At 37.9% G+C, this 72,089-nt stretch overlaps 1 protein-coding gene, 1 non-coding gene and 1 pseudogene across 2 annotated transcripts; all 3 read left to right on the top strand.

The window, feature by feature from the left end:
- Positions 1-29,050: 29,050 nt before the first annotated feature.
- Positions 29,051-29,123, top strand: TRNAK-CUU. Its single transcript has one exon. It is a non-coding gene; the product is annotated as a tRNA-Lys (tRNA).
- Positions 29,124-34,602: 5,479 nt separating this feature from the next.
- LOC113353668 lies at positions 34,603-36,614 on the top strand (annotated as a pseudogene).
- Positions 36,615-52,695: 16,081 nt separating this feature from the next.
- LOC113353667 (uncharacterized protein At4g15970-like) lies at positions 52,696-55,020 on the top strand. The gene is made up of 5 exons (XM_026597198.1): positions 52,696-52,944; positions 53,067-53,432; positions 53,637-54,121; positions 54,237-54,349; positions 54,752-55,020. Exons 1-4 carry the CDS (start codon positions 52,762-52,764, stop codon positions 54,295-54,297), a joined length of 1,095 nt encoding a protein of 364 aa, XP_026452983.1. The 5' UTR covers positions 52,696-52,761; the 3' UTR covers positions 54,298-54,349; positions 54,752-55,020.
- The last annotated feature ends 17,069 nt before the right edge of the window (positions 55,021-72,089 follow it).

Here is a 72,089-nt window from a genome sequence, read left to right as displayed (position 1 = left end):
TGTTAAGGGGTAATGGCAAAAATTGAAGTTAGGGTTTTGCAGACAAGAAGAAGCTCAAATGCAGAGAATGGGTGTTTATCAGTGTTAGATACAGAGCAGAATTGAGTTCCTGGTGATGAAATTGAAACGAGTTACAATTCGTATCTAAAGAACGGGTTTGTGATGATCCTGTCAATGGATTAAGGATGGATAGCTGGTGATACTTAAATTGAGAAAGAAGATGGTGGTGCTGTTGATTAGAGACATGGGTTTGGAACATAATTGATGATGAAATAAACTTGGGTTCAGTCAGGTTCAGATAAAGAACAACTGCTTCTGGATTAAGAGATGAAAAATGGGTTCTGTTGTTGCTTCCAGTGATAGAAAAGAATAGTTGTTGGTGGTGTTTGAATGAATGTGCTTGAAATGAATAGATGTATGCTTAGGATTCTTTACAGGAGAAGACCAAAAAGAATGGCCTGAAAAATGGTCGGGAAACAGCCAAAAACAGGGGAGACTCTGCTGAAATCATTTCTCAACTGAGTCAACTCAATACCGGACGATGAGCCGATTCAACCCAAGCAAGTAAGACCAGTCAGCTGAGTTATCATCTGACTCGTTGCTGACTCAATGGATGACATCCCTTCCTTTGACCCGATTGACTGACGATGACCGTTAGTTTTACTGTTAACTTAAATGGCACCGTGACGGAATATTCCGTCGACGGAGAAGTATATCCGGTGACCGGCAGTGATACTCAAGTGGACGACGATGACTTTTCCGGCCGAATTCCGATGATTCCAAGATTTTCCCTGCGACCAAAATAATAGATTTTTGTATGAGTTTCTTTCATGGGGTATGAAGACCTAGAATTGGAATGGGTTTGAGGAATTGGGCTTGAATTTGGAAGGAGAAGGTGGAAGAGTTTTACAAAGACAAGGATTTGGAATTTGAGCTACAAAAGGAAAGGGATTCTATTCCTAAGAGGATTGCAAGTATATTGAAGCTTATAAATAGAGAAGTTCTCCACACACTTTTACACACCTCTCTACACACACAACACTTGTGTTTTTGCTTGCTTTCAAAATTCTTATTTTAATTACTTGTGTAAACTTTAAAAATTCTCCCTTTAATTATTTGTGTGAATTTCAAAAAAATGAGTAGCTAATTTTCTTATTGATTGAGGATGAATTCCTAGTTCTTAACATGTTTTGATTTTTGTTTTTAAATCTACTTTGAAGTTTTTCACATGATTATCGTTTGTTTTTACTAATAGGAATGTTTATACATTCATGGTTGATTGATAGATTGTTTAGGAGGCCTACTAAATTGATTTGTTAATTGATCTAAAGCTAGTGAAAGTTAGGGGATAAGTAATCGTTTCTTGACTCTTTACACAAGTAGCAAACACGAGACCTTGCGGAGGGATTTCGTGGAGCAACTGTGTGTGAAAACAACGTTAGCAAGTAGACCTTGAGATAAGATTCTAACTACTAATATCAACCTAATAAATTCATAAATCTTAATGCGTTTAACTAAATTACATCTTGAGTGAGCTACTACTAGGTGGTTTGGTGAATAGAATCCGGTAGTCGAGAACTTGTGTATCCGGTGATACTAGGGACTTAGGGGTTTAGCACTGACCTAGCTGTTTTACCTACGGTTGGTGATAATCTGTGACTAATAAAAAGTGGAAAACAACATAACTTGAATCATTGTTTTGCAACGAAGAAGGATTCCTTGATCTAATCTCTCTTATTGATTTCAACTTAAACTTTTAATTACTTTATTTACTTTCTTTTGTTTTTAAAATCTAAAACCAATCCCCCCTTTTGTGACAACTAAACAACTAAAACCTCTTGCTCCTCGTGGGAACGAACTTGACTACACTATATTACTTGTTAATTAGGTGGAAAAATATTAATTAATTTGTTGTAGTTACGACACACATCAAATTTTGGCGCCGTTGCTCCCCGGCTTTAGTTGTTTTTATTTTCGTTTTATTTTTGTTTTTAACTTTGTTTTCTAGATTTTCTATTTCAGGTACCAGTTTTCCATGTACGGTGGACAAGAGCAAGCATATTAAAACAATCAATACGGTTTTCAACCTCAACATTATGGCAACTTCCAACCATCTTTAGGATACAACCAAAACCAATCTTTTGGCTATGATCAATTTCCTACAAAACCTTATGGATATTCTCATACATATCAACAACCTTGTAGTAGGTATGTAAGTCAAGCACCAAGGTGGGATAAGTCTACTTCTATTTGGCTTCATTCGAGTTGTATGCAGATTATGAAAGAATTGCAAGATATGCGACAAGTACTAGACCAACTTGACCGTGATAAAAAGAACGTCGCACAAACCAATTTCTGCAACACTTTTTCTTACCCGACTCTGGATCGTAGTTATGATCATTCACCCATTCAAAAGGGAGAGTCCTGGGAAAGAGAACCTATTGTAGCCAACGGTGGTAAGCGTGTGAACGTCAAGAAACTTGCACAAAAATTATACAAGTTGGAAGATGATGGAACCTCGGAAGAGATTGTCGCAGAAATTAGTAGGACCATTCATATGGAACTTAAACGACGTCTGAATAAAGGTTATGAAACCGATGAAGATTCTTATTATGGTGAATCTGAAAGTGAAGATGGTTGTGTTGAAAAGGACCAACCTTTGGAGACTTTTGATGACGCTAGTGTAGCTTACTCGAGCCTTGATCTTAATAATGATCAATCACTTATTCAAAAGGTAGAGCTTGAGGAAGATGCAATTAGCGCTTTTAAAAAATTCCTTAGGGAAATAAATGAGTCCGCGGTAGTGTATGAGCGTTGCAACAATGAGGAAGTTATTCCAACTCCGGATCATAATAACGATCCTTCACTTATTCAAAAAGAGGAGATTGGGTGTGACTTACCTATTGTTATAAACGGTGTAACACCCTCGCAAGATCTTACAATTTATACCGATGAAAATTATTTTAGTGAATGACCCGATTCCGATGATAAGAATGTTGAAGAGATGATGCTAGAGGATGAAACCAAATTCATTGATTTTTTGGAAGACCCAATTGAACTTGCCAATGATTTTAATGATGTCGAGACTTCGGTTAAGGTAGAAAACGATGAAGAATGGTTGCAAGGTTTGATAGAGGACCACGATATATAAGAGGTAAGTAATTCACTTGAATTTTTTAAAGATGAAGAGGATTCCATAATACAGGAAATTGTGCAAGGTTTGTCAAACCCTTTGCATATTGATTCTTCTCCTTTACCTCTTATTGGTTTGAATGTATGTGCTTCGAAAGTATTTTTGGATGATTTTGTTTCTAGATATCCACCATTGGAAACACTTGATGCTAACACTATGCAGGTTTGCCAAGAGGAATACATGGAAGTTCCCAAATTCTATGTTCTTTATGCACTTCCGAGTGTGGACAAGACCAAGTGTGGGGGAAATTTCTATCGAGCGATAACATTATTATTATTTTCTTGTGCTGACATTTGTATGGAGTTATTGTTTGCAAAACATGTACTGTGGGTGGATCCCCAAATTTTCAGATTGTTAGTATATGGGGAGTGAATCTTACAAGAAACCAAGTCGGCCGTCGACTTTAAAACAAGCGCTAAATGGGAGGCAACCCATAGGTTTTGTATTTCTTATCCTTATCCTTTTACTTTTTATTTTCTTTTTCTTTTGTTTATTTATTTTTTCTTGTTCCATATCATACTAGGATTTCCCACCTTGACTTTACTTGGATGATTCAATTACATTGAGGACAATGTAAGATTTAAGTGTGGGGGAGTGGTTAAGCATATTTAACAAAAAAAAATAAAAAAAATTGCATACAACCTCCAACTTTTAGAGATTTTAGAGTTACTAGCATACTTCTAAGTATGTTTACATAGAGAATTCTGACCGACATAATTGAACCTGGACGTGTTAGGGAACTACGTTCGGATTTCTTGCTTGTTAGAGTGTTAAATAATGGATTTAATCATGCCGGTGATGCAGATTAGGAGCATGGAGACATGCATTATTAGAGTTGCTGATCAATCATTAGTGGAGACTACCCTATTTATATCATGCGAGGCACCGACCAGATTTATTTATAAATAACTAAAGAGCTTTCTTTTGAGTGTGTGTCACCGTACGTTAATTCTGGGTAGAATGGTGAGCTACCCAACTTCCCACCAATAGAAGCACTACTCTTTGATCTCTTGAGTGCTAATTTTGTCAAATCATGAGGGTGACGTCTATAGATGAAAGCCTCCTTCTTGTAGTTCGATTTGCAGTTAGCGCCATTCTCTCTCTTGACAACAACGGATCCATAGAAACACCATCATCATCAACAAGGGAGCGACATCAAAATCTACAAGGAAAGTTGAAAAAGTTCAAGGTTTACAAGCAACGGAACAAGAAAAGAGCAAATTTCATATCCAAGTAAAGCAACTAGACAATGAGCGTAATTTTATATCCAAGTTGAAGACTTATTTACAAGAGCAAAGAAAAGCAAAAGGTGAGAATTATTGAAGTTTATGATTTCGAGACGATACAAGTTGTGAAGAATCAAGCGGTAAAGTACTTTTCCCACGGCCATGGTTTGTTTTTATTTTCACTTTGTTTTGTATTTTATTTCTCTTGTCTCTAAAAAAAAAGTAAATTGAAAAAAAAAATGAGACAAGAGAAAAATTTATCATTGATTTTATTTATTTAATAAGCCGTGGGGAAGGAAAATCTATAAGGAAGTTTCAAGCGACAAGGATTTTGAGGAAGAAAGTTACAAATTGTCAAGGAATTACGATGTTCGAGCATTTATCATCAATAGTTGAAGCCGAAGACGACGACCAAGAAGATGAAAACGAGGAGCGAAGACGTTACTATTGGATGCCGTGAGAGTGGTGTTATCATAATTTGCAATCGGATGTGAAGGTAAGTAAGTAATCTCATCCTCGATAATAGTGGTTGATTTCCTTTCTTAGAGATCGTCAGAAAAATGATTTTTCAAAATATTAAAAGATGTGGGTTTTTAAAATATTTCGTAAGTTGTCCTTCCCACCATTCAACGTGTTGCAGGAATTCTCTCTTCATTCCTACCTGCACACAAGTGAGAACCATAAAAAGTACGTCTTTTGAGTGAAATTTCATAAAACCCTTTTTGGTGAGGCAGAAGTCAAGGAGAAATGCTTATTGATCGCTTCTCAAACACGTATTCTCTCATTATGGTGTGGTTATTTCTCACTCAACATTTAAGAATAAAGACATGTTCTTTGGTATTTCTAACTTCTTATTACTAGCATGCAGAAACTCTATGTCCTCATAACTCTTTGGATGCTTGGGACGCTGGAACGCTTTGAAGTTGTAAGTTTTAGTTTGATTTGCCCGAGGACTAGAAAAGTCTAAGTATGGGGGAATTTGATACGTGTCTAAAACACCTAATTTACTATGTAGTAGTTATGCTTTCTTTGCTATTTTTTCTTGTGAATTTTGTATTTTACGTTTGTTTTGAGTGTTTTATAGATTGTTTAGGAGGCCTACTAAATTGATTTGTTAATTGATCTAAAGCTAGTGAAAGTTAGGGGATAAGTAATCGTTTCTTGACTATTTACACAAGTAGCAAGCACGAGACCTTGCGGAGGGATTCCGTGGAGCAATTGTGTGTGAAAACAACGTTAGCAAGTAGACCTTGAGCTAAGAGTCTAACTACTAATATCAACCTAATAAATTCATAAAATCTTAATGCGTTTAACTAAATTACATCTTGAGTGAGCTACTACTAGGTGGTTTGGTGAATAGAATCCGGTAGTCGAGAACTTCCGTATCCGGTGATACTAGGGATTTAGGGGTTTAGCACTGAGCTAGCTGTTTTACCTACGGTTGGTGATAATCTGTGACTAATAAAAAGTGGAAAAGAACATAACTTGAATCATTATTTTGCAACGAAGAAGGATTCCTTGATCTAATTTCTCTTATTAATTTCAACTTAAACTTTTAATTACTTTATTTACTTTCTTTTGTATTTAAAATCTAAAACCAATCCCTCCTTTTGTGACAACTAAAACCTCTTGCTCCTCGTGGGAACGAACTTGACTACACTATATTACTTGTTAATTAGGTGGAAAAATATTAATTAATTTGTTGTGGTTACGACACGCATCAGTAACAAAGCATTAAATATTCACCGTTAGATGAAAACCTGATTTAGATTCAAGCTAATTTTTATCAACCGTTATATCGAAAACTTAGCTTGTTACACACACTTGACAATGCACGCTTCTAGGTTTGTTAACCGTACCCAAACGTATGCACTTGTTGGTTCAACAATAGTTAACCAAATGGTTAGCCATATGAGCGTTTCATATCAACCATGTTCTTCTTACCCATAACTAGTTCAAATGACTTCAAATAAACTAGTTAGAGAGTTGTTCAATTGCAAGAAAATCTTACGTACTACACGAGACACAATTGAAGCAAAGATGATTTGATTCACTTGAATCGGTTCATGAACTTTTATAGACACAGTTTGAAAACTGCATTCCTTAGTCTTTTTAAGTTTAAGTTCAGAAATCATCTTCAGATATATAACCTTCTCAAGTTCGCAGACTAGGTTCGCGGACTTAAGTTACCGGGCAGAGTTTACAAACTCCAGCAGAAATTCTCGGGTATGAGAACTTCGCCGGTTCGCGGACTAGGTTCGCAGACTGAGTTCGCGGACTTAGTTTCACGCAAGTAGTTTGTCAACTCTAGCATAAATTCTCGGGTTTGAGAACTTCGGCAGTTCGCGGACTGAGTTCGCGGACTTGGCTCACGCTATTCTTCCGGTTCTCTTGATCAACAAAGTTCGCAAACTTTGGTTCAAGGAATAAGACTTATACATAAATGTGTTTCCACAACAATGCTTATGTCCACCATTGGTTATGTAATCTAAACTCTCATTTCAATCATTGAAACATTCTTATAGGACGTTATATAGTTGTTACACCATTTCTCGTCAAAGCAATTTTCAAGATGATTGAAACATATCATGACTTTTGTCACTTGGTAAAGATAAACTTGATTGAAGCGAAAAGCTTACTAACACGTATTTCGAGATATATATAAGTTAGGTATACTCGGCTCGAAATACCAAATGTGTATAATCAAAGTCTATATATATAGCATACGACTTCTTGTCTCAAAGAGTAGGAGATAAAGTAGATAGACTTTTGAGTGATATATAAGTTCAAGTCTTCACATACCTTTTTGTCGAGAAGGTCCACCGGTTCCTTGAGTATTTCTTCTACTTGTATGATGAATCGCCATGAAGTCCTTGAGCTCAACTACACTTTCTATCCTAGTCCGAGACTTGGCTATCATAGACTAGAAATCAAGACTTATAGTTTTGATTACTAACATTGACAAACATTCTTGAGATATCAACGCATGCGAGTTCGACCGAGCAATGCTCTAACATTTCTCATAACTAGTTCAAATGACTCATAAAAACTAGTTGAAGAGTTGTTCAATTTCTTAGGTCTTTATTCATAGACACAATTGAAACAAAATCGGTTTGATCCACTTGAATCAAATCATGAACAATATAGCCACAGTTTGTAAAGATTGCATTCCTTATAAAAATTTTTTTAAATCCATGAACTACCGATTTGAGATATCACCAGCTTGAGTACGCGTACCTTAGCTACCGGATTTGAGTTTACAAACTCAGCATAAATTTCCGGTTCGAAAACTTCTGTGAGTACGCGTATGTGACTAGTTTACTAGTTTGCAAATTTACAAACTCCAGCAGAAATTTTTGGTATGAAAACTTCTGTGGTTACGTGTACGGGTACGCGTACTCAACCTGCCTCCTTCACCAATACCGCATGCACACATATGCACGCACTTGGATTCCGGCACATGGATTTATACACTAATGTGAGAATAGACTGTATATGCTTATATCCATATATGGTAATCTCAACTCTATATTTCAAACATTGAAACATTATTCTATATTGTTATAACAATCGTTATTCACGACTATCGTCATCAAAGCTATTTTCAAGATTGAAACGTCATCATGACTTTCGACAAGGGTGAAAAAGTGGGGGTCTAACAACACCACCCAATATTTCGCTTAGCAATCTATATGGACTAACTCCAATATACTTTGGTAGAGAATCAACTAGACAATCAGACTCAATCTAGATTAAAGTATATCAAGGAGTTAATGTCTCCCTCTTGTTTTGATTTACTCGAGCTAATAGAAATCATATAGTCTTTAATCAAACACAAGGAATAACTTGGATGGTACCAAAGAACAATATCCAAGGATCAATCAATGACAATCAACAACCAAAGCTCGGATTACTCTAATTGATAATCTAACGCACAACCTGTATTATTTCAATTATACAGATAAACAATATAATACGGAAATAGAAATAACACAGACACCAGAAATTTTGTTAACGAGGAAACCACAAATGCAGAAAAACCCTGGGACCTAGTCCAGATTGAACACACACTGTATTAAGCCGCTAAAGATACTAGCCTACTACAACCTAACTTCGGACTGGACTGTAGTTGAACCCCAATCAATCTCCCACTGATCCAAGGTACAGTTATGCTCCTACGCCTCTGATCCCAGCAGGAAACTACACACTTGATTCCCTTAGCTGATCTCACCCACAACTAAGAGTTGCTACGACTCAAAATCGTAGGCTTTGACAATAAACAAATCTGTCACATACAGACAAGTCTATCAAAGGATCAATCTGTCTCCCACAGATAAACCCTAAAGGTTTTGTTCCATCTTTTGATAATAATCAAGGTGAACATGAACCAATTGTTAATCCGGTCTTATATTCCCGAAGAACAGTCTAGAGTTATCAATCACCTCACAACAATGTTAATCATATGGTAGAGAAACAAGATGTTGCAGAATCACAAACAATGAGACGAAGATGTTTGTGATTATTTTTTATATCTTTCCTATCGGAGATATCAATCTCAAGCCAATCAATCTGATTGTACTCATACGATAGAATGTGCAAGATCAGATCACACAACTAAGATAAAAGTAGTATCGGTCTGGCTTCACAATCCCAATGAAGTCTTTAAGTCGTTAACCTGGTTTTAGAATAAGAAAACCAAAGTTTAAAGGAGAATCGACTCTAGCACGCAAACTAGTATCACAGATAAGGTATGGGGATTAGTTTTGCACAATACTAAATGTCTCCTTTATATAGTCTTTCAAATCAGGGTTTGCAATCAATGTTAGCTTAGTAACAAGGCATTAAATACTCACCGTTAGATGGAAACCTGATTTAGATTCAAGCTAATATTTCTCAACCTTTAGATCGAAAACTTAGCTTGTTACACTCACTTGACAATGCACGCTTCTAGGTTTGTTAACCTTACCCAAACGTATGAACTTGCTGGTTCAACAATAGTTAACCAAAACGTTAGCCATATGAGCATTTCATATCAACCACGTTCATCTTCACCATAACTAGTTCAAATGACTTCAAATGAACTAATTAGAGAGTTGTTCAATTGCAAGAAAATCTTATGTACTACACAAACACAATTGAAGCAAAGATGATTTGATTCACTTGAATCGGTTCATGAACTTTTATAGCCACGGTTTTCAAACTGCATTCCTTAGTATTTTTAAGTTTAATTTCAGAAATCATCTTCAGATATATAACCTTCTCAAGTTCGCAGACTAGGTTCGCGGACTTAAGTTATCGGGCAGAGTTTACAAACTCCAGCAGAAATTCTCGGGTATGAGAACTTCGCCGGTTCGCGGACTAGGTTCGCAGACTGAGTTTGCGGACTTAGTTTCACGCAAGTAGTTTTTCAACTCCAGCATAAATTCTCGGGTTTTAGAATTTCGGCAGTTCGCGGACTAGGCTCACGCCATTCTTCCGGTTCTCTTGATCAACAAAGTTCGCAAACTTTGGTTCAAGGAATAGGACTTATACATAAATGTGTTTCCACAACAATGCTTATTTCCACCATTGGTTATGTAATCTAAACTCTCATTTCAATCATTGAAACATTCTTATAGGACGTTTTATAGTTGTTACATCATTTCTCGTCAAAGCAATTTTCAAGATGATTGAAACATATCATGACTTTCGTCATTTGGTAAAGATAAACTTGATCGAAGCGAAAAGCTTACTAACACGTATTTCGAGATATAGATAAGAGAGGTATACTCGGCTCTAAATACCAAATGTGTATAATCAAAGTCTATATATATAGCATACGACTTCTTGTCTCAAAGAGTAGGAGATAAAGTAGATAGACTTTTGAGTGATATATAAGTTCAAGTCTTCACATACCTTTTTGTCGAGAAGGTCCACCGGTTCCTTGAGTATTTCTTCTACTTGTATGAAGAATCGCCATGAAGTCCTTGAGCTCAACTACACTTTCTATCCTAGTCCGTGACTTAGCTATCATAGACTAGAAATCAAGACTTATAGTTTTGATTACTAACATTGACAAACATTCTTGAGATAGCAACGCATGTGAGTTCGACCGAGAAATGCTCCAACATTTCTCATAACTAATTCAAATGACTCATGAAAACTAGTTGAAGAGTTGTTCAATTTCTTAGGTCTTTATTCATAGACACAATTGAAACAAAATCGGTTTGATCCACTTGAATCAATTCATGAACAATATAGCAACAGTTTGTAAAGATTGCATTCCTTATATTTTATTTTTTTAAATCCATGAACTACCGATTTGAGATTTCACCAGCTTGAGTACGCATACCTTAGCTACCGGATTTGAGTTTACAAACTCAGCAGAAATTTCCGGTTCGAAAAATTCCGTGAGTACGCGTATGTGACTAGTTTACTAGTTTGAAAACTTACAAACTCCAGCAGAAATTTTTGGTATGAAAAATTTCGTGGTTACGCGTACTCAACCTACCTCCTTCACCAATACCGCATGCACACATATGCACGCACTTGGATTCCGACACATGGAGTTATACACTAATGTGCGAACACACTGTATATGCTTATATCCATAGATGATAATCTCAACTCTACATTTCAAACATTGAAACATTATTCTATAATGTTATAACAATCGTTATTCACGACTATCGTCATCAAAGCTATTTTCAAGATTGAAACGTCATCATGACTTTCGACAAGGGTGAAAAAGTGGGGGTCTAACAACACCACCCAATATTTCGCTTAGCAATCTATATGGACTAACTCCAATATACTTTGCTAGAGAATCAACTAGACAGTCAGACTTAATCTAGATTAAAGTATATCAAGGTGTTAATATTCTCTCTTGTTTTGATTTACTCGAGCTAATAGAAATCAGAGAGTATTTAATCAAACACAAGGAATAACTTGGATGGTACCAAAGACCAATATCCAAGGATCAATCAATGACAATCAACAACCAAAGGTCGGATTACTCTAATTGATGATCTAAAGCACAACCTGTATTATTTCAATTATAAAGATAAACAATATAATACGGAAATAGACATAACACAGACACCAGAAATTTTGTTAACGAGGAAACCACAAATGAAGAAAAACTCTGGGACCTAGTCCAGATTGAACACACATTGTATTAAGCCGCTACAGACACTAGCCTACTCCAAGCTAACTTTGGACTGGACTGTAGTTGAATCCCAATCAATCTCCCACTGATCCAAGGTACAGTTATGCTCATACGCCTCTGATCCCAGCAGGATACTACGCACTTGATTCCCTTAGCTGATCTCACCCACAACTAAGAGTTGTTACGACTCAAAATCGTAGGCTTTGACAATAAACAAATCTGTCTCATACAGACAAGTCTATCAAAGGATCAATCTGTCTCCCACAGATAAACCCTAAAGGTTTTGTTCCATCTTTTGATAATAATCAAGGTGAACATAAACCAATTGATAATCCGGTCTTATATTCCCGAAGAACAGCCTAGAGTTATCAATCACCTCACAACAATGTTAATCATATGGTAGCGAAACAAGATGTTGCAGAATCACAAACAATGAGACGAAGATGTTTGTGATTATTTTTTATATCTTGCCTATCAGAGATATCAATCTCAAGCCAATCAATATGATTATACTCATACGGTAGAAGGTGCAAGATCAGATCACACAACTACGATAAAAGTAGTATCGTTATGGCTTCACAATCCCAATGAAGTCTTTAAGTCGTTAACCTGGTTTTAGAAGAAGAAAACCAGAGTTTAAAGGAGAATCGACTCTAGCACGCAAACTAGTATCACAGGTAAGGTGTGGGGATTAGTTTTGCACAATACTAAATGTCTCCTCTATATAGTCTTTCAAATCAGGGTTTGCAATCAATGTTAGCTTAGTAACAAACAATTTAATATTCACCGTTAGATGAAAACCTGATTTAGATTCAAGCTAATATTTCTCAACCTTTAGATCGAAAACTTAGCTTGTTACACACACTTGACAAAGCACGCTTCTAGGTTTGTTAACCGTACCCAAACGTATGCACTTGTTGGTTCAACAATAGTTAACCAAAAGGTTAGCCATATGAGAATTTCATCAACCACGTTATTCTTCACCATAACTAGTTCAAATGACTTCAAATGAACTAGTTAGAGAGTTGTTCAATTGCAATAAAATCTTATGTACTACACAAGACACAATTGAAGCAAAGATGATTTGATTCACTTGAATCGGTTCATGAACTATTATAGTCACGTTTTTCAAACTGCATTCCTTAGTCTTTTTAAGTTTAATTTCAGAAATCATCTTCAGATATATAACCTTCTCAAGTTCGTAGACTAGGTTCGCGGACTTAAGTTACCGGGAAGAGTTTACAAACTCCAGCAGAAATTCTCGGGTATGAGAACTTCGCCGGTTCACAGACTAGGTTCGCAGACTGAGTTCGCGGACTTATCTTCACGCAAGTAGTTTGTCAACTCCAGCATAAATTTTCGGGTTTGAGAACTTCGGCAGTTCGCGGACTGAGTTCGCGGACTTGGCTCACGCCATTCTTCTGGTTCTCTTGATCAACAAAGTTCGCAAACTTTGGTTCAAGGAATAGGACTTATACATAAATGTGTTTCCACAACAATGCTTATGTCCACCATTGGTTATGTAATCTAAACTCTCATTTCAATCATTGAAACATTCTTATAGGACGTTTTATAGTTGTTACATCATTTCTCGTCAAAGCAATTTTCAAGATGATTGAAACATATCATGACTTTCGTCACTTGGTAAAGATAAACTTGATCGAAGCGAAAAGCTTACTAACACGTATTTCGAGATATAGATAAGAGAGGTATACTTAGCTATAATAGACTATAAATCAAGACTTATAGTTTTGATCAATAACATTGACAAACATGCTTGAGATAGCAACGCATGCGAGTTCGACGAGAAATGCTCTAACAATCTCCCCCTTTGTCAATTTTAGTGACAAAATTATCAATATATATGGAATACAAAAAAGATAAAAAAAACTCTAGTATCTCCTATTCCACATGTCTAATCTTCAACATTCCTCGAAATCTTCATCACTTCCAAGTACTCCAATGATCCCAAAGGTTGTAAGTTTAGCATCACCGTTGTTGAAGATCCGTAGCTATAACAATGAGAAAGCATCGGTCTCGATCATTGTTATACAGTGTCATAGTATTATTACACAGTGGCAATGTCCAATTGTATCACAACTTCAACAATAATACTATGGTGATATGTATCACTCCCCCTTAGTCAATACTCCATCTCACATGGAAACCACTCCACCGTACAAAATGATCCAACAACCATATGTATTTGTAGTGTGAATTACATGTTAATTCTCCCCATTTTTGTCAATAGAATTGGCAAAGGTATAAGAACAGGATTATAATGAAATTTCCGAGAGAGACATTTCATGACAAAAAGAAAAAATACATACCAACTAATTTAGATGCAATCATAAAGCCGAAGCTAAAACGCATTCATCGAGGAGTTTAAAGATACAAGATAACCCCTCTAAAATTCCATAGCCGCACACCCCTCAAGATATGACCATTAAGCACAAGTTCAAAAGAACTCTTCCCCATTAAATGTCATTCCCGAAAGAACAAGAAGAGCGACCTTAATTTCAAAAGAAAAGAAGGATTTTATTGGACACCAAAAACCATGAGAACGATTTTCTATATCCAAAGAACTCAATCAAATTAATCACAATTAAACCCATGATTAATTTCAATCGGAATACAAAATCAAATTAAACACAAGAGGTGATCAATTCAATTGATTGTGCTCAACATAGGAGAACTTATGGAGACACGAAAATACTCAACTAGATTAATTACAAGAGAACCCATAATTAATCTAATTGGAATACACAACCAAACTAATCACAAAAGTAATTAATTTAATTGTCATTTGTTTTGCTCGACATAAGAAAACTTACGGAGCAATAACTAAATAACCAAACAAGATGATTAATTTAGTTCAATATGCTCGACATAACATATCTCACGGAACACCAACTAAGCTAAAATATCAACTTGGTTGTATAGTGCTCAACATAAGGTACATTACAGAGCCTCACAGTAATACATAAAATATGGATTAGGGATGATCAATACTGCGGAATACACAAGGATTCATTCTATCTTCAATCACTATTTGCATAACGACAATTAATAGAAATAATCCTTGAAAACCAAAGATTTTAACCTATCTTCCATCAAATGTTTGACAATATAGGCTTAACTTTTGTATTTGTCAAAAGTCTATTCATTCTTTTACCAGTACGTGAATACCGATCACAAACGACTTTACTTTTGACAGAGTATGGGACAAACATAGTTCACGGACGTAAACATTAATATCCCATAACAAATTGAAATATATCAAATCATAAATATTAATACTGCAAAACATCATCCTCCAAATATTTTTAGAATTTAAAACCAATTAAACCTGAAAAAGAAGAACAAGAAGATGAAAAATAATAACTATGCATAGTCACAATCATTGTTATTCAAGCACTAGTTATTCTTTCAACTAAACCAAAAATAAGACATACTAGGCAAAAATGTCTTTGAGAAATTCCTTATCATTCCCGAACTCCTTGTCGTCAACAACCATTTGAATATAAGGTTCGTGGAGGAAGGAGTCAATACCAACGAACCGTCTTGGATGATGATGTCGAACCAGGGCCTTCTGAATTTCCAAAGATCTTAAAACGCAAGCCTTTATTTCACTAATCTCCTTTCTTACTTCCTTCAACTCATCAAGAACATCGGTAAACTTCTGAGAGTTAGAAGGTACAACCCTTGGCTTTCTTGTATTCCTCCTCTTTCTTTTCAAGGAAGGAGTTACTGGAGATTTCTCTTTTTCCTTGATTGATGGCTTAACAATCACATTGACATCTTTTCCATCCAAATACATGATGCTTAGAGAACAATTATAAACAACTGGTTTTTGTGAGTGGAATTCACAATCTCATCAAGCAGTCTTAATATATAAAGGATATCAGAGAGGAAAAATGAATGTAGGGTTCGCAACCTTTAAACAGGTTCGTGGCCAACTCTAAACCCTATAACAGTAGAATTGTCGATTATAACCCTTTCTTTTGTTTTTATAGACAAACAACTAATAAAAGAAGAAGAAAAACTTTTCCTAAAGACTGATTGGTACACAACCTTGTCTCTTTTGATCAGGCACATGAGACAAGATTTACCAAATAACACAATCAATTTTTGTTGTGGTGAATAATAATTTGTACACCATTTTCCTCTAGAGAGGAATCCTCAGACTTCTGTCTATCAAAGTTATTTGACCATACTTTCTTCTCTGATGGTCTTATTTTGTCTTTGGAAACCAACTTCTTAGAAGAAGATAAAATCCTACATACCTCAACAGTCTTCTGAGCAAGTTTAAGCTTCCTTGCCAATCGATTTGCTCTTCGTTGAAGTTTGTTGGCGTGCCTCACTTGATGTTTGTACTTGTAACATCTTGATAGTTCATGACCCTTCTGAGAACAAAACAAGCACGTCAAACTTGGATAGTATTCAGGAAACTGTGGTGTGAAAGCAGCTAGACACATAGTAAATCCTGAAACATTATAAACAAAGTTTCCAAAGGATGGGTCAATTGATTCTTACATCTTGATTGGATTCTCTTCTTCACCGAAACCATCAAGGTTAATATATGTATTGCTAAAATTATCAAAATCAATGTTTTCACATAGAAGACCAACACTTGATTTCCTATCTTCATCAGAATCATAGATCTCAGACATCTCATCAAGTGTTACAGCAAGGCCTTTGTTCCCAGTGTATTGTCTACGATTTGGGCACTCGTTTGCAAAATGACCAAAACCTTTACACTTAAAGCACCGTGGCATGTCCTCGTCATCAGCCTCGTCAGCATCCCTGTTTTTAGGAGGGATGCGATTGTGAGGTTTATCAGATGACCTAGGTTTGTCTCTTGAAAACCGTTTACTTATCTTCAATAGAAAATACCTAAACTGTCTTGTGATCAAGGAGACTGATTTGTCAAGATCTTCATCCGAAAATTCACCCTCAGACTGATCATCCTCAGAGATTTAAACACTTTTACTTTTATCAAGTAACTTAGTGTTCTTCTATGCTTTAAAGGCAACATCCTTTCCGATTTTGGATGTATGCTCATGATCAAAGATCTTTAGATTTACAACCAATGTATTTCTGGAAAGATTATCAAGGTTATTTCCCTCAACGATGGCATTCTTCTTAGAGTTGTATCTAGATGGCAGCGGTCTAAGAATTTTCATCACAATGTCCTTTTCAGGAATAGTCTTACCCAATGCAAAAGATGCATTAACAATTTCAGACACTTTGTGATTAAACTCATCAAATGTATCTTCATCTGCCATACGAAGGTTCTCCCAATCGGAATTAAGGTTTTGAAGCCTAGCTTCCTTTTCACTAGAGTTACCTTCAAATACGGTTTCTAAGATATCCCAAGCATCTTTAGACCTACTGCAATTTGACACATGGTGCTGAAGATTTGGGGTAATGGCATGTATGATGGCATTCAAACCTTCGGAATTTTGCTTTGCAGCAAGTATCTCGGCAGGATTATATTCACTAATATTCTTGGGAACGTTTACATCTCCAACTGCCACAACGGGAGTATCATAGCCATTAACAACATATACCCATGATTGAAAATCACGTGCTTGAAGAAAAGATCGCATAACAATTTTCCACCATAAGTAATTAGAGCCATCGAAGACTGGTGGTACGTTAATAGAGATAGCACCTCTGTCCATAGAGTCAGATCACTACAAACACAAACTTGTAAGGTCTTAAACGTGTTTGCCTGCTCTTATACCAATTGAAAAAGCGGGGGTCTAACAACACCACCCAATATTTCGTTTAGCAATATGTATGGACTAACTCCAATATACTTTGCTAGAGAATCAACTAGACAGTCATACTCAATCTAGCTTAAATTATATCAAGGAGTTAATATCTCTCTCTTGTTTTAATTTACTCGAGATAATAGAAATCAGCGAGTCTTTAATCAAACACAAGGAATAACTTGGATGGTACCAAAGACCAATATCCAAGGATATATCAATGACAATCAACAACCAAAGGTTGGATTACTCTAATTGATGATCTAACACACAACCTGCATTATTTCAATTATAAAGATAAAACAATATAATGCAGAAATTGAAATAACACAGACACCAGAAATTTTGTTAACGAGGAAACCGCAAATGCATAAAAACCCCGGGACCTAGTACAGATTGAACACATTAAGCCGCTACAGACACTAGCCTACTCCAAGCTAACTTCGGACTGGACTGTAGTTGAACCCCAATCAATTTCCCACTGATATAAGGTACAGTAATTATGCTCCTACGCCACCGATCCCAGCAGGATACTACGCACTTGATTCCCTTAGATGATCTCACCCACAACTAGGAGTTGCTACGACCCAAAATCGCAGGCTTTGACAATAAACAAATCTGTCTCACACAAACAAGTCTATCAAAGGATCAATCTGTCTCCCACAGATAAATCCTAAAGGTTTTGTTCCGTCTTTTGATAATAATCAAGGTGAACAGGAACCAATTTATAATCCGGTCTTATATTCACGAAGAACAACCTAGAGTTATCAATCACCTCACAACAATCTTAATCGTATGGTAGTGAAACAAGATGTTGCGAAATCACAAACAATGAGACGAAGATGTTTGTGATTACTTTTTATATCTTGCCTATCAGAGATATCAATCTCAAGCCAATCAATCTGATTTTACTCGTACGATAGAAGACGCAAGATCAGATCACACAACTACGATAAAAGTAGTATCGGTCTGGCTTCACAATCCCAATGAAGTCTTTAAGTTGTTAACCTGGTTTTAGAAGAAGAAAACCAAAGGTTAAAGGAGAATCGACTCTAGCACGCAAACTAGTATCACACGTAAGGTGTGGGGATTAGTTTTGAATAATACTAGATATCTCATTTATATAGTCTTTAAAATCAGGGTTTGCAATTAATGTTGGATTAGTAACAAAGCATACAATATTCATCGTTAGATGAAAACCTGATTTAGATTCAAGCTAATTTTTATCAACCGTTAGATCGAAAACTTAGCTTGTTACACACACTTGACAATGCATGCTAGTTAACCAAAAGGTTAGCCATATTAGCATTCATATCAACCACGTTCTTCTTCACCATAACTAGTTCAAATGACTTCAAATGAACTAGTTAGAGAGTTGTTCAATTGCAAGAAAATCTTAGTCTTGAATCGGTTCATGAACTTTTGCCACGGTTTGCAAATTGCATTCCTTAGTATTTTTAAGTTTAAGCTCAGAAATCATCTTCAGATATATAACCTTCTCAAGCTCGCAGACCAGGTTCGTGGAGTTAAGTTACCTGGCAGAGTTTACAAACTCCAGCAGAAATTCTCGGGTATGAGAACTTCGGTGGTTCGCGGACTGGGTTCGCGTACTTAGCTTCATGCAAGTTGTTTGTCAAATCCAGCAGAAATTCTCGGGTTTGAGAACTTCGGCAGTTCGCGGACTTGGCTCACGTCATTCTTCCGGTTCTCTTGATCAACAAAGTTCGTTAACTTTGGTTCATGGAATAAGACTTATACATAAATGTATTTCCACAACAATGCTTATGTCCACCATTGGTTATGTAATCTAAACTCTCATTTCAATCATTGAAACATTCTTAGAGGACGTTATATAGTTGTTACACCATTTCTCGTAAAAGCAATTTTCAAGATGATTGAAACATATCATGACTTTCGTCACATGGTAAAGATAAACTTGATCGAAGCGAAAAGCTTACCAACACATATTTTGAGATATAGATAGGCGAGGTATACTCGGCTCGAAATGCCAAATGTGTATAATCAAATTTTATATATATAGCACACGACTTCTTGTCTCAAAGAGTAGGAGATAGAGTAGATAGACTTTTGAGTGATAGATAAGTTCAAGTCTTCACATCCTTTTTGTCGAGAAGTTCCACCGGTTCCTTGAGTAGTTCTTCTACCTGTATGATGAATCGCCATGAAGTCCTTGAGCTCAACTACACATTCTATCCTAGTCCGAGACTTAGCTATAATAGACTAGAAATCAAGACTTATAGTTTTGATAACTAACATTGACAAACATGCTTGAGATAACAATGCATGCGAGTTCGACCGAGCAATGCTCTAACAACGTGTAAATATGAAAATGGTTAAAGCGAAAGCTTAGCAACACATATTTCGAGAAAAAGATAAGCGAGTAAACTCGGCTCAAAATAGAAAATGTGTATGTATGAAAACTATCATACTTATACGACTTTTTCTCAAGAGTAGGAGATCGTATAGACTTTTGAGTGATAGATAAGTTCAAATATCCACATACCTTTTAGTAGGATGAAGTTCCACCGGTTCCTCGAGTAGTTCTTCGTCTTCATAAGATGATCGCCATGGAGTCTGGAGCTTCAACTACACTTGACTATCCTAGACCGAGACTTAGTCATAAGTAAACTAGAAATCAAGACATATAGTTTTGATCACTAATATTGACAAACATGCTTGAGATAGCAACGCATGCGATTTCGACCGAGCAATGCTCTGACAGAAAGTTATGTCAACTCCGTAACTTTGAGTTGCACCTAAGTTTTCAAATCAGTACATGAACTTGAAAAGTTCTATCAAATCTGGAATTCGGTCATTGCTTATAAGTTTGCAAACCGGTCCACGTACTGTGACTCATCCAATTCACGAACGATTCAAGTAATTGTACTTTGTACATTTACCAACCATGTTGATTATGATTCAAGTGTAATTAAATTATTTCTACTTTACATTTGATCAATTCTCTAATTAACACTAGACTCATTTGATCATATGATTGTGACTCAATATTAATGTCTTAGTAAACATGAAAAATGAGTGTTAAGTTTTTAAAGTTCAAATTTGCTAGTTTCGGCTAACCATGTTGGACATTGTTTTTATACACTGTTCGGTTACGGTTCTACCTAACCAGAGTCTATATCTTGTTTATGTGAATAAGATTCAAAGCTTTCATCTAACGGTGAATATTGATTACTTGGTTCCAAAGCTATATTAGCTTAAACCTAAAGCAACCTAGGCTTTGAAGTCTATATAAGGGGAACTCTTGGAAACTGAGATCTTTGAATCCTGACACTACTTTTTGGTGTGTCCTAGTTGTAACTAGAGTCGTCCTCTCCAGAGACCCTTTTAGGGTTTAGCGACTACAAAGAATTCATTGGATTTGTGAAGCCAGGTCCAGTTATATTTTATCTTGATAACTCGAGTATCATGATCTTGATTGTTTATAGAGCCTTGCTCCATCAATCAAGATAGATAGTAATCAAAAAAGTCTCATCGTCTCACACTTTGTTGATTCCGCAAGTTTTATACTTGTGAGTTGAATAATAATTTGGGATGCACTTCGGGTTGCATAAGTCCGGATTTTGAGGATAGCCAGACTTTTTTCAAGTTGTTATCGATTTTCATCACTAGATATTTCGTTTGATATGGTCATCCATTTAGATCGTAAATCAGGAAATCAATCATAGGCTTAATCTATGGGAGGCAGATTTGGTTTAAAGTCTTCAATTGAGTTGAAACAACTCTTAGTTGGTGTGAGACCGTCTAACGAAATCAATTGCGCAGAGTCCTTCTGGGATTCAATAGGTGTAAGGAGCGCGACTGTACCTGAATCAGTGAGAGACTAAGTTCGGGCTCAACTACATTCCAGACTGAAGTTAATTGGTAGTAGGCTAGTGTCTGGAGAGTCTTAATACAGTTTGGTGTTCAATCTGGACTAGGTTCCGGGGTTTTTCTGCATTTGCGGTTTCCTTGTTAACAAAATTTCTGGTGTCTGTGTTATTTATTTTTCCGCATTATATTGTTTATCTTTATAATTGAAATATCACAGGTTGTGCGTCTATCAATCACAGTAGCTAGGTCCAACCTTGTTTGTTGGAAAAGACTTGATTGATCCTTGGATATTGGTATTTGGTACCGTCCAAGAACTCTCCATGTAGTTAGGTTCACGGATTCAGTTATGTAAACTTTCTTACAACGAGAGAGAGAGAGATACAACTCTAGATACTTTTCTTGATTGAGTTTTTACTCTCGGAGTTGTGTTGAGTTTGTCCATAATGATTGCCCACGAAAAATTTGGTGGTATATTTTGGTACCCCAGTGTTTTCACTAATACATCCCTGCGAGATACATTGGTCAAAGATAACTGATCTAAGGTCTCGTAGTAACACTATAAGGCACACAAAAGTCTTTCTCCGTCTAAAACGTCTCAGCTGACTCTAAGGTAACTCAGTATCATGAGCTAAGCCTCAACCGTCCTGATGACACTATGAGCTGAATCGGCTCATCTCAAAGGGTATTGTACAAATATAAGACTCAGTAAAAAAAGCCTCACTTTGCACATGGCCTCTTTTGCAGCTTCTCAAATACACTTGCAGCTAACAAATTAGGTTGGATCATGCATGTATATCCAAAAACAAGAATAAGCTCCTCCGAGCTTCATAGGCTCAACAAAAAGACCCACATGTGAGAATTCTACCTCCATATAACATGTGTGACCGACCATGAGGAGAAATAGCCCAATCTCAGCTCTTCTCACACTTTTCACATGATTTTTGAGACATTCCTTTCCTTTCACGTGACTCATCCTAGTCATGCTCACAATTCAGATAATATTTCTCTATCTTGGAAACGTCGGCTATAGAGAATATCTCTCCCTCTCAACACATTGTAACAAAGGCTGGCACATTCACACGCAAATAGGGGATATCAATTAGGGTTTTGGTCTGGTGTTCAAAGGAACATATGAGTAATACTCGGCCTATATCTAAACACAAAAGAGAGTAAAACAGTGGAATAACGAGATATATAAACTCAACCTAGTTTATCCCTAGATATTCCCGAGAAGACAAGAAAACGACAAGTAATACCTTTTTTCACCGTCCTGAGATTAGAGAATTCAGCTATAAATATGTCATCTATTCTCCAAGCTAAACAAAACTTTCTCATAACCTCTTAGAGTACTTTCTTATTCTTTGGTCACTCTCTTCATCCCATCCTAATTAAGACCATCCCTAATCTCTCTTGTGACTGAAGAAGCCATGTTTCTCCTGGTTTATGAGAGGAATGTTCATGCTCAATCTCCCGTAACTCACTTTCAGAAAGTCCTCACAGATTTTAGGTAACTATACAAAAAATATTTCAACTGAATATAACTTTTTTGATACCTTGTTCTCTTGGAAATACTCGTACACATATACGCCAAATAGTATTTTTCCATATTAAAGTCTATGGGCCTAACCAATCTTGAAAAACCGTCTTACAAAGATTGGATTGCGTACGGCTTATTAACTACTAGATATTAAGTTTCCCATACAATGTGTTACTATACTCAATGGATTAATTTGAAATAATAAAAGTATAAAACTATATCAGATCACATCTAAAAATAAACGAAAACGATGACGAAGTACACCTAGAAACTACTAAAAAGCCTAATATTACCATTACCATAATTACGTATATACATAAACAACTACGTACTAGAAAATCGTAAACAAAATCCAGGATCTTTGAGTCTTTCTTCACTGCTTTCAAGAATCAAGGGATACAAACATTACATATATCGAGAAAGTAAGCATAATATTAAATCTCACAAGAAAAAAAAAGTCATACTATTTTGCTAAATATTTTTTGAAGAAACAGAAAAATAATAATCCAAATCAAAAACGTCACCTTGGCAAATCATCAGTATAATCTTGAACTCAAAACTTCGACTTGGGAATTCATTAGTTTTACTGAAGCCACACGACATTGTTCCAGTACATAAAAATAATGAGTAAATATGATGGTCAGTCTTCACGTACATTTGTTGATGAAGTTCTCATGAATGTCTTTATTGGTCTCCAGCCTTTCAATCTTCTAGGTTAAGGTGAATTCTGATACTCAAATACCATTCTCTAATCTTAGTCCAAGACTGACTCTAGTAGTTATAAATCAAGATATAATTTTGTTCATCTAACATTGCACAACAAACTTGACACACCAAAACTTATGAGTTTGGCCGAGATATAACATAATAGATTGCAAAGAGATTTTCGGTGGAATAAGTCTAAACCTAAAAAACAAATTCACACCAAAAGGTGATGTCTATTTGTATACCTAAGAGCAAAAGGGTTTGGTTATTGATTAATGATTCCATGCTTACTAACTTAATTTGGCGAGTTATTTCTAACCCATCCGCTCTTCGGGTTAAAGTTTTGAAATCTAAATGCTTTAGAAATTTTAATCTTATTTTTAGCTCAAACTATTATGGAATTTCATGGATCTGGTGCAGTATTAAAAAGTTAAGAAATACTTGAACCAAAATATATCTGAGAAATGTTGCCTACGTCGACATTGGATATCTGGACTGAAAAATTGATACCTGAGTTTCCCATCCACCCTCTATTGAAATACGTTGTCCAGGTTAGCGAATTCCTTGGTTCATCCAAGACTATCATGACAATGGTCATTTTAAATGGTGTTTGTTTTTCATTGTGGGTTAATGTAGTATGTTGTTTGTCAAAGATTTGTATACAAGCTAAATTAATTAATTAAAAAAAAATGAAAATAACCGAACCATATAATTTTATGGTTTTGAGCATAAGAAAAATTTAAATAAAAAAATTAATTATGAAAGTAACCGTCTAACCGAGGAAAGAATTAAGGTATTCTAGGTTTTACATGGAATTCCAAAACCCCACCTTTTTAGCCTCCTAAAATTTAGGTAGGATATACTATTCTTATCTTGACATGAAATAAGCACCCACACAAACATAATATATGGTTATTTAAGAGATAACCCAACCTAGGTTAGGATATTAAGCCTGCCAAACACGACCTTAATCTCAGTTAATGAGAATTATAATAAAGAATTACTTGATTATTATTTTTCTCCTGATATTGATAGCAAGATTCTAACCCTTACCGTTCCTGATGCATAGTTTGACGTAACCATATGAATTCATAGTAAAAATGGTATACCATCTGTTAAATCAATCTACATAATTTTAAGCTCTAAACTTGGAGACAATAATTCTATGTTGAAAAAAATATGAAAAATGCAATGTCAACGGAGAATCCAACTATTTATTTGGAAATTTTATCCTAATGCTTAGGTTGAAGATTCTATGCCTTTACTTTTGTGTTTCCATTGATCCTCTGCAGTATGGTTTATCCCGGGTCTAAACTCTATGAATGCTTCTTGAAAGTCTTTTTCATTCTAATGTTGAGAATTGGACTGAAAAAACAGCACATGTTGCCTAATGTATATGGAAACACATACGTAAAGTTAGCAATGAGAAGATTTCAGCTAATCCTTTACAATTTGCGAAAGATATTAAAAAATCCACTTATCATATTCCCGTGGTAAAAGCTAGAAAATTATTAATAAACTTAGTTTTTACTAATTTTAATAGCTTGTTGAGAAAAGTACGTAAATCTGATCAATTGATGTTTTCTTTGACTACTTTCCAGAAGCATATGGAACAGGATGCATGCTCATAGATGAATTTGGAAACTGCATCCATGCGAAAACAACATTAGGCTTGACTACAGGACCTGAAAAAGCGGAGTGCATTGCTCTTAAAATTGTTATTACTTCAGTATTAGCTTTAAAGGAAACCACGAATTTGTTGCGGAATCCTTAAAGGTATACAATGCAAATTTAGGTTGAAAAGTTAAGAAGAAGATAATAAACGATTATTACTCGTTATTTGGGAGTTATTTTGTTTGTTTTTTTTTACGTAAAAAATCATATTCTTTAAAACAAGATGTTATTCCAGAAAGAAAAACATCTTATTATATACTAATAGCCTGTACGGTTGGGAGAATTGAAAACCTAAAAATTCAATTGTGGGGTAATCCAATTCTTGGATTCCAAAGAATGCAATTCAACTCCTAAAAATTTATGTTCGGTTGAGGTAATTCAATTATCTTTGTTTTTACTCCGGAATTCAATTCCATTACACTATTGGACCAATGCAATGAAATTCTACTATTTTGGAGGAAATTGGATTCCTAGGAATCAAAATTTCTAATTACAAAATGTTCATTTACACTGTTCGGTTCAAGGAATTGAGTGCATTACTTAGGAATCCAATTTTTCACACCGGTCTCTTTTTCGATAAAGAAAAAAAGAAAGAACTTCAAATAATTCGGGCAGCCCCAAACAATACCCGGGCCCGTCCCTAAATTAGAGACAAGTTCTTTATTCGGTTTCTCTTCCTCCATTCCAATTCAAGCTGTCTCTTTCTCAGTTTTTGAATCTCTTCCTGAATTCAATAACCCAGATGAAAGACTTTGAATCTACAAATCAATCACTTGCAGATCACAAATTCAGTACCGGTGTGATAAACCTTTAACCCAAATTTGTTCATAGACATCGAACCCTTCCAAATACTTATTCCAATTCACTCTCAATTCTGTTCTTAGAACGATGCGGTTCACCCCATCGCCTCACCACGGGTTGACAGTATTCAACCTTGGATGCTTCGTAATGGGTATTACTCTCATGACCATCGGTATTCATTACTCGTACAAATACGTTGAACCTCAACAAGCCAGAACTAAAGCTCGAAGTGATCTCCTCAGAGCACATCTTATTAAGAAATACGGCAAAGAAGTAATCCCCAAAGTCTTTCGCAATCCACCACACTCCACCATTGATTCCGATTCAGAAGTCAGTAGTGGTCATTGAAGTCCAATTTGAATACCCTGCTTCCCTAGGTATCCAGTTTAATTGATTTATTTTTATGTTGTTGTTCATTATATGAATTTTCTTAGCAATGGAATTTTGCTTGATTAGCTTCGTTTGATGATCTATTCTTGTTTTAGTTTTCTGTAAGAGTAGGAAACAAGTAAATTTATGGTTGCAGGTTGCACAATAGAAAATCCTTTTCTGTCACTGCACACAAACGAGTATTAAGAAATCTCATTAAGAAGTATCTACTTTTGGTTTACACTGAAAATGATGCCAAACTTTAAGAAAAGATAAGGATGTATCATGTATGGCTTTATCATTATTTCGAATTGAGAAGTTTAAGGTACTATAATGAATTGTTATCAGTTTTTATTTAACGAGGCCTTTCTCCAGAAGAAGTGATTGCTCATAGACAAGTGGTCTAGGAGATGAACTTAGTGCACAATTTTGCATTCTATGCTTGAATGAGTATTTAAACTTCTATCATACTATTTGGTGCATGGTCACAAGCCTGTTCAGAACTTTGGCATGAATCTGATCAACTCACCTTTGTGAACGCTGATATTTTTGCTTACATTTAAAAAAAAAGACATGGGATAGAAATGTCGAATTTCATTTCTAAATTTGTGCAGTAAAAAGAATTTTTCTTGTTGCCTGGGAAATGATTCAGATCAATGACACATGCACAGAGAAAATGGACGTTGGATCCTAAGACAGTATGTTGTCTTACTTTAGGTAGACGATAATGTTGATGAAGAAGCATCATATTTGTAAAGAATTACACTGTGGTTCTGTAGTTGTATATTTGCGTCACTTAACTCTTCTGTTACCTTCGAGGAAAACCAAGTCTGGTGATGTTTTTCTGTTAAAATCTTTCTTATTCTTCTCTTAATTAATGCTTCTGTTCATTTTGTGTGCAATGTAATATGTCGTTTACGTTTTTAAGGTTTTCAAGTTCAGATGTACATAATATGTTAGTTGAGGTTCAAGTTTTATTCTTCTTGCTGATATGACGAGTTATAAGATTTTCTAGAGGATGCCACGATATGGGAATTTAGCAGATATGATGACTTCCACGGTTTCATATGACATCTCTATGTTGCTTAGTTTTGTTTTGTGAGGATGGGTTGTGTGATAGAACTCTCAAAAGTCTTGTGCATATCTTAACTATCGTGCAAGTGGGGTTCCTTACTAATCTTTGTCTTCTTTGAACTCGGGATGTAACAAAACATTCCCAAAAAAGATGATCGTTTGATTAATCTTTAAGTCATCATTGATTTGCTTGCTCAGCCTAGACTATTGCTGCTCTGCAGTTCTAATGCTTTGCGTAGTTTAAGTCATGATCTGGTTGTTACTATTGAGCAGTGCAACTTTGTGTATGTCCTCATATGTAACTTTCTGGTCATTAATTTTTAAGTCGTCATTGATTTGCTTGCTCAGCCTAGACTATTGCTGCTCTGCAGTTCTAATGCTTTGCGTAGTTTAAGTCATGGTCTGGTTATTACTATTGAGCAGTGCAACTTTGTGTATGTCCTCATATGTAACTTTCTGGTATCCGTCTGTATAGTAGGAAAGGTAGGTGCTTGTGTGACTTTGTGTTGTAGTACTACTGCAGCTCTGCTTCTTACCTCGAGGCTCTGAATTTCTAGCATTCGCCATGTTCAGTTGTTTCATCATCCCTGAATATTTTAGAGCAGTTTGTGGAGTTCCGGTTACATCTGTTTGTGGGAGAATATGACAGCACTAAATAATAGCATATGCTGCATAACTTGATTGATATACTGCTTTTCATTCTTAGTTGTGTACTGTGGACTTTGCTTATGTGGGTAACTATTGTTTGTGGGCTTGTCTGTTTGGATATTTCACTGATTGATAGTCTCTAATTTCTCTTTGAAAGTTTTATATTGTCTTTTGTGATTTTCCAGGTGGAAATGATAGGAAAGAGGTATGTTATTCTAGAATTGCTCTCCTCGAGTTTGGGACTTCAGAAGTCTTCAACATCGTATGGTTTTTGAATATGCTTGTGTCAAAACTAAGGCGTCGTGTTGCTGATTGGGGTCTTGTTTGGGATGCCTAATGCCGGTTAAAGTACTCTTCAACAAGATGTATTAGAGGCTAATCTTACAGCGAGACATTATGGGTTCACAATTTTTAAGGCCAATCTAGGTAATTGAACTACTATGATTTTTCCTCAATCAAAGTGGCTGCCAACTCTAGGCTTAGGTTCCCTGAACATGGACTGAGGCTGTTAGGCATGTATTTTATGGTACATTGAGTGGAACCCCAGGGGTACCGCTCTGGTATTTGGTTTTAGAGCTTAACTTTCATCCAGAGGGTTTATCAAATTTGTAATCCTTCGTAGTGGCAAATGAAATTGCAGAGGAAGACAAAGGACTTATTGCAAGAAATAGAACTACCCAGTCAGTTTCAGATGTGTCCATTTTCCCATTTCTGCAGTCATGGAAGGAGGGTTTGGCAGGGCTAAAAGTTGGTCTTAGATTCTTTAGTTATTGATTCATGGTCGGGTCACAAGTCTGAACTGTAAAAATAAATCTATGAACAAGGCTTTTATTGTATTTGGTACCTTACAGGGACTAGCCAGGTACCATGTACCGACATTTTCTAAGAACTTCTGCACAGGGTGACCAACTGAATTGCAAATTTACTTTCGTTGTCTTTTTCTATGTTTGCATATCTAACCTAATGAATTACTGTGGGTACAGGGCGAGAACATGTATAAGTTCGGGCATTGTTATAAGTACTTTCTATGCTTCAATGGAACAAGAAGCCCGTCTAGCTCAGTTGGTAGAGCGCAAGGCTCTTAACCTTGTGGTCGTGGGTTCGAGCCCCATGGTCGGCGTTTCTATTCTATTTATTTTACTTTTTAAGTATTTGTGTATTTCTTCCTGGGGTCATTAGGGGCGACCCTGAAAGAAAATGAAGTCATCCCTTATCGGCGATTTTTCGAAACGACAATTATACCCTCCATAATCGGTAGATAAAACAATAATCGGTAGCATATTTACATAAGCGGTTATGTTAATATAATCGGAGGTTATTGTGTACATGTGTAGTTTAAAAGTTTTGTTATTTTGAAAAAAACCTACAATTCCGATTATGAAGTTGTCCCAAAATTGATATTTGAAAAAAATCTCAAGTTTTTCGAATTTGGGAACTATCATAATCGGTAGGCATGGATGGAGTTGCCCCAAAATTGATATTTGAAAAAATGTCAAGTTTTTCAAATTTGGGAACTACCATACTCTGTAGATTATTAATTTCACATGTCTCCCGATTATGGAGTTGCCCCAAAATTGATATTTGAAAAAATCTCAAGTTTTTCGAATTTGAGAACTACCATAATCGGTAGATTATGAGGTTCACCACATCTACCGATTTTAAACCCCACGTTAATCGGTAGACAATGATAAAATGTTGTGTCCGATTATAAGGCTATTTAGGTTCAGAAGAACAATAAAAATGAAGCAACTATAATCGGTAGAAATGGTTAATATTTGTACTTCCGATTATGGACCTATCTGATTTTTTTTTGAAAAGTCACCAGAATCGGTAATTAAGGTTGATAACATTACTACCGATTCTGCACATATCTCATAATTTTTTGAAAATTTACCAGAATCGGTAGGTAAGGTTGATATGTATCCTCCGATTATGGTGTAAAATTCAGCATTTTCAGAAAATCAAGTATATCAAACACATTCATAACTCAAAATACATTCATAACCCATAAACTTAAGAAACAAGTATTTAAAACACCATAATCCAAAAGAAACTGTTAAAACAACATAATCCATAATCGAACACATTAAGACCTAGTTTTCTTCTTAGTATTATCCGCTAAAGTTTTGGAACGCTTAACACGACCCGGACGACCCGCATTATCACCATCATCATCTTCATCTCCCTCAATATTTCCTTCGGCACGAGAGCTTGAAGAAGCCTGAGATCTTTTGGACGCCTTTGATGCTTTTTTCTTGGGCGAGTTCTTCGTCACTTTCTCCCCAAATTCAGCTGCATACTCTTCATTATCAACATTATCAATCATCTCCATGTGCTTTTTTATCTTCTTAATTGGCACAGGCACTCCAGCCGTTATGCAATCAACGCACCATTTGGACAAAGACTTGAACCTATGCATCTGTTTTTTTAATTAACAAAACATCAAATGGAGTTCACCTAAGAAATTGAACCGTAATATTAGAGGGAAAAGTCATAACCATACGCACCAGTTTATCATAGCCTAGGGGTTTTTCTTTGATGATACATTTGTAAATGGAAGCCGCCGAGGTCAACTTTGCTTTAAGTTCACGGATTACTTTTAAATGTGAATGCTCCTGGTACCACTCCATATAGCCTGGAGCATTTTCATCATCTCGGGTGACAACTCTCCTAGTGTTCACCAAGTGGTACTTCCACTTATCCCAATGTTCAGCAACAGATGGTGTACCAGAGTATACTACCTTGACGTTGTCCTGGTTAGACTCGCTATGCTCCACGTCCAACTTGAACTTGCCATTAATGTGATGCCATGGTACTGTTTGGAAAGCACCATATTGTCGCATCACCCTGGAGCCATTGTACATAACATAACTTGTGTGGTGCCACAATGGTCCAAAATAACGGGAAAACTCGGAACGACCCGCTATATGTCCACTAGCTCGGTCTTCCTTGTATGGATCAACGCATACCTCCAAGGCCTTAAGTGAGTCTAATTTCTCCCTCAAGCTAACCAATTGCTTCTCCTTTGACCTTGAACGGTTTTTTGTGAACTTGTACTTTGTTCCTCTCGGTGTACCTCTCTCCCACGCTGTGTTCACATCTGCCAATTTCAGAATGAGGTAGTGGTCATAGATCCATGTCTACATAGATATCAAACCAAGTATTATAAATTGATTCTTAAATTAGAAAAAAAAAACATTACTATTAATGGATTAATAAAGTTGAGAAAATACCTGGAATAGACCCACGTTCCTGGCAATTTGGCTAGTTCTAAGCCTCGACGATTTTCTCAACTCTGCCATCAAGAATGCAATAGTTGTTGTGCCCCAGGAGTAGTCCGCGACCTTATTGAGAGGATGCAATAGTTGTAGAAGGTTGGCGTCTACTCGGTTACCACTGACATTGGGGAATATGACACATCCCAATATAACCAAGAGATAGGCGGTGGCCGCGGCATCCACTTCAGCATCACTTAATGGTCCTTTCTCGGCAGTTCCTTTGAACATCTTGATCATCTGACTCATGTTAAATTGTCTAGTTTTGTAAGAGAAGCACCTGTTGAACTCAATGTCTGCTGTCTCTTTATCCCAACCAAAACACTTTTTACACAAATCATAAAGTTGTTCCCAACTTAACTGTTTTGTGCACTCATACTTGACAGCTACACCATGGTCATTGAGATTAAGAATCTTCTTCGAATCATCTGGAGTAATGGTCATCTCCCTAAATGACATATGAAAGGTGTCAGTCTCGGGATACAATCTCTCCACAAAAGCCGATATCGCGACCCGATCATGGTCCAACATTGAGTTCTCGGCAGTACTAGCTAATCACGAGTTGACTATAGTTCTCTTGAACCTCTCACATTCACCGGATAAAGGCCAATCTTTCAATACTTTTGCTAGTGCGGTAGTGGGATTGAGTAGACGAATCACATCGGAATGATACTATTAAACACATAACACAAGTAAAAATTAATAGAGTATTATTACGAATAAAACGACAATATGTTAGCTAAAAAGAATACGATTATTACCTCGGTTTCGTAGATTTCTCTGACCCAAGAGTTTTTGTAGCCAAATAACAATGCTCCTCCATCTCTAGGAAGCCCAGGGATTTCTTCTTCAAAACCCGTCTTCTTCAAAGAAATGGGTATAAGGTGTGATGTTTTCTTCGCGATTGTCTTCCTTGTAACTCCTCCTGCTCCTTTTGTACCACTTGGTTGTCCTTCTTCTTGAGTAATTACTGGAACACTTTGTCCAACTTCATCTTGAGTGATTTCTGGAGCGCTTGCTTTTACTTATTCTTGAGTTTCTTATTGAGCGCTTGGTTCCACTTCTTTTTGGCTCCTTTCTCTCCGCGCACTAGCGCTTAGTTTCTTACCCCTTTTTGACGGGACCTGTAACAGTTGTATCTTGGTATTTCTTGCCTCCCCTGGTCCTAAACAATAAAATTGGTTCGTAAAAATTACATTACAAACTCCACAATCGGAAGTAAGAATGAAAATATAAACTTCCGATTATTAACAATCGGAAGATAAGGTAAAAGATTGTCTTCCGATTACACACAATCAGAAGTCTTATTTTAGTTTTCGTATTTCGATTGTGCATTAATTTGGGTTCAGAAACTGATAAAGTCACGAGACATAATAATCGGAACAATACAATATAACATATCAACCGATTGCATATACTCAGAAGTAAAGAAATAGCCATTGGATTCTGATTAAAACGTAGCTCCGAAATAGGATTTTGCTAAAATCACAAAATTTTCAAATTTTACAACTTACATAATCGGTAGTAATATGATTTCGTCTAACCTATGATTATACACAATCGGAAGACAAATATTATATAGTAACTTCCGATTCTGGGTACCAATTGTGTGTCCCTACATCCTCCCTGTGTTTAAATCGTAACAACTATATATAATCGGAAGTAATCTATAAACTCTAACCCCCGATTCTGGTCGATGTAACCGAAAACCCTAGAAAATGGACACATTCGGGAGATAAAATGAAGATCTTAGCTACCGATTCTTGGAAATAACAGAAAACCCTAGAATTTATTTTCATGGATTCGTCAAATTGAAGCAACATAAACACATAAAACATAGAAACTTACCTAATTGGGGCCATTTGCTGGAGAGTTTGGTTATCAGAATCACCACCACCAGCTACATCAGCGGCGCCATCCTCTTCGTGTTCATTGTCTTCGTCATGTTCTTCGTCGTTTGCAGCAGTTACAACCGCTTTGTTCTTTAATTTTTCTCGATCTCTCGTGGGTTCATTAGTATCAGTCATCGTTTTATGGAGGAATCGGCGATGAACGACGACGATGAATTGAAGTTTGAATGGGGGGATAGTGTTTTTACTCTCCACAATCAGAAGGGAAGAAAAAGAGGAGAAGAAGAGTTGAAAAGAAAATGAAGTGAAATGAAATTCCTAGGTTTTGGGTGGTCTTAATCGTCCAAAGGTTGTGTCGGCAATTACAATCGGTAGTCATATTATTTTCATTTTCTACCGATTATAGACGGTTGCAATTCATTTTTTTCTGCAAAACAGATAAAATTGAGTTTTGTACTTTAACAATCGGTGGATATTATAGGATAGTATCTGCCGATTATGGCAATAACCCTTTCTTAAACAAACTAGTAATCGCTAGTCATAAATATATTTTAAACTACCGATTATTAAGTTTTTTTTTTTTCTAAACTGCCGATTATTAAGACGCCCCAAATTTTGTTTTTGCCAAAATCTCATTTTTTTTTTCGAATTTGGGAACTAGAATAATCGGTAACGGCCACAAGATTGATAATACTAATAATCGGTAGATAATACCACTTTCTAAACTACCGATTGTGTAAGGGTACTTTGGTAATTTCCGGAAATTTGGACATCCCATAATCTTGTCTATGGATTGGAAATACAAAACTCCTAATTTTTTCAGGATCGCCCCTAATGACGCTAGATATTTCTTTCCTTTCATTTTTTTTCCTTTTTTTTTTTTCTTTTTTTTTTTGTTAAAAATCTTCCCACTTCTTTCCTTTCAAATACACCACCACAGTGCAACTGAAAAATCGTTCCTTATACGATTAAGTTGCTCATCGCCCAAATTATATCTTCAAGTTCGAATAGTTGTGGCGATGTGGCTCATAATCTACGCGATCATATTGTCAAAATCGTTCTCTTAATTAAAAACTCGAGATTTTTAATTGGACAATTTTTTTTAAAAAGAAATTACTCCGTCCCTACAATAATTGGACAAAAACTTCAAGTAACTTTTACCTTTAAATGATCATGTGAAGTTCTTCTAATTGGACTTGTTTTCCTTAACATACGACCTGGATCGATTACATTAGTTATTATTAATACATTATCAGTAAAGCGATCAATATTGAATTCACTAATTGATCTCAAACTTTAATGTACTTATAAGTAACTAGTTGCCTACGTTTATCAGGTCAACTCCTATCCTCTAGACTTTATAATTCACTGCAAGGTCATACCTCGTGACATTAGGTGCATCAAGTTCAAGATAACATCATTTTTAAACACCATTGATATCACATGTGAAAGAGTAAACTCCAGATCTAGCTCATCAACTTATCCTGACTTTAGGAAACGAGTTAACACTTTTTTGTATGGAACTTGAATAAAAAGACCACTAGCCTCATCTCCAACAATCTGTACTTCTCAACAGTACAATATTTTGCAACTTTTAGGCAGTATGCATTACCAAGAAAGAACATCAGCATCCATGGGGAGGAGTTCAAAAGCCTTCATGTCGCCTAATCCTGTTAGCATATTCGGCCGAGTGGTGATGCTGGGGATGTTGTTATTCGCTCTCTTCGCCGTACCTTGCTTCATCTTCTACAGAAATGTATATCCATTACAGTGTCTTTATCTTCGTCTCAAAACGATGATCTTAGTGATGCCCCTCCATTAACATTACTAAGTATCCAATTTGATTTTTACTATTCAATGTACAGTTTCAACTGGCATTTGTTCTAACTTTTGCAGAACGATGAGCAAACGAAACTGGAGAGACTACTGAAGGCAGCAGCGATGAAAGACAAAACTGTTATCTTAACAACATTGAATGAAGCATGGGCAGCTCCAGCTCCAAACTCAATATTGGATTTGTTTCTTGAGAGCTTTAAAATAGGAGAAAACACCAAAAATCTTTTGAATCATTGCAATGGACCAGAGAGCATATCAGCGTTGTTTAGAAGTGCATCCTCATTGCTATGCTTTGAAAGTTGAAGGAGTTGATTTCACCGTGGAAGCATATTTTATGAAAGGAAATTACTTAAAGATGGTGTGGAGTAAGATTGATATCTAGAGAAGTGTTCTTCAAATGGGATACAATTTCGTTTTCACGGTATGTAGATGCAAGAAACTTTATTCTACGCAGTCTGAAAATAATATTATTGCTTTTTCAGTTTGATATATATTTTTAGGCTAAAATGTGTTAATACATATTTTCTAAGAACGAAGATTATATTTCGGCAATAATGGAATTTTAAACCGGTACATGATAAGATTATATATCACTTTATTTTTTAGTTTACAGTTATTTTTTTAATCTTCACAGGATGCAGATATATTGTGGTTTCGAAATCCATTTACCCAGTTTTACGTAGATACCGATTTCCAAATATCTACTGATAATTATCTCCAGAATAACTTTTACGCCTTGGATAACAAACCGAATTCAGGCTTTATATACGTGAGATCAAACCGTAGAACAATACAGTTCTATAAGGTTTGGTATGAATCAAGAATTACATATCCTCATAGACATGACCAAGCTGTACTTATGGGCTCATAGCTGATCCGATTATAAGAGAAATTGCATTGACGATTCGGTTTCTCAATACACTTTATTTTGGTGGGTTATGTGAACCACGTAAAGATTTCAACCAAGTCTGCACAATGCATGGAAATTGTTGCTTTGGGGTGGATAACAAAATTCACGACTTGAGTATTCTGCTTGATGACTGGAGAAACTACAAGTCTTTGTCACCCGGTGTTAAGAGTTCATGGAAGGGAACATGGAATGCACCACAAAACTGCAGGTAATAATTTTTATTTTGGTCACTTTTATTAGGAGGAAGCCCCGAACCCATATCCATATATTAGTTATATTGCTTCCCTGATTCATTGTTTCGCTTTCAGTATAAAGAAGATCGACGTCCATTATAGACCAAAGAAAGTGATACACGAAGAAAAGAAATATTGACAAGCGGAGCTTGGATTCTTTCTTTCGGAAATATGAAACTCATGCCGGTAAATTCTTTTCTGTTTGACTTAGTGTTTGGGTGTTAGCATTTTTCGTGAGAGATTATATATATATATATTTTAACGAACAATTGACGTCAAAATATGAGATTCAACCACTAACACATATCTTGTTGACTGGTGCAGGTCAAGGAGGTCAAGTAATCTTGATGATAAGCATGTGAGGAGGTTTTCTTTCTGCACAGTAGGATCCCCAGTAACTAATTAGTTCTCTTCCCATTTATGTCTTAAGTTAATGCAATTTCTTGGGATTCACCTTAATAATGGAGCACCACTTGTAAAGAATTTCTTACTCCTTGAATGAATAAGTGCGCCAAATACGTAAAAATATTGAATTGAAAAGGCATTTGAAAAACACAAAAAGAAGCAAAACCAAAAGAGTTGGTAATGAGCATGATTCAAGCTGTCTCTGTAAATGTTCCGAGTAACTTTGCTTTTTGTCTTTTCTTCTCGTAAATGTTAAAGAGTACATTTATATTACTTATTGGTTCAAAGTTCAAAGACTTCAAACCAGGATATTATCCATTAGGGAATGCTTCAAAGAAATCATTTTCGTTTTTTTATTTATTTGGAGGCAAGTTCAGACTAGTAAAAGATGAAACATAAGACAATGTCACTGTAGATACGACCTGAGTTGGAAATTCATCAGTATCGAGTTCTTTAGCTTCATAATAGCTTCCAGTTCCTTTAACTAAGACATCAACGAGGTAAACAAGCAAAATAAGATGAACAAACCTTCATCGTTTACTCTGCCCTCCATCAGACTCCATTATAACATCAAAAAGAATCCATAATATTTTAGACTCCACTATAGTTGTGAGCACACGAACCACGTGCGTGTCCGAACGCTCACAATCAATCATTAACATCTAAGGAGATTATGATGATGGTACCCTGGTGTTGATTCATTGGCTCAAAACCTTCGGGTTTATCATGGCCTCCTCCAACCACTCCAGGCGTGGCGTTTGTGCATGGGATATAAGTATTAAGGAAAACAAAACACATAAGCAAACACGTGTGGAGCTAAATGAATGTAAAGTGCTGAAATGTAAATAAAACCAAGGTTTACGTGGTTCAGCACTAAGGCCTACATCCACGGGATTTGTTGTTCTACTATGTTCTTCACGGTTACACGAACAGTTGAATGATTTTTGGGGTTTACATGTTTCTCTCCTCTCAGGGATTAACCTACCTTTGCTATTTCTCTCTCTCTCTCTTTCCTTCCCTTCCTGATGTTTTTTTCTCCCCTTCCTCTTGGTGGAGATTGGGTATTTATAAGGTTAGAACGTGGGTCCCATCTCTGAAGACCGTTGGAACCTTATCTTCTTGTGTCCTTGCGTCCATCGCGCGGAGGTCTGCGTTTCCCCCTTGATCCCGCAGGGGCATCCTCGCTCGTTCCACAGGTTGGTCGACACGTACACTGCTCGGAGTGTTTAATGTGGGTAGTTGAGGGGTCTGCTCGTGTCAGACAAGTGTCTTCTGCCCCTGTCAGTCCGTGTCAGCTAACTTTCTCTCCACTGTTGATCTTGGCTTCTCTTTTTGGGATGAGATAAAGTAACTCCTCGGGGTTTATTTGGTGTTTCGTGACCCATCATGTTTCGATGTTTTTGGCCTGCATGCTTTCCACGTGCCTCTTTATATACACGTGTCTGATAGTGAGATATATGTGTACACAATTTGCCCCTTTTCTTCGGGCTTGAATGACTAATGGGTGCCTTGAAGAAAAACTATCGTCGCATATTCTTCTCACTCCTAATAACTTCTCCTAGATATTTGGGCACGTCTTTTATTCGTGCATTAGCTGCTTATGTAACGGGCACGTTTTCCCATTCCTCCCTTAATTTCCTTCTCTTTCTTTCGGGTATTTTAAGGATAGAAGGAAAATTTAATTTCATTCTTCCTAAACACTCTCTCAGTTTTCATTCTTCCTTTAAATTTTCTGTCTGTCTTCATTGCACTTGTGATCTTAAATTTTCTGTCAGTCTTCATTGCCCCTGTGATCTTAAATTCTCTCCACCTTAGCATTAATCACGCCCGCTTCTCCTGTTTGTTTCTTCTACTGCTGTTTTTGCCGGTAAGTTTTCCTTTTCTTTATTTCCACCGTTTTATGCTGTGTTGACTTGTGAATTTTCTGCTACTGTTGTTCCTTGTTTGTGATGAAGAACTTCTTCTGATGCTTGTATACTAGTTTGCCCCTGTTCTTCATCTTAAATTAAGGAAGCCATTACTTCGAGGGTGAAATAGTGAGCGTGTATACCACTTTTAGGGTTGCTACGTTATCGTGGTTGTATTACTATGGATGTGTTTTTTGATTTTGGTGATTTTGGTGTGTAACTTGTTCTTGATTTTATTCTTTCCGCAGCCATGTCTGACCGTCCGCGGCCTACTTATCAGACTCCGGATTCTGGGTTATCGAGATCTCCTCCGCGTCGAGAGTCTCAAGATGATGTTCGTCGGAGTCGAGTTTCTTCTGGAGCGAAAGCCTCTTCCTCTAGGGAAGATATTCCCCCGATAATTCCGTCTGGTTCTCGAAGAGTCTTTGATCGCTCAGTGGCTCGTCCTCGTGATGATACTAGGAGTACGCAGGCTTCGCCCCGCGCTGTTGCTTTTGACATTCCTCCTCTACGTTCGTTAGTGCCCGAGCATCATCTACGGTCTTCTCCAACTTTTAAAGGGAAGAATACGAAGAGCGTAGCTCTTAGGGTTGAATCTTCAAAGAATCCCCCCGTGAAGAGAAAAGCTTCGGAAGCGTTCGTTAGTTCATCTGGCCCTGCCGAGGAGGAGGAGGCTGCTCCCTTGATACGCAGTGTCTCTGTTAGCAGGAAAAAAGTAACTTTTAAGCACATCGATCTTGAAATATTCAAGGAAAAGCATGAGCTTCAAGCCTTCGGGGTTCGTTTCTATGCCCCTGAGGATGATATTACGTATGAGCTTATCTCCAAGTACGAATTCGATGAGTTTCATTTGTTAACGACGGTTGGGGCATTCGAGGCTGGTCTGATGCTGCCGTTGTACAAATCCGGTGATTCCTTCTACTACGACGTGCTGGCTAGTCGTGAGGGTTCTTCCACCAATACTCATAGCCGTTCCGTATCCCAACTATCGGGGAATTATCTCCGCGCCCTGAAGGAATGCTATCTGCGGAGTAAGGGGGAAACGTCGATGACTTGTTACGTTCCCAATCCCATGGAGAAGGAATGGTATACGCCTGAGAATTTCAATAACTCCTTTGGGGATTACGTCAATAGTAGGAATCGCAAGCCGTGGAGTGTCAGCCTTCGGAATCTCCCTGCTCCTCGAGGCGAGATTCGTCTGTTAAATGAGGTCAGCGATGCCAAGCTGAAGTATGTTCCTGGCACGGAGGCGTCCAGTCGTCGGAAACTCTTCCCCGCGCGAGAGAGGATCAAGCGCGATCATGATTACGAGTGGCACTCCACCGTTATCGAGATAGTTGGTCCGTGGGCTTACGGTTGGATTCCCGGTCCCCGCGGTTGGCGGCCAACTGAGAATAGTAAGCCGCGCGAATCTCCTCCTGTTCGCTATGGAGATTTCTGCCCCTGGCGTCTGAACTTTGCGGGCATGAATTTTCCTTATGCCCTGGACGTCATAGAGGGAGACGAGGAGGATGGTTCCGGTGCTATACTCCCACCGAAGAATATCTCAGCTGCTCAGGTACGCAGATTCTAGCTGCGCTTTTTTAGAACTTCCATCAGACGGGAAAAATAATTCTTTTTGTGGTGTTGGTTTCAGGTATTGAAGAAGAAAAAGATTAGGCCGAAGCAGTCTTCTACTACGGTGATGGGCGAGGTTGAGGCCCAAGAAGAAGTTACTAGTCCAGTGAACGAAGAGTTTGCTGAGGACGAGATTACAGATGGGGAGGAACGTACTGGTACCTCCCCTATCAATGTCGAGAAGAGGTCTTCGCTGGTCACGCTGGTGATGAAGGAAGGAACAAAGTGTGTGGCTGATGACGTTGTCATGGGGATGTTTCCGTCCCTGCTGGTGATGTCGCGGATACCCTTCCCACTTCTCAAGAATTTTCTTTTGATCGGATGTATTCCACGGGGGAGTTTTTGACGAAGCCCTCGATTTTCCCGAGGACTTCTCTTTACTTTCCCCAATGATGATTGGGATGTTCTTGGTGGTGATGGTAATGGGGATGCTACTGTAGAAGATGTTGGTGCGGAGGAGCCTGCTGTGCATGTAGGCGCGGAGGAGCATGCTGAGGGGGTCGAGTCAGAGAAGGAAAATCTGTCGTTGACGCGCCCGCCGATAGTCTTCCCCAGTCGCCGACGTCTGAGGGTGAGGACGCCATCATGGATTGGTTTAAGGAAAAGAATCTTCTGTTTGTCTCTCATCCCGCTCCTGTGTGCTGGGGAAAAGGAATCAACCGCGTATACCCGTCGCATGATGGAGATGTCTTCAAGGCGCAGGTGTCTGAAGCCTGGGGAAAAAGGTTGACTGTTCCCGAAGCTACCCTCGTGCCGGAGCCTCCTACTTCCGTTGCCGATATGATGGCATCGCCGACGGGTATCAATATGGCTTTCCGCAGCAGCGTGTGCTGAGGTAAATTTTCGTACACACTTCTACGTGACGATCAGACGCTTCGGTGAAATAATGTTGTCATCTTGATGTGTAGATGATGAGGAGCGAGCATTGTAACCACGTGCTGTATCAGTTCTTCAAAGCGAAATCTCTGAAGCTCGAGGCTAAGCTTCGTCATCGAGAAAAGGAATTATCTGCGGCTGAGGTGGAAATGAAGAGCTGAAGAAAAGCCTTAAGGAAAAGAAAAGCTGGGTGAAGCAGAGGCTGATCTTCGTCAGAACTTGTTGCAGTGCGCGCGGAGTTAGAGCAAACTCGTAGCCAAGTTTCCACTTTCACAGGTTTGGTTCTTTTCCCTCGCCGTATGTCGTCATTCTTTTATCTCTTAGTTGTTCTGTCTGAGTCTCCCCACCCTATCTCCAGTGGGTGGCGTCCCCGAGCTGATATGGCTTCGAAACGAAAGAGTTCGGCAAAAATCTCGTATTAGAGATTTGGTTGAGAAAATTAAGAGTGAAGCTAAGAAATGGGATGCTCGGGCTGAGGTATGGCGCGCGCGGCATGTTCAGATGGTCGACATGCAAAATCTGTACAACCATGATCGTGCTTTATTTAATGGCACACTGCTGTGGACCCGTGATATCTGCGGGAAGCCCGTGAGCGCACTTCCTTGTTGGAATCTAGGATTCAGCGGTTGGAAGAAGAATTACAGACGGCTCGATCCATTCCTCTTTCAGGGGTCCAGGATAATATGCTCTGTCTTGCCAGAGAAAGAGATGATGCTCGTGCTGAAGTCTACGCTCTCAATGCTCTTTCCGCGTCTCGTTCCGACGTAGCTCGTCATGCTGAGTCTGAGAGGAATCTCGAAGTGTGCATGTACAGACTCAGCAAAGGGGTCTCAGAGATAAATAAAGAGGTCGACCACCTTCGTCATATGGACTCGATGAAGCAGGTAGAATTAGATGCCTGTCAATTTACTCTCACCAACCTTCAACTAGACTATAAGAAATTATCCGCGGAATATGATCATCTTGATGAAGCGCGAGATGCGGTTGTTAATGAGTATGAAGAGGCTTCGGCTTGTGTCGAAGGTATAATCCCATTTCATCGAGTGTGACCTTGTTTTTTCTACGCTAACTCCGTGGTGTTGTCTTTTTCAGAGCTCGAGGGACGCCTTCGCGTCACAAATGAAAAACTTGAAAAGGCTCAATCTTCCTTAGCGCAGCAGGAAGAACAGACCAATCACTTCAAGAATTTAGCAGCAACCCGCGAGGAGGCCGTTGGTGCTGCTTCTGGAGAGTGAATCGGCTATCTTCGTTATTATCCCAAGCCCAACAGCGGACAACAGTTATTAAACACAGGCTCGTTGTCAATTGGCTGAGGAGACGAACAAGATGCTGGAGAGGATAGAACTTGGCCTAAGGAATGAACATGGTCTCGTGAAGAACTATCCTCGTCGTCCCGTTCCTTCTGCCTTGCCCAGCTCCTCGGGCCCTCTTCTGGTGGGAGCGTCCCATCAAGTCTTCGGAATAATCCTGCCGATGGGGCCGCCACTTAGTAGAGATCGCAGCGTTTTGTAGGATCCGCGGCATCATTATATTTTGTAATCATGTAACAAGGATATTTTTTGCTGATGATCCTGTAAAAGGAATATTTTGATTGTGTATCCTTGCTTTGGCCTTTCACTTCTTGTAATCACCCTTTATGAAATGAATCCTCTCTTGATATACCTACAATGTTTTGTTTTTATTTTAAGTATTGTGAAAAATCAAAACAAAAGTTTTTAAGTGTTTTTGAGTGCGATACTGAAGGAAGGTACCTTCGTGATCGTCTTGAGACCTGTCACCCCGCTGGCGAATCCTGGGCCAGAGGATTCCCAGACGGTGGGGGCCGGGGCGTTCTAGGATATGGGATTAAAATATTTACGCACCCATTCCGTCGACCCGTTGCCTTAAGATTGGTTGGGTATCTCTTTCTGCTGGGTGCCTTCCCCCTGGTCCTACACTTATGGACACTGATGGGGGAGCCCTGAGAGATTGTAGATTAACTACTTTCCCCAATATTGTAGGTAGATTCCACTGACTTGATAATTTGAAAGCTTGTTTGATTGATAAGTTGAGGTCTGCAATTCCTCTTCCAGAGATAGAAACATGTGGAGCGGTCAGGCTCCCTTCTTCTTCTGGTACACTCCAAGCAGATTCAAATCTGCGTTGCTTCTATGGGAAGTATGGTTTGAGCCATTTAGCATTCCAAGGATGCCGGAGGACCTCGCCTTTTAGATTACGAAGGTAGTAGGAACCGTTACCCGCAATGTCGTGGATCAAAAGGTCCTCCCCATGTAGGTGCTAACTTTCCCCATTTCTTTTCTTGCTGATACCGTGGGATTGTTCTCAACACATACTGTCCCTCTACAAAATTCCGTAGCTTTACCTTTTTGTTGTACTCCCTTGCTAGTCTTCGTTGATAATTTTCCATCTTTTGCAATGCTACTTCCCTTCTTCCTTCCAAGTCGTCCAACCTTTCTAACATCATATCTGTTGTGAGGTTTTTCTCCCAAGCTTCGGTCTTCGTGGTTGGCATGAGGATTTCCGTAGGTATGACTGCTTCAGCTCCATAAGTTAGAAGAAACGGGGATTCCCCGGTAGCGGATCTTCGTGTTGTCCTGTATGCCCATAAGACATTGTGCAGTTGTTCGCACCATCTTCCCTTATGCTCGTCTAATTGTTTTTTGAGTATAAGGGCGAGGGTCTTGTTGGTAGCTTCCGCTTGTCCGTTGCTTTGAGGGTATAAGGGGGTGGACTTGTTCTTTCTTATTTTGAAGGTGTCGAAGAGCATGTCTATTTTTTCCCTGTAATTGCTTGCCGTTATCAGATACAATTTCACAGGTATACCAAATCTGCAAATGATGTTCTGGAATATGAAAGTGAACACATCCGCGTCTCTGATCCTGGCCAAGGCCTTAGCCTCCACCCATTTACTGAAGTAGTCCGTGGCTACTATCAAAAATCGTCTCTTCCCTGATCCTTCGATGAAAGGCCCGACGATGTCTACGCCCCATTTTGCAAATGGCCACGGGCTATCGACAGAGTTTAACATTGTTGCCGGCGCGTGGATTTTTTTCGCGAAGCGCTGACATTCTTCACATCGTCGGGACATCCTCGCAGCATCTTGTATCATGGTCGGCCAGTAATATCCTTGCGTTTTTGCCTTGTCAGCAGTGATCTCATGCCGCTATGATTCCCGCGTCACCATATGGATATCATTTAGAATTCGATGCCCCTCTTTCCGGGACAAGCAGCGTAGTAATGGTCCAAGGAAGGATTTTCTATACAGGACCCCCTCCCGAAGATCATATCTTCCCACTTTGGAGAGCATCTTCCTAGCTAGTTTCCGATCCGCAGGTAAGCTTCCTTTTTCGAGAAAGGCATGTATTGTCACCCTCCAGTCATCTTCGTTGCTGAAGTCTTCGTCTTGATTTGCTCTTGACAGGATGTCTTCTTCATCAAAGTCATTATGGATGTCTTCTCCTACCTGGTCTTCGATATTTTCTTCCATCACATCTTGATTGGTAGCGAAGGAGAATTGAGATGCAATCGAAGGCTCGTATACCCTTGCTATTTTAATACCTTCGGCATTTTTATCCCTCAGCATGGATGATATATATGCTAGGGCATCCGCGTGCCTGAGGTCCCTTCTGCATAAGTGCCGGAACTTAATGTTCGGGATTTGTGATGCCAATGTTTGGACCAAGGCCATGTAAGCTGAAAGGTGTCATCGTACACATTATACTCGAGCCCAATTTGCCGTATGACAAGCTGCGAATCACTTGTCAGCCTTACATCGGTTACCCCCATCTCTATTATTATACGTAGGGCATGTACGACAGCTTCGTATTCAACAATGTTATTGGTATGCTCTTTGAATTCCAATCTAAGTGCCTGTATAATCCTTTCTCCAGTTGGGGTGATAATGACAATACCTATTCCTGCTCCTTCCTTATTTTTAGATCCGTCGACAAAGACTTCCCATTGTCTATGACTCGCAGGTTCGAGGATATCCATTGGATCCTTGATTTCTTCCTCGGCTTCTGGTATTCCCTTAATCTCTTCGTCGTTGTCTAGGGGGAGGTCTGCTAAGAAATCTGCCAGCACTTGGGACTTCTGAGAATGTTGAATTTCATGAATGATGTTGAATTGGTCCAGATGGGTGTTCCATTTGGCTATTCGGCCCACTTTTCCCGTGCTTTTGAGGACTGCTTCCAATGGTGCTTTGCATGGTACCCTGACGAGGTGAGTTAGGAAGTAGGTTCTCAGTTTTTGGGTAGCCCATACCAGTGCGAGGATGAGTTGTTCAATCTTAGTATAATTTCTTTCCGCGGAATTGAGTGTCTTGCTGACGTAATAGATAGGCTGTTCTACCTTTGTATTGGTGACTAATACCGCGCTGACTGCGTCCTGTTGCTGCTATGTACAGTGCCAAAACTTCATCAGGGTCTGGTTTCTGCAGGATGGGATTGAAGCTAGATGTTCTTTGATTTTTTGGAATGCTTCCTCGCATTCAGCGGTCCATTCGAACCTGCTCCCTTTTTTAAGAATATTGAAGAAATGTTTGCATTTGTCCGAGACCGTGCAATAAATCTGCCCAACGCTGCTATGGACCCATTGAGCTTCTGCACTTCCTTCAGATTCTTTGGTGACGGCATCTCTACTATGGCTTGAATCTTAGCTGGGTCTACCTCGATGCCCCTTTTCGTCACCAGATACCCGAGGAACTTCCCCGAGGTGACACCGAAAGTACATTTCTCCGGATTCACTTTCATGTGATGCTGTCTCATTGCTTCGAAGATATTCCTCAGGTCCTGGTGGTGATTTTTACGCAGCTTGCTTTTGACGAGCATGTCGTCCACGTAGACTTCTAGGGTTCCTCCAATCCATGGCTTGAAGATAGCATCGACCATCCTTTGGTATGTTGCCCCTGCGTTTCGGAGCCCGAAAGGCATTCTGGTATAGCAATAAAGGCCATGTGGGGTATAGAACGCTGTGTGTGGCTGATCTTCTTCTGCCAGGGCTACTTGGTTGTAACCAGAATATCCGTCCATGAATGACAGCTCTTCGTACCCTTCAACTGCTTCAACCAGTTGATCTATGCTCGGCAGGGGATAGCTGTCCTTTGGACATGCCTTGTTGAGATTAGTAAAGTCGATGCATATTCTAACCCCTCCATTTTTCTTAGGAACAATGACCATGTTGGAGATCCAGGTAGGGTATTTGACTTCCTTGATAAATCCTGCATCTAGTAGCTTCCGAAGTTCTGTTTCTACCGCCTCATGATATTCTGGAGCCACTTTTCGTATTTTCTGCCTGAACGGGGGGTGCCCGGTTTGATGCGTAGTTCATGTTGGATTACTTTTGGGTCAATCCCCGGCATATCTCCTAACTTCCAGGCGAACACATCCGCATATTCCTTAAGTAATTTGGTTAAGGAATGTTCTCTTCCTTCGTCATGATGGTCCCAATTTTGACCATCTTCGGGTCTTCTTCCGTTCCTATGTTGATTTCCTTTATGGGTTCTACTGGTGTGAACACAGGCTTCGGGTTTCCGAGAGACTGGGGCGCTCTTTAATTGCTATTTAGCGTGTTTCTGCTCTTCGCTGGTTGTTGAGGTACTTGTTTCCGAGCCTTGGACATTACGATCTTTCGTCAAGCCTTTTCCTGTAGTTTCCTTAAGGAATAGGTCTACGGCTTTTCTTTCGCGGTTTCTTGATTTCTTACTCTTCGGATTTTTCGCTGCTCTTCTTGCTCATTGTTGATATGATCCTGAGTGGCCTGGCATTCTCGCGTAGCGATTCGATCTCCCTTGATCTCCATTATTCCCTCAGGTGTTGGAAATCTGAGGTATTGGTGGTATGTTGCCGCAACTCCTTTGAGCTTGTGTACCCATTGTCGTCCAATAATGGCGTTGTAGGGGGAAGGGGTGTCCACCACACTGAATCGGGTATCCAGTTTCATGGGCCCTGCGTTAACCTGTAACACGATGTCTCCCAAGGGCTTCGTGGCTGCTCCATTGAATCCGTAGATGGTGTGATAAGAGGTCATCAACTGTTCATCTGGAGCTTCATCCGTTTGAATGCATCATAGAATAGGACATTTACAGAGCTTCCCCCGTCTATGAGGATCTTTTTGAGGTTACATCCAGCTACTGGTAATGTTAGGACCAAGGGATCGTTATGGTCTTCCATATCTTCTTCGATATCCTCGGCATCGAAGATGACAGGAGATTCCATCCATTCTTCGTGTTCGTCCGCTATCCCATCGACCTTATATAACTCGCAGCGGTCTTCGAATTGCTTCCGTAACCTTTTTCCAATCTGCGCTGTGAGTGAGGGTCCTGTGGCTTCGGAACACGAGATGGTGTTGATTGTTCGGTTTTCTTCCGGAAGTTGGACTGGTTTGGTTCGTTTGGATCTGTCCTCGGTAACCTTTCGTATGTAATGTTTGAGCTCTCCCGCATCAATTAATTTTGGATCATTTTAAGGTTCTTGCATTTTTCGGTCTGGTGTCCGTTGAAACAGTGATACTCACAGTAATCTTTAGACTTCTCGGATCTCGGGGGCTGCTTTCCCTTAGACCATGGCCACTCTAAGTTTTCCCTCCCTTTGATTCTCGTAGGATACGAGCATAGCTAGCGTTGAGTTTCGTGTAAACTTGATCTTCGAATTTTCGGTCGCCTGTCTTCGTTCATCCCTCCGTTCCTTCCTATCTTCGTGAGGTCTCTCATCTGAGCAACCCCTTTTGGCCCCATTGGTTTGTTCCGCTGAATTGGTGCGGTGAGACCTCTGCGGATATGCCCTCGGGTTTTCCCGTTGAATTTCTTCAAGTCGAGCGTGCTTCTCGATAATTATTCGGAGATCTCTTCTGTCTTGGGCACGCTCCCGTGAATTTCAACAAATAGGGGACTCATTCGGTCTAAGCCCCATTTATAGCAGTTGATGCTTACCACTGGGTCCACGCTCCCTATGGCTTGGCAGATCTTATGCCATCTGTTTGTGTTCCCTCGTGGTTTCCTTGTAGCCAATTGCTAGTGAAAAGAGCTTATCCATCCCGGTGTTTACAGTCTTGTTGTACATGTATGTTCTTAAGAATTTCTCTGCGAGTTGGTCATATGAGTGGATGGAGTTTGGTGGCAGATTATCAAACCATGATAACGCCGATCCCTTCAAGCTTGACGGGAAGTATCTACAGAGTACGGCGTCGTTCTGACCCCATCTAGCTAAGACACGGTTGTAGTACCGAACATGTGCAGCAGGGTCGCTGGATCCATCATAGCATTCGAACGTCGGGACAGGGCATTTCAGTGGAATAGGGGTGTTGGCCAAGCGATGCGTTAGGGGCGTGGAGTTAGCTTCTCTCATGACCTCTCTAACCTTCCCCCACCTTGTTTATTTTTAATTGCCTGATCTCTGCCATCATCTCATCTCGTAGTTCCTCCATTGCGCGTTGGTGCTCTAAATTCTTCAGCTCATCACCGTCTGACTCTCCATCGTCATAATCCGGGTCGGATACGCTACGTCTCCTTGTCACGTCTTCATTAGCCGCTAGGACGACTCTACAGTCTTGGTTTGGCTCTGGTGCTTTGGAGCTTGCTTCATCAAGTTGTTGGCTGGTCTTCATGCTTAGAGCAATCCGCTCCTTTAAATCTTGATTTTCTCTGGCCAACAGAGCTACAGCTTCTGCGTAAACCTGCTGGTTCTTCCTCAGTTCCTCAAGCTCAGCCATTAGTCGGTGTGATTGGTTGGACCCCTGATTGGGAGTCCCAGCGCGTGCCGCTACAGCCGTGGTACCGCCCTCCTCCATGGTCTGTACTAAAGGTGGCAGGGGTTCAGCTTCGGTTGCTGGTGTTTCCAAATTGGAGTGAGCGCCCCTCTGCGGTGCCAGAGCCGCCGGTATGGTTTGATTCTGATTATTTGTTAGCGGCATTCCAAAGGTTAGCAGGTGCGCGGGTTGGAATGTTCTGGATTCATCCACCCTTTCTTGGTTGATTAAGTTGACTCATGGCGAAGGTATTGCTAGCCTCCGCAGCCTTCGGACTACCGCAGCCTCCCCGTATTTTATCGTTGCTGCTCTGAGAGCCGCCGCTGCAACTGAATTAGCGTTCATGGGTGAAGTGATTTCTGCAGTATCTTGCCTTCGATTGGTCATTTTAGCTTTATCTCCTTTCTGCTTGCTTCGGGTGATGATCGGGGTTGTCCTGGGTGTTTCTTTTGACAAAGCTTTGGATTTTCCTGCTTCCTGCGTTTTCCATCACGTGCCCTTTTGTTGATACTGAAATCTCGCGTAAACTTGCCTTCTTTACTCACAACACGTTCTCTCTGCATAAGTTATTTCAAACAACAGAAACGGGAATATCCGCGTGAAGCGGGTTAGTTGGCGAAATACAATTTTTCAAGAGGGAATTAATACCCGCAGGCTATAAATACGGGTTAGAGTTTTATTAAAGCGATCCTTAGTATAAAAACTACGAAAATTGTAAATCCGATGGATTAGAACAATAACCCGCTTAGAACAATAACTCTTATCGAAGACCAAAGGTGGGTTTTTGAACATAATACAGTTGACGAATGATCTATACGGTCCGAGCTGATAAAATCAGAGCAATCATATGCCAAATTAAAATGAAATCACAGGACAAGATAAATCTTTTACCGGGACGAAGTCCCTGTTTCTAGCGCCAAATTGTGAGCACACGAACCACGTGCGTGTCCGAACGCTCACAATCAATCATTAACATCTAAGGAGATTATGATGATGGTACCCTGGTGTTGATTCATTGGCTCAAAACCTTCGGGTTTATCATGGCCTCCTCCAACCACTCCAGGCGTGGCGTTTGTGCATGGGATATAAGTATTAAGGAAAACAAAACATATAAGCAAACACGTGTGGAGCTAAATGAATGTAAAGTGCTGAAATGTAAATAAACCAAGGTTTACGTGGTTCAGCACTAAGGCCTACATCCACGGGATTTGTTGTTCTACTATGTTCTTCACGGTTACACGAACAGTTGAATGATTTTTGGGGTTTACATGTTTCTCTCCTCTCAGGGATTAACCTACCTTTGCTATTTCTCTCTCTCTCTCTTTCCTTCCCTTCCTGGTGTTTTTTTCTCCCCTTCCTCTTGGTGGAGATTGGGTATTTATAAGGTTAGAACGTGGATCCCATCTCTGAAGACCGTTGGAACCTTATCTTCTTGTGTCCTTGCGTCCATCGCGCGGAGGTCTGCGTTTCCCCCTTGATCCCGCAGGGGCATCCTCGCTCGTTCCACAGGTTGGTCGACACGTACACTGCTCGGAGTGTTTAATGTGGGTAGTTGAGGGGTCTGCTCGTGTCAGACAAGTGTCTTCTGCCCCTGTCAGTCCGTGTCAGCTAACTTTCTCTCCACCGTTGATCTTGGCTTCTCTTTTGAGGATGAGATAAAGTAACTCCTCGGGGTTTATTTGGTGTTTCGTGACCCATCATGTTTCGATGTTTTTGGCCTGCATGCTTTCCACGTGCCTCTTTATATACACGTGTCTGATAGTGAGATATATGTGTACACAATAACATCAGTAGCTTTTATAAATTTTAAGGCCTATATATAAAATGGCTTCCCTCAGGGCAACCTGTTTCTTCTGTTCATGTGGGGAGTCCAGCCATCTAGGGCTCTTCCATGGATCCATTCTCCTTCATCATCGAAGATCATTGCTCCTCTTTTCTATAACGTAATTAGAAGAAGCATCTTAGCAGTTAGTATAAGCTTCATGTTCTTTTTTTCTCTTAACATACTTATTAATAGCCTCTTTAGAAACCAGAAGCGCAGAAGTGAAGTAAAATTATTTCGCCACATAACTTTTTTGGTCATAAAAATTGTTCTGATGTTCTTTACCCAAACAAACTTCTGAAAGCCGAAAAGCGTGTATCCAAACAAGCAATAAATCAGGAAATGTAGTTTTCACCCATCCGTTGACCATTCCTTTACCACTATGGTTATAGTAAGAGAAGCGGAAATTAATATCCTTAACCAATTTCGGGAGGGGGGAGGGGGGTGCTGAACTTTTTTTTTTTTTTTTGAAGCATGAGAAACAGAAAGAGCATGCCTAGATAGCATGCCTAGATAGCTATTATACGTAGGTATTTTGTACCCGCAGAGTCATTTAATCGAATTTGGTTGAGAATATATGGATTGTCTAGTCTCATATTGTTGTTGATAAATTTTCTGTTTGGCTTCCGTCTGCTGCTTGATTCCCCTCTTTATAATTGTGCTGAATAGCACAAAGAGGAATTTGTCGCATTCTCTTTCTGCAATATACCGTGGAGCTTCAGCCTCCGTTTTTATGAAACACGTCAGATTTTCTGAATCTTTCTCAAAGATAACTTTTGGCCATTGTCTTTCTGTTGTTGTCCTTGATGCCAGTAGAGTTTCCCACGTTTCGGCTATTAGCACGGTAGTTATTCCTAAAGACTGCGCGAGAGCCATCACAATTTGAACAATCGAAATCCCTGTAAACAAAATTTGTCCCCCATTCCTGGATGTCCCCCAGCAGCGTCATCCGTGTTGATCTTTATTTAATCCAGTTTCGGTCTGGTCCAACCCATTAATATTGTTGTTGTTCTGAATCTTTGGATATTAGTGGCCGTGACTGGTGATCCCCGCGTAAAACCCTGGCAGATTCTTTTTTGCCCATTCAAATTCCTATTGTGCTTCAAGGTCTGTGCCAAGATGTTATATGGGGGGTGTATGTTGTTGTTTGAAAACTAATTAATTTCTCGAGGCCAGACGTTCCAAATAATAAAATAAAAAGCTGATACAAACGGCTTGCAGAATTTGACTGATGATTCTTAAAAATTACATTTGTGCTTTCATATATATTATCGGTCTTGTTAACTTGTATAACCCTATACATGTAAAGGTTCATTAAAATAACAATTTATTGCATTGAAAACAAGATTTGTTTATTATATTGAAAACAGTAATTCTTTGCATTGGGAACAAAAAAATGTTGTTTTCCGTACAAGAAAAACCATTTTCTAATAGAATAAGACAAAAAAACACAATTTCCAAAGAAATAAAATAATTATTTATTAAACCTTAACATGTATACGGATATACAAGTTAACAAAAGCCATATAGTAATTACTGTTGATCTAAGGTACAGTTCTTTCTAGTGAAGTTCCACTTTAATGCCCTTCTTCTTAGTAGCAAACTGGCTAGGACACTTGGTCAAAACCAAAATGTCATAATCCCAAATTTAAACTGTTGTCTAATGTAATGCCACTGTAACACTATATCGATTTCTTGATCCGAAAAATCTATCTCAAAAGAAGTTTATTTGGTTATTGGTTTACATAATGTATTTAAAATTACACTAATTGGACCAGAACTTCAAGTTAGTTTTACCTTTACATAATCATAATCATGTGAAGTTCTTTTAATTGGACTTGTTTTGCTTGATATAGGACCGGATTGATTACATCAATAAATTCAATACATTTGATAAGCATAAACTAAGTGAAACGGTAAAACCTTCACATGGTTTTCCTTTTTTTTTTTTAATCTTTTTGTTTGTCAACTCGTAGGCATATAGAGTGCCGGTGTTTCTACTGTCTAAAATTCATTGCATGGTCACGCCTCATGACATCAGGTGCATCAAGTTCAAGATAAAATGTTTTTAAACACAATGGAAGAGTAAACTGCAGAGCTCATTAATTTCCAAATTGACTTCAAGAAATGACTTAACCAATTGATCTCTTCTTAATATAAAAACACTAGCCTAGCTCATTCCCAACTCAATCTACAAGTCCTGTAGTAAGTACAAGTTTTTGCAACTTTTAGACGTGATACATTCCCAAGTAAGATTACACGGGAATAAAGAACAACAGCATCCATGGGAAAGACTTCAGAAGCCTGCATGGTGCCTATTAACGTATTGGGCCGAGTTCTGATGCTAGGGATGTTGTTCGCGCTCGTGGCAGTCCCTTGCTTTATCTTCTACAAAGATGCATATCCATTACAGTGTCTTCATATCTCGTCTCAAAACGATATTAGTGATTCCCCTCCATTAATATTAGTAAGTACTCAGTTTGGTTTCTTTACTATTTAATATACAGTTCAAAGAAAAAAATCAGAAATTTTAAATACAACTGGCGCCATTTGTTCTAACACGGGTATACCGATTATTAACTTTTGCAGAACGATGAGCAAGTGAAACTGGAGAGACTACTGAAGACAGCAGCTATGAAGGACAAGACTGTTATCTTAACAACATTGAATGAAGCATGGGCAGCTCCAAACTCAATATTGGATTTGTTTCTTGAGAGCTTTAAAATAGGAGAAAACACCAAAAATCTTTTGAATCATTTGGTGATCATTGCAATGGACCAGAGAGCATACCAGCGTTGTTTAGAAGTGCATCCTCATTGCTATGCTTTGAAAGTTGAAGGAGTCGATTTCACGGTGGAAGCATATTTTATGAAAGGGAATTACTTGAAGATGGTGTGGAGTAAAATTGATATCCAGAGAAGTGTTCTTCAAATGGGTTACAACTTCCTTTTCATGGTATGCAGACGTAATAACCTTTTTAACATAAATACGTATTTTCCAATTATCAGGCAATTAATTAACAGTTGAATTTCAAATCGATAGATGATAAAATTACATATCACCAAATAAACTGATTTTTTGTGGAAGCACAATGAAGAGAATATTTTATAAAAACATTACTCCTAATGACTTTACTATTTGTTTTTCAATCTTCAACAGGATGCTGATATAATGTTGTTTCGAAATCCATTTACCAGGTTTTACAAGGACACCGATTTCCAAATATCTTGCGATAATTATCTCTTAAACAACTCTTATGACTTGAATAACAATCCGAATTCAGGCTTTATATATGCTAAATCTAACCATAGAACAATACAGTTCTACAAGTTTTGGTATGACTCAAGAATTAGTTATCCTAATCAGCATGACCAAGCTGTACTTACGACAATAAAATCTGGACCATTTATAAGAGAAATTGCATTGACGATTAGGTTTCTTAATACAAATTACTTTGGTGGGTTTTGTGAACCAAGTAAAGATTTGAACCAAGTTTGCACAATGCATGCAAATTGTTGTGTGGGTGTGGATGCCAAAATCCATGACTTAGGTGTCCTGCTTGATGATTGGAGAAACTACAAGTCTTTATCACCAAGTGTTCCGAGTTCATGGAAGGGAACATGGAATGCACCACAAAATTGCAGGTAATAATTTTCATTTCGGTCACTTTTATTAGGAGGAACATCATATTGTATTTTTTGGTATGCAAACGTTGCTGAAATGCTTATATTATTTCCAAAATTCATTCTTTCATTTCAGTGTAAGGGTCGACCACCATTATAGACCAAAAAAAGTGATGCACGAAGAAAAGAAAGATTAACAACAAGAGCTTCAATTGTCACTTTGGAAGTACAAAAATAAAACTCATACCGGTAAACTCATTTCTCCTATTTTTATTTTTGAACTTTAGCCTCTTTGACAACCAGAAGCACTGGCTATGCGACTTTGTCAATTTCAAAAGTTAAAAATAAATTTCTGCTTCAACCTTTTTTTTTCTTTTTCTTCTTTTAAAGAGAATCTGTAGGACACAAACTACTAATCGCAAGCATAAACGAAATCTAACCCCCATTTATTTATTTTTTAAGATAAAGAATCTTTGGGACTCGAACCACTGATGAACTACTAACCTTAGCATAAACGAAATTTAACCCCAATTTTTTCCCCTTAAAAGATACAGAGTTCATTGGACTCGAACCAATGATCTCAAGCATGAAATTCAATTCCAGGCTCATCTCTAACAAGATATTATTTTATTTTTTTCCTGACTAGTATAGATTTCAGAAGGGTACATACGTTATCTCGAATCAAAGAAGATAAGTATTTGAGGAGCTCTTTTTCTGCTCGGCAGGACGGAGATTCGGTAAAATATTGTAGTAGTAGTTATCTTCCCATTTTATTTTCAAAGTTGATGCCTATTTCTTAGGCTTGACCTTAATATTGGCGTACCGTTTGTACCATTTTTTTTGGATTTACCAAGAAAAAGAAAAAAGTTTGTAAAGAATTTTTTACATCTTGAACGAATAAATGTGTGCACAAGATGATGATATGCATTTGAAAAACACAAAGCAAACTCAAAAGAGTTAGTTATTATAGTACAAAAAAGTTGTTATGTCACTTAGTACTGTCGGTCTGTTGTAAACACACAAACGGAAAGTAAGGCAACAAGCCTGATTCATACGGTCGCTATAAATGTCCCTAGTAACGAGGATGTTAAGTAGCTGACACAAATTTAATTAAATCCGATTAAGAGAGGATTTAGTTAGTGAGCAGTGCTATCCTGCATGACCTTGCGGGAATTTATCACACTCAAGCGACTTCTTTACCATTAGATCATGTTAAAACCCAAATCTAACAGTCTTGAACCCTGTAGGGGAAATAGTAGATCATATCCTGAAAGTGGTGGATCATTTTCTGAAAATGATGGGTCCTTTCCTGAATGTGAATCTAACCGTTGATTTAATCATCCAACGGTAAAGAAGCCGCTTTTACGGGAAGATCCCACAAAAGAAGAGACCAACAACCATACTGTACTTCACTGTTTATGAGGTATGGAGTTACTTTCTTAAATTTACAGGAGCGGAGTATGGGAAGCCACCCCTAGAAGTTCAAAAGTCCAATTTTTTGTTACCTAACTTAACTTGGGCCAAAAATCCTATGTACAGTTTAGGCGTAAGCCAGGGGTTGAAAATTGCCTAAGCCAGGGGTAAGGGACATTTCTAGTTCCGCCCCTGTAATTACAGTCACGTGATCACTGGATAATTTGCATTGACAAATACTGTCATTTAAATCTTGTATCGTAGAAAATAATAACCTCTTTAAGGAGAATGTGAATATCGTAAGATGAGATCAGTAGGTACACAAGAATATGAACCCTGTTTTAGGGCATACTGAATAAAGGCAAAATAGGGTTGGAAATAGCAAATCCAATTGCCTCTTAACCAAATATTTTTGGTAATGGCAAACCTACCCTTTCTGTATTAGTATTAATAACTATGAATAATTTTGATTAGAGTTTAATATAAATGATTAGTGATTAAGAAAATTAAGTTATAAAAGTTTGTGCTGATGATAATTTTTGGGGAAGAAAAAAAAAGTTAGGTTTTTTGGAGAAGAAGAAGAAGAAAGAGAAGTGAGGAAAAACTTGTATTTTTATGAGCCAAAGCCAGAAGATGAATACAACGATGAGAAACCCAATGCTAACAATACACAAGTATCCTTCCAGATTATGTTTAATTTCATTTGTGTAGGTTGAAATCATCAAAAATTTGATTTTTTGCACCCAAGTTCGGCGAACCAGAGATAGTTTCGGCTTGATATCCGTACCTAACTTGTATACTACAGAATATGAACAGTTCGGCTTACTCGAAATATAATAGTTATTGGCCGAACTTATACTATGTAACTTACGACCTACTTACTAGTTAAATTTTCGGCTAATAAAAAAATTTCATTACAAGTCGAACCTTCTCTTGAGAGTTAGGTTCGGTTTTCACTCTAAATATCGTATCAGCCGAACCATATATATTTCCATGTTCGGCTCATATTCAAAAATCATATCAACCGAACATGTTGCTGATTTTCCATAAAACACTTAGATTCATACACATTTAGGTGTTAGGCTTTTTATTACATATGTTTTCTATTGTGCAGCCTTTTCATAGGATGAATCAAACAAAAAAAGTGGAAATTACTAAAAGTGTTAAGAAAGTGAAGTCTAATGATGAAGAATACCAAGGTACGAATTCAACTCATTAAAACCAAGGAGATCTTATCTTCACCTTCAAGATAATGAAAATGATATGCGAAGGATTGCGAAACGTTGGAGGCTTTAAGTAATGTCAAAGAAGATTGTAATGTTCATTCGCGATGTAAGATGTGTTTCATGGAAGAAGAGACCAGCAACCATACTGTACTTCACTGTTTATGAGGTATGGAGTTACTTTCTTAAATTTACAGGAGCGGAGTATGGGAATGCCTTCCACAACAGGGGTTTGAATTGATGGTTGGAAAAGACATTAGTCTAATGTCGTCCACAACTTTATCTGGAATGATCTTCCACAGGCTCTTGATAGCTTGGAATAGAATACAATAATTGTTGTTAAACCTCATGGGGACCCGTCTAAGATGTTTTGTGGGTTATATTTTGATGACCTTGTACATCGTTGGGAGGAAAAATTTTACCCGACAGTGCTTAAGTTAGTATTGCTGGCTTATATAGCATTTTTGGATGGGGCATGTAGTTCTGTTTGATTTTCTCTTTTAATTTCTATGTTTTCGACTGTAATTGCATGCCTCCTCGGCATCTAGCTTGTTATCGATATTAACCCCCTTAAAAAAATTAGTCCCAATTGATTTTTAATTTTAGGCGTTCCGTTGATGTTGGTGCTTGCAGCATGAGGATTTACTGAATTTGTTTGCTTCTTCCCAGATGTTCAATCAGATTGATGGTTTTTCACAGGAAGTTTTGATGATATCCACAGATATATAGTATCTCCACATGGGGCTCAGTTAAGAAACATGTTCTTCGTGGACAAGAATAACAGTGTAATGGATGTGCCAGTGGTTAAATCCTATTAAGAATATTGTTCTACAATTGCATAGTTCTTCCGAATCCGCGTATGTTAATATCAATGTAGGGAAAATGAGAAAAAAAAAATGAACAATGACTTGCTATTGCATGCTAATCAACGTCCAATGGATTGTAAAAAAACGAAATCTCTGGCAGTTTCAGTCTAGCAGTCCAATTTTAAATAGAAGCGTGTGCATTCTGGTTTTGAGGTCATCCCGTATCGAAGTGGTATGGTTGGGTTTGAATTCCTCCCCTCCCCACGTAATTCCTTCCCCCTCTAAATCATGATTCCCGCAAAATCGTGTGGGATAGCATTTGTCTTAGTTAAAAATTAAAAATAAAGGTAAAGAAGCCCGCAAAGTCGTGTGAGATAGCATTTATCTTAGTTAAAAACTAAAATTAAAGTTGGCTTAAATTTAGACAAGACAATATTGCAGTCCTTGCCCATGTGTTGAGTTTATCGCGTTTACAGTCAAGGGCGGAACTACAGCCAGGCTTCCCCTGACCGAAGCCACCCCTAAAAGTTCAAAAGTCCAATTTTTTGTTACCTAACTTAACTTGGGCCAAAAATCCTATGTAAAGTTTAGGCGTAAGCCAGGGGTTGAAAATTTCCTAAGCCAGGGGTAAGGGACATTTCTAGTTCCACCCCTGTAATTACAGTCACGTGATCACTGGATAATTTGCATTGACAAATACTGCCATTTAAATCCTGTATCGTAGAAAATAATAACCTCTTTAAGGAGAATGTGAATATCGTAAGATGAGATCAGTAGGTACACAACAAAAAAAGAGTTTGAACCATGTTTTAGGGCATACTGAATAAAGGCAAAATAGGGTTGGAAATAGCAAATTCAATTGCCTCTTAACCAAATATTTTTGGTAATGGCAAACCTACCTTTTCTGTATTAGTATTAATAACTATGAATAATTTTGATTAGTGTTTAATATAAATGATTAGTGATTAAGATAATTAAGTTATAAAAGTTTGTGCTGATGATAATTTTTGGGGAAGAAAAAACAAGTTAGGTTTTTCGGAGAAGAAGAAGAAGAAGGGGAAGTGAGGAAAAACTTGTATTTTAATGAGCCAAAGACGGAAGATGAATACAACGATGAGAAACCCAATGCTAACAATACACAAGTATACTTCCAGATTATGTTTAATTTCATTTGTGTATGTTGAATTCATCAAAAAATTGATTTTTTGCACCCAAGTTCGGCGAACCAGAGATAGGTTCGGCTTGATATCCAAACCTAACTTGTATACTACAGAATATGAACAGTTCGGCTTACTCGAAATATAATAGTTATTGGCCGAACTTATACTATGTAAATTACGACCTACTTACTAGTTAAATTTTCGGCTAATAAAAAAAATTCATTACAAGTCGAACCTTCTCTTGAGAGTTAGGTTCGGTTTTCACTCTAAATATCGTATCAGCCGAACCATATATATTTCCATGTTCGGCTCGTATTCAAAAATCATATCAGCCGAACATGTTGCTGATTTTCTATAAAACACTTAGATTCATACACATTTAGGTGTTAGGATTTTTATTACATATGTTTTCTATTGTGAAGCCTTTTCATAGGATGAATCAAACAAAAAAAGTGGAAATTACTAAAAGTGTTAAGAAAGTGAAGTCTAATGATGAAGAATACCAAGGTACGAATTCAACTCATTAAAACCAAGGAGATCTTATCTTCACCTTCAAGATAATGAAAAGAAAAATACAACGCAAAAAGAATGAGGTCATTCCGACATCGGACGAAAAAGTTATTGCCAAAACAAGATCGAAAGACTTGAATGTGCAAAGAGAAGGTTCGGCTGATAATTCAACAACACGAGCTAGCCGAACCTAGAGCCTGCAAATCAATATTTTCGAAGTGTTTACAGAGAGCGGTTCGGCTTGAAATTGATCTAATCGAGTCAACCGAACCTGACAACCACCTGGGGTGAATTTCACTTCTCAGGTTCAGCCGGGAAGGTTTGCAAGGTATTAGTCGAACCTGACACTGTTCTGGGACGTATTTAATATACATTTTGTGGTTCAGCTAAAAACTGATATTTACTGTTTAGCCGAATTATTGATAGACGCTTTCAGGGTGAAATTTCAAGAACAGTTCGGCTCAAAACTCAACTCAATTATCAGCCGGACCCGCTACTGTGACCGTCAAAACTCCTAAATTTTTAGTAATTTAACTCATTCAATTCATGAAAAACAACAAATAAGAGATTGGGTTTGTTTGGAATACCTTCTTATCCTCATTTCAGGAGTTTGAGCTTCAAATGGTTGAATTTCCGATTCAATTCCTGGTTCAGTTATAGTTTTTACACCTTCATCTTCAATTGGTTCTTCTTCTTCAATTCATGGATTAGAAGACGATTTAGAACACATGACGTTTGCTTTTTTCTTTATACGATCCATTATATAGTTCAATTTAATCGATGATCAAATTTTCATGAATCGACAATTAATTACGGTGATGTAAAAAAAAATCTGAGAGAGAAGGAAGGTGGTTCGGCTGGAGGAAGAAGAAGAGATGTTTAGGATAAAAACATTTTTTTTTTTGATTTTAAGTTCAAGGGTATATAGGTAATTGAACTACCCAATAGACACCCTTTATAAGGTCACCTAGGATGGGAAAACTATATTGTATGCCTTGAAATTTTTTGGTATGCCCTAAAACAAGGTTCAAAAATATATGCCGAATAAGATTACGATATTGGTTGGGCTGGGTGAGTCATTCTCTCGCTGAACATTACGATAGAACAAAAAGACTTGTATAATCTAGTGCTGGGGTTCGCAAGAAACCATAGAATTAGAAAGGTCGGAACTCGGAAGCATTGGATTAGACGGACATAGTAAATGTATTAAAATTTACAAAGCCAATACTTCTAACATTTGTAAAGACGCAAGAGTAAAAACAAGTCTGTCACAGTGATATTTTCTCGAGCTCAGTCAATTTCACAGTGCTGAAAACAGAAATCTGAATGAGAAAAATGCCAAATGATACTCAGCAACAAATGCAGGGAAATATCACAGGAGACCGTATATAAGATCATCTGGACTCATTGTCAATATGAGTTTCCATTGGCTGTATGGAAAGCAACAGATCAAAGCTCCATCCTTCATGAAAACTGAACCAAGATGACGAACAATTCCCTACAATACAGGATCTGAAACACTTGTGTCCAGAAAAAATTAGCCTGCAGAATTATGCAACACAACATTTTACTGCATCAGTCCCTGTAAGCTGAAAAAAGCAGCGATAAACAACCAGTATAGAAGTTTCGGGGAACAAATAACAGTAGAAACCACATTACCATTTGGTGTTGTATTCTACAAGCTGCTATATCACAAGGATCAGGTCCACAGGTACTCTACACTAGACGGCCAAACAACGCATGGAATATAATCAAGATCCTTCTTATTCATATTATAGGTGCCCATCCATCATGATTTTCAGATAGGCACAAAAAAGAATGGGGCAGTTAGAATCAGGTAGTGCAGTAGCTTCCTTCAATTAAGTTTCAAAACTTGGTATCCATCCAAGATGTTTTTCAAACTTCCAAATATGTGTAAGAAAAAACAAGGCGATTAGAATGTGGTTATCAACTAATGCAGTAGCTTCCTATTAAAAAAAGTGTAAAAAAAGCGGCCATCCTTCATTCACGAAGAATAACAACATTTTTTCTGCAGAATTACAGTAATCTCTTTGACAGAAATATTTTGGGGTCTAAACTACACATAACATAATGTTCACTCTAGCACAATCAAATACACATAACATAAAATCCAATACACATTTTGTTATTTCACTGAGGATTTGTGAAGCTCTGATAAATTGAGCTTTCCTTTTTGGATATATTACAACTATCAAGTGCATTTTAAGACCATAATATCCCTAGCAATACGCAAAAATATACAAAAAAAATAATATCATGATCCTGAAGTTGAAACGAAGAATTACCTGAATACAGCAAATCCATTTTCTCCTCCTCTCACTCTCTCTACTACTAAATTACCCCAATTTCATACATTTCTAAAAAAAAAATGATTCAATCTGACCACTAATTCATCATTTATGTTTGCTAAATATCGAAAACAAAAATCAATCATTGAACTAGCTGAGTAAATAATGTTAGGAGATGAAATCTGAAAGGAAGGAACCATCGGAAACCTTCGGTATGGGAGGTCTGGGAAAGGGAGCAATCTAACAAGTCTTTTTTCCATTCCATTCCGAATACACTCTCATACCGAAAGCTTACGAGAGCTCAACCTACCTTTCATACCCATCTCTATCTTCTTCACTCCCGATATTCATACATCTGAGTACGGCTGACTTAGCGGCGGATTTCCAATCTAGTTTCTCAAACCCTTTCTCTCTCTATACTAAACTCGAGATGAGTAAGACCTAAACCTTTTATAAGGTTTTGTTAGTGCGGGGGTGGGGAGTGGGGAGAAAATGGTAATTTCAGGAGGAAACAATGTGGTGGGGGGTGGGTGGGGGGTGGAGTTGACTAGAGATTTGAATCCGACTCATCACCTCTCGTGGTCATAGTCAGATATATTGTTTTACGAAGAGGAAAAAAACGGTTTAGTTCAAAAATATGGTTTAGTCCATCCCGAGTTTACTAGGTGTAAGTTGTTATTTAAAAAGATGTAAAGACATTTCTCTCTTTCGCACGGTTTTTATATTGTACACGTGCAGAAAACTAAAACCGCAATGTAGCTGACGTGTTGATTGTGGTCGCGCCATGTTTACCATTTCAATAAAACTAAAAAAGATAACGGAAAATAAAAACCATTTTAATCACTGGGAGAAAAAAAAAAGATCAGAGAAAAAAGACATCGGAGAAGAAAATCAAAAACCCTAAACCTAAACGAGTGAAAACCAAATTCATCAGAAAATCTTCATCATTAAAAGTCATTGATGAACACTACAGTAGCAGAAACATCATGGTGAAGAAGAAACAACAACAACAAAAAGTCCAAAATCAGCAATAATTATAAATCAAAAAGAATTGATGAACAATGGGTCGAAAAATCAACATTTATTCAAGTAGTTAAGAAGAAGAAAAAGAAATCAAGACCTTCAACATCTATTCAAGTAATAAAAAGTTCAAAAACATCATCAGTTAAGGAGAAAAAGAAATCAAAAGCTACTCAAGTAGGAAAAGGTAAGATCGTCTCCTTCTTACATGTTGTTTCAATAACTATGGTTGTTGTGTATATATGATAGTTTTTTTTCCCAGATTTGTTGTACCAGTGTACGGATTTGTACACCGGCATGCTATTTCAGCAACATATGACTCGTTATGTGTGTATAGAAGCTTTTTTCCAAGATTTATTGTGATAGTTTACAGATTTGTACATCAGCATGTTGTGTCAGTGACATATAGCCTGTTGTGTGTGTATAAAAGCTTCCTTTCCTAGATTTTTTATGATAGTATACAGATTTGTGCACCAACATGCTGTCTCAGTGACATATAGCCTATTATGTGTGTATGATAGCTTCATTTCCTAGATTTGTTGTGGTTGTGTATAGAGTTGTACACCGACATGTTTTTTCAGTGACATATGGTCTATTGTGTGTTTATGATAGCTTTCTTTCCCAGATTTGTTGTGATAGTGTGCAGATTTATACACAGTATGGTGTTTCAGTAAAATATGACCTTTTATGTGTGTATAAAGCTTTCTTTCCCATATTTGTTGTGGTTGTGTACAGATTTGTACACCAACATGTTGTTATAGTGATTTATGGCATGTTGTGCATGTTTTAAAGTTGCTTTTGTTAGATTTTCGTATGAGTGTACAAATTTATACACCAACATGTTGTTACAGTGATTTATGGCCTGTTGTGTGTGTTTTAAAGTTGTTTTTGTTATATTTCTGTAGGAGTGTACAGGTTTGTACACCAGCATGTTGTTATAGTGATATATGGCATGTTATGTGGGAGTAAATGTTGACCTTGTTAGATTTCTGTAGGAGTGTGCACAATTGTACACATGCGTGATATGTCAGATTGGTATGTTGTGTGCGGGCATGAATGTTCGATCTGTTAGATCTATGCACCCCTATTTGAGTGCACATAGTGGTACACCTATATTATTGTTTTGTGGTTATTAGTATTATGCTTCTTGGTTCTTATTCCCATTTGTTCATTTCGTAGATAACAAGAAACCTTACAGATCATGTTTCCATGCACTCAGTGAATTTTGAATAAATTTTTTGAGGACGACGAAAAACAAAAAAAAGAAAAATCCTGATAAAGTCTGATTCACTGAGTTTCAACTAGAAAAGCAATAGGAAAGCCCATTTTGGCATGTGGTAGATATCTTCATGTATTTTAGTTGTCAAATAATAGTATCCTGACCTCGATCATTGAGAACCTCGTGCTGATAACGTTTTATGAAATAATTGAGCTTTTTTTATAAGCTTACTCATGAAAGATATATGTTAGTACATACACTATAAGGTGGGTATATATATTTTTTTTAAGTACTAGTAGGAGATGCAAATTAAGTGCTATTATAGAAAACGTATTCTAAAGTAACGAACATGGAAGCATGTTTTGTTATTATGAAATTGATTTTAAAGATAAATCAAAACTTTGAAATTAGGTTGAATTACGAAACTAGAGCTAATATTTTAAAGTGAAGATAATAAATCAATGGTTAGTTTGATTAAGCAGCTTTTCTAAGTAAATTTAAATAATTCAATCAATTGTTTCATTCTCTGGTTAAAGAATTTGTTGTTGTGATGATTGGTAATGATGTCGATCTTAGCGAATTCAAGGGGAAAGTTTTTCTTTTTGTCCATGTTGCTTTCAATTGGTATATATTTCTCCTCAAATTTTGAATTGTCGTTGTTTTTGTGTTTTTATTTCATTTTTTTAGTGGAGTTTAAAAATGAAACAGTGAGTTTCCAAGTATGAATTAATTTTTTTTTAAAACTTCTTTGTGTTTAAATGGGTGTGCATCTAACTGGAACGGGAACGGGTAGAATGTTAGTATTTAGTCCACCTCATTTGTATATTTGGTACTTCCTCATTTTTAACAACCCACTCTATGTACAATCAATTTTTTCAATATATTGGGATAATTAGAAACTCAATCATATACATTCTCCAACTGCATTCTAGGTTACATATTAGATGAACGATGTACTCTGGGATTGAGGGAAAAACAAAAAATGGAAACATATTGGATTGAGGGAGAAACATAAAATCGAGACATGAGTTTTGTGTTTTAGGTTGAGATTGACGAAGCCAAATCGTATAAATCAAGAATAAAATAAAACCTATAATGCATATACTTGACTTTCGGTTATCTAATCTTCACTTTGGCGGGTCTATAACAGCTTATTGGAAAGACACCTATTGATAATAACCAATTTTTCATGTGAGACTACTCATACAGATTTATTATGATAAATGAGACATGAAATTGAGTTGAAATATTTGTTGTTCTCCTAAAAATTGAATAAAATTTTTTGTTGGTGTTTTAGGGCACGAGGGTATAAAAGAGCATCGTTAATAACACTGATGTAACACAAGCAAGGTAAGAAAATCTAGATATAAGTATTCTTCACGAGTAGTATATACAACAAAGTAATTGTAGATAGATGATTATTTTTATTATCTTGAAAGAACCACAATATTTTTTGCATATACACACTACCTACTGCCAATGCTGCCTCGATATACAACTTATCCTCTAAATATTGAGATTATTGGTTTACTTTCTCTCTCTTCTATTGAAGATAATCAAAGGATTTCCCTAGATCGTCAAATTTTAAGAGGTGTTTTATTCTTGAGATTGTTGGTGTGCTTGAGATGGATGACGAATCCTTACACTTGGCATTTGGAATTGAGATTGAACTAAAATAAACATTTTAGATGTCATAGGATCTTAAACCTTTGTTTATGTTAGACACATTTTTGTGTCTGAATTTTCCTCAGTGTCTCTATTGCTAGTGCTTGATGTTGTACTTACTATAGTGTTTTTATGTTTGTGTAGGTGTTTTTGGAGAAATACACTTGTGTGGAAAAAGTTTCTCAAAAAGTACTATTTGGACCCCTGGAGGACATTTGCTATACGGACCCCAGATTTGGCTAAGGGGCACCCAAGGTTATGCGTAGCCCAAATTCATCCTCATCACCCAAATTTTTCCTCAGCACCCATCTGCTATTTGCACCCCAGAACAGGATAAGGGCACTTCATCTTTAACATTTCAAAACTGAATTTTGGCGGGAAAATAAAAACAGAACTGCGTGATTTCTCGATCGATATTTGAAGGAGTTCTGGGTCGATTAAAGGGCTGAAATTTGTTGGGTAGTTGTGATACGTCCCAAAAAAACTATCATGAGTGATTAAATTGGCTAAATTTGGCTAGATAATTCACGAGAAGAAAACAGGGGAGTTTATTCTCGGAAGAGGATATCACGGGATTTACGCGAGCAGCAGAGGAGTTTGCACGTGTTTGAAAGACCCTAACAACTATTTGGAGTGTGAAGGAGTTAAATATGGCAATTTGGAAGCTTCAGAACGCGTGTAGAGATCAAAAATCTGAATTATTTCCTAAACTGGCCGTGAAGAATAATGGAGAATTATATGAGGTTATTACGTGAGATTTTGTTGTTGCTGGGTTATAAATAGGTTCTGGAATATCATAGAAGGTTGACGGAGAGTTTGGGAGATTATAGAGCAACATAGAGTCGAAAAAAATCAAGTTCCAGAAATATTTTTCTGCTGCTGTTCATATGAAGAACGCGAAGAACAGACCATCCAAGACAGTCGTTCTTCAACAGTGGAAACGACACACGAGCGTGGGTCGAGAATCAGCGACAATATTGTTTCATCGTTCTTTTCAGTTTGTAACACTTATAACTGTTGCAAACCCGGTTATCTTTGTTTCTCCCATTTCATCATTTGTACACCACCTTTGAGCAATAAAAAATGAATTTTGAGCGTGTTTTCCTAATGATGAGCTAAACCCAATCCTTGGGGCGACGGAGGAAGCCATTCTCTCAAGAATTATGTGTAATATTTATTTTATAAATTTATGCAATATTTTTATATGATTAATTGCATTGATAAAAAATAAATTAGATGATTCTTATTAATCAAATGTGTTTTCTCTTGATGATGCATGCTTAGTTTTAGACTCTTGATGCGTTATACTTGCGACTAACATTTGATATTTTGGGAATCTGATTTTGGAAATACTTTAGAATCGAATCAATTGTTTAAATTGCATGATTTAAATTAATTTAGAACCACATAAGTATTGATGAATGGTGAAATCCTAGATCCAGCCTCTCCATAATTTTCACAACATATCAACATTTATTTTCTTTATTTTCTTTGGTTTTAAAATTAAGTCTAAAATCTATTGCTTTCACAAGTCTCAACGAACTTTTTACTACAACTCAATTAAAAATCACATCAATTTTTGGCGCCGCCGACGCGGACTTGTCTTTAGGCTAGAGTTTTTAGATTTTTTTTTTTAGGTTCTTCTTTATAGATTTTGGAATTTAGAGCGAAAGAAAAATTTGCCAAAGCTTTTGGTGAATACTTAAAGATTTGGAGTAAAAGCAAAGCGAAAGGAGCGAAAGAAAAGGAGAATAAAAATTAATTAAAAAAATAAAAAAGAGAGACAATTTTTTATTTTTTAGAATTTCTTTTAGGTTATCTTTTGTTTTGCACTTTAATTTTGGACTTTGGGACTTTTTTTTAACCCTACGGAAGGGTAGTTTAAATATCAATTGTTTGCAGAGAAGGACGGCGATTACGATATCGCCTTGGCCCCTCGGATTCGTACATGACATAGGAGTCGTGGCCCGAGTCGACTACAACGGTTCATCCCCCGTCTGTTACGGGAGGTAAGTTTGTCGAAACACTCGTGAATCCCCTGTCAGCGAGTTATTGTATTCCTTCGTTTGCATATATGCCGACGATTTGAAAACGGCTGCTTTAATTTCCTAGTAAAGGGCAAGGACTGGCCATACAAGATAAGGGTTCGGATTTCATCACCGTTCCCTTCTTGCCCGCCTTAGGAAAATGAAATCAAACACGAACCTAAGCCTAAAATTTGACTAGAACGAGACCTGTAGGGTAACAAGCATAATAGGAAAGTCATTCGAAAAATATTGGTTACTCTTTTAAGCATGCTTCAAAGTTCATGATGGTTTCTGTGAGTTGAATACGCTTCCTTGTAACACCGGTGAGGCCTTGGGTATCAAAGCTCCACTGAGCTTCCCTCGTCTCGATTCAACTTACTTAAAATCGGATTGATTCCAGAGGGGTTTTGCTTAAATTGTAACGAATTCCCTTTCGAAGGATTAGAAGTTGGTCTAGAAACAATCTAAGTGGAGCCATCATGCTTTTTGTTTGCTAGAAATCAGTAGGTTTGTTGTGGTGGAGTCAGCCTTGTTTGTGTTTGCATAGAACTTCCCTTCCTTTTAGGATTTTTTTCTTTTTCTTTTGTTTTTTTAGTGTATGCTGAAGGTTATTAAAGAGCGGGCTTGGAAAAGAAACACTCTAGGTTGTTTGATTAGTGATAAGCCTAGTAGTTCTTCTTGTGAAGGCGGGGAGCTCGAAGACTCTTCTTTTGAGAGCCCTGTTTTTGGAAACTTCAGTTTTGAGAATCCGTCTCTTCGTGAGGAAAATACCCCTAGTACTTCAACTATGCCAGCGAAGGCAACTTTGAAAGATTACATGTTCCCAACTAGGTCCACCCGAGCTTCGTGCATTAAATTTCCAGCCGCTACGGCTAATTTCGAGATAAAACCTAGTATTCTTCAGATGATCCCGATATTCTTAGGGAAAGATGATGAGAACCCTTATTTTCATATTAGGGACTTTGAGGAAATTTGTGGGACAATTAGAATAAAAGACCTTACTGATGAAGTCTTGAAACTTAAGATGTTTCCCTTTTCCTTGAGAGATAAAGCCAAGACCTGGATGAAAAATCTACCATCTGAATCCATTGAAACATGGCAGGAACTTATTGCTGCTTTCTATATGAAATTCTACCCTAAGCATAAAACTGCGTCTGTTGGGCAGAAAATTAGTGCTAGTGGGCAACAAGAGGGAGGGTCTCTTTATAGGTTCTTAGAGAGATTCAATGATCTCCTATCCCAGTGTCCTCACCATGGATTTTGATAAGATGAAACTCGTAGAGATTATTTATGATGGTTTAGACTATTCAACCAAAGTCATGGTTGAGTCTATGCGCGCTGGTGAGTTCACTAGTAAAAGTGCTGATGATGCTTTCACCTTCTTAGGAGATGTCGCTGAAAAATCCCAACAATGGGAGTCTTGTGTTGAACCCCCCAAAAGAATCTTGGTCAATAGAAGTAGCACCAATGTGGTAGATACAAGCTTCGGGTCTGATGCTAAGTTTGCTGCTTTGTCTAGAAGGTTAAAAGCTTTGGAATTGAATCATCCTAAACATAGGTCTCTTGTTGAACCTGATGATAGGTTTAGAGCCTCTCAAGTGTCTAGTTGTGGAGTAGAACCCAATAACGGGGAAGGTCAGGTTAGTTAAGAGCAAGCCCATGTTGTCTATAACAATGCTAGGTTTGAGAACCGTCATAAGTTTGACCCATACTCAGAGACTTACAACCCTGGTTGGAGAAACCATCCTAATTTTTCTTGGTCTAAGGGTCAGAATCAAGGACAGTCTAGTAATTCTCAGCCTCCCCCAGGTTTTGGTTATGCTAATAACTCTTCAGGTCAACCCCAGTTTCAGAATGAGAAAAAGATCTCCACCTTAGAATAAACCCTTACTATGTTATCAAAGAACAATGAGATGTTATCAAAGAACCACTATGGTTTTCAAGAAGAAACCACACAGAATTTTAAGAATAATTCCCAGTCTCTTGCTAACTTAGAACTTCAAGTCGGCCAAATATCTAAGTTTCTTAGTGAAAGAGAAGATGGAAGGTTCCCTAGTCAAACTGATCCTAACCCTAAAGGAGAGAAATCGTACAATCATATGAATTCTATAACAACCCTTAGGAGTGGAAAGAAAATTGACAATAAGGTTGCCATTCCTGATAGTGAACATGATGTAGTTCACCCTTCTGAGCCAGAAAATGAAGAGACTGATAGAGTCTCCAAAGAGACCAATGAGGGTCATGTTGAGCCCGACTTTATCCCCAGAGCCCCGTTCCCCCAGTTGCTAGTTCCAACTAAGAGGGAGTCCAACTTTAATTATATATTGGTGGTTTTTAAGAAGGTTACTATCAACCTCCCATTGTTAGATGCGATTAAGAAGATTCCCGCTTATGCCAAGTTTCTTAAGGATATGTGTACGCGAAAGCGAAAACTTAGTGTCCAGAAGAAAGCCTTCCTAGCTAGTCATGTGAGTTCTATTATTCAGAATACCACTACTCCTAAGTATAAAGACCCAGGGTCCCACTATTTCTTGCACAATAGGTAAATACCGTGTAGAAGCTTTGCTTGACTTAGGAGCCAGTGTGAACTTACTGCCATACCATGTGTACCTTAAGCTAGGACTTGGTGAGATGAAACCTACCCAGATGACACTTCAGTTAGCTGATAGGTCCGTTAAAATTCCTCGTGGTGTGATCGAGGACGTTCTTATTGAGGTCGACAAGTTTATTTATCCAGTGGATTTTGTTATCCTAGATACCCAACCTGTCCCTGACCCAGAGAACCAAATACCAGTGATTTTAGGTCGCCCGTTTTAGCTACATCCAATGCGATCATTAACTGTCGAAATGGTATTATGAATTTGTCTTTTGGTAATATGACTATTGAGCTGAACATTTTTAATATTAGTAAGCTACCCTCTGAACTAGATGACTCGAGCATAGAAGAGGTGAACATGATAGGAACATTAGTCGAGGAGTCATTACCAAACACTTTGTTAGAAGATCCATTAGAGAAATGCCTAGCCACTTTGGGATTGATTTTGATGATGATGATGTGATTAATGAGGTGAATGCTTTGTTAGATCAACCCCTTTGTAGACACTATAATGGATGGAAACCTAAGTTCGAACCCTACCCGTTTCTAGTCTACCCTAGTTCCTTCGTTAGAAAAGCCTCCTAAGTTGGACCTAAACCATTACCAGATTCCCTGAAGTATGTGTTTTTAGGCCCATCTGAAACTTTACCTGTGATTGTATCCGACTTGGATAGTGATCAGGAAAGTAGGCTAGTGATGTCCTTCAGAATAACAAGGAAGCTTTAGGGTGGACCATAGCAGACATTAAGGGTATAAGTCCTACTGATTGTATGCATCATATCTATTTTGAGAGTGACACCAAACCTTCTAAGGAGATACAACGTCGACTCAACCCTAATATGAAAGAAGTATTTCGAACCGAAGTTCTTAAGATGTTAGATGCAAGCATTATCTATCCCATTTCAGACAGTAAGTGGGTCAGCCCCGTTCAGGTTGTTCCCAAGAAATCCGGTATTACTGTAGTCCAGAATGATAACAATGAGTTAATCCCAACCCGGGTGACCACGGGTTGGCGTGTCTGTATTGACTATAGGAAATTGAACAAGGTCACTAGGAAGGACCACTTTCCCCTTCCCTTCATCGACCAAATGCTAGAGAGATTAGCTGGACGTAGCCATTATTGCTTTTTAGATGGATACTGCGGTTGTAATCAGATTGTCATAGCCCTAGAAGACAAAGAGAAACCACTTTTACCTGTCCCTTTGGTACCTTTGCGTATAGACGCAAGCCTTTCGGGCTATGTAATGCCCCTGCGACCTTTAAGCGTTGTATGCTGAGCATATTTTCTGACATGGTAGAACGGTTCTTAGAGGTATTTATGGATGATTTTTCAGTGTTTGGTTCGTCTTTCGATGAGTGCTTGCATCATTTGTCATTAGTTTTGACTAGGTGTAAGGAAAAGAATTTACTGCTTAATTGGGAGAAATGTCACTTCATAGTTCGTTCAGGAATTTTTCTAGGGCATATCGTATCTTCGAAGGGTATAGAGGTAGATAGAGCCAAAGTTGACCTCATTAAAACTTTACAGATCCCAGAAACCGTAAGAGATATTAGGTCATTCTTAGGGCATGCAGGTTTTTATCGTCGATTCATTAAGGATTTTAGCTTAATTTCTAGACCTCTTTGCAATTTGCTTGCAAAAGACGTTAAGTTTGTCTTTGATGATGCTTGTTTAGAGGCTTTTGAGAAGCTTAAGAATTTACTCACTACCGCCCCTATAGTCCAAGCACCCAACTGGAACCTACCCTTTGAGATCATGTGTGATGCTTCAGATTATGCTATTGGTGTTGTGCTAGGTCAGCGAGAAAATAAGTTACTTCATGTGATTTACTATGCTAGCAAAAATCTGAATGATGCCCAGTTGAACTATGCCACTATGGAGAAGGACTATTAGCTATTGTGTTTTCCTTAGACAAGTTTAGATCCTACCTCTTAGGTTCTAAGGTCATAATCTTTACTGATCATGCTGCTTTGAAGTATCTTCTTTCCAAGAAGGATACTAAACCTAGATTGATTAGATGGATCCTATTGTTGCAGGAAT

This window comes from Papaver somniferum, chromosome 2, assembly GCF_003573695.1.
Source record: "Papaver somniferum cultivar HN1 chromosome 2, ASM357369v1, whole genome shotgun sequence".
NCBI lineage: Eukaryota > Viridiplantae > Streptophyta > Magnoliopsida > Ranunculales > Papaveraceae > Papaver > Papaver somniferum.
Note: the sequence above shows the minus strand (reverse complement) of the source record. Positions and strands in the feature narration are given on the sequence as shown.

What these genes read in the sequence shown, in the direction of transcription:
- LOC113353667 (XM_026597198.1), top strand. Translation starts at nt 52,762, where the DNA reads ATGGGAAAGACTTCAGAAGCCTGCATGGTGCCTATTAACGTATTGGGC. An exon ending in ATTCCCCTCCATTAATATTA is followed by an intron (nt 52,945 to 53,066) that starts GTAAGTACTCAG and finishes TAACTTTTGCAG; the next exon opens with AACGATGAGCAAGTGAAACT. An exon ending in AATGCACCACAAAATTGCAG is followed by an intron (nt 54,122 to 54,236) that starts GTAATAATTTTC and finishes CTTTCATTTCAG; the next exon opens with TGTAAGGGTCGACCACCATT.